The sequence below is a fragment of the Ambystoma mexicanum genome, chromosome 11 (genome assembly GCF_040938575.1).
Source record: "Ambystoma mexicanum isolate Mex_15411 chromosome 11, UKY_AmexF1_1, whole genome shotgun sequence".
NCBI classification, from domain to species: Eukaryota; Metazoa; Chordata; class Amphibia; order Caudata; family Ambystomatidae; genus Ambystoma; species Ambystoma mexicanum.
In genome coordinates, this window is record NC_090934.1 from 946,192,935 (window position 1) to 946,265,023 (window position 72,089).

Here is a 72,089-nt window from a genome sequence, read left to right on the forward strand (position 1 = left end):
GAGAGCGTCCTTGGATCAAATGAAGTTCTTAGGCAAACGGGAGCACAGCGGCTCCAGTCGGCGACAGTGGTCGTTGACAGTGGGTGACAACAGTCCAGGCGCTTCTCTTTATGATTCCGCGGCGGTACCCCTCTCGGGTCGGCAGCCTGTCGAAGGTCTGTCTACCAGGGAGCTTTGGCAAAGATCAGCTGGTGCACAATGGTCCCTCGTAGCTTGGGAAGAGGGCACCTTACCAGGTCCTCTCTGGGTCATTCCTTGTAGACACAGCAGCTTTCAGATTGTGAAGGAGAGCAACAGCAATTCTTCTCGACCAGCAGGGCTTCAAGGTCAAGCTTCAGTTACTCCAGTTACTCGTCGTAGTGGACTTCAGCTTCTGAACACGATCCCTAGCAGTGAGAGGTCCCCAGATATACTGTTGATCTCCCATTCATTCCGCTGGGTCATTCTCAAGCATCCAATCATGACTAGGGGCATTCAGGCAGGCAGGCAGCCAATCAGGCACACAGTGTATTCAGGCCATTCACTTCTCTCCAGACACTCACAACAAGTTATGTGTATTGGGACAAGTACCAAGCCATTCAACACTCCACACTGCATTCATACCGGTTTCCGGCAGGGCTGTCTCAGTCATTGTGTCAACAACTAGACACCCACAACAGAGAATGCGTATTCGTCACATACTCCATTCACCCAGGTCCCACCCACAGGCATACCCACAACATACGGTCGTTGAGAAGGCTCCAGCCAGTCTGGTCAGCACTTCCCCACACTACCATATTTGGAACTTCCACCCAACAGCCAGTCAGGGGGAAGGGACAGAGTCAGGGCTTTGTGGGACTTTGGGAAGATCAAGGTAACAGGCGATGGAAGGCAAGAGGCCATGGGGGCCATTTTGTCTCCATCAGGAATCTACCGATTCCAATGACAGGGCCTGGGCATCCCAAAATGGAGGACGCTCAGGGCACCAGTCAATTCAGCACGGATCTGCCACCAGCCCGTACCCTGCTCTGTGGGTCACACACAGGTGCCCAAAAACATACACTAGGGGCACAGGGTTGCACCCCTACCCATGGGTGCCATAAGGGTATCCCATGGGTCTGTTCACCAAAATCAAAGGAGAGAGCTGCACCGCCAGGAATCCCACATGAACTCCTGTGCAGAAAACACGACAGTACACATGATAAAAAGCAGTAAAGGACAAGGATACGGAGGCCCTATCCCTCCAATGCGTTTCCAGCATCACAGTCATTTGGAAGAAAGGTACCTCACCACGTTGACAACCTTTCAACATTTCTCTATATACTTTTTTTGCTAAACATACAGTGAGGTTAATTCTAAGCATGGGCCATGTATTTCTTTCTTTTTTGGGATACAATATCGTTATAGAGTATGGGGTTTCCTTCATTGTATTTGCATAGAATGGTGTTTTAATGTCTTAACTAATTGCTTTGCTTATTTAACTCTGTCTAGCTATAACTTCTAATGACAGTAATTGCCTGCAGCTTGGCAGGCAAAGGTGCATATAAGAAGTCACTGCTCTCTTTCTATCGACAACCGGTGGCCCTGGTAGGATTTTACTCCTCTCTCTGATTGAGGATTGTTAGAATTATCAAACTGCTACCCCAGTACCCACTGATCTAAGTCAATCATGGTCACCATGTCACCTTCTCTGGCATAGTCCTATAAACTGCATTGTGACTCAGCTCTGTGGAGAAAACAACCAATAAGGATCCTGATTCTATCAATGTTTATGAGATTGGTCTATGTGCATTGCATATTGGTATATCTGCACATTTATTTGATCCTGTGTTCTTCTCCTGGCAGCACCGCTAGATCTGACCGCTTTGCCCAGTGTTTCACTAGGACTGTCCTACTTACAACCTACACATAATTCCATTCACCTTGATGTTTGCTAGCAGACATTTTTGGTACTGGGTGAGGTACATCAACTGATCTGAATGCAAATGCCTGATGCTTTATTGCAAATACTCATCTCCCCTTTTCACTTCGTAAATATCCTGCAGGAGTTCGTTGAGAGAAGCCAAGAAACTCAGCAAAATATATATACTCTGACATGTCATATAAATAAAAGGGTCCACATGGTGTGGCATTCTCGCTTTTACAAGGTGCATACTCTCATTTTGCGCATTCCTAGCCCTGTCAAGGTTACCAAAACTCACCTTGAAGTTGTCAACAATTCTGAGGATGATTTGAGTCTTCTTATCCCACAGGAGGACCAGTCCATTGTTGATCTCTACCACTAGGTAAATGCCGCTCAACCGCACCATGTATGGCTGATGAATAAAACCATCACATCCCTTGTCCTTGACAACACCATCACGAAGAACCAAAGTGCAGTTCTAACACAAGGAGAAAAAGATATTGAAAGCTTTTTTGGTGCACTAGTTCTGCACGACATCTCAATAATGTAGGAGTGTAACATCTCTACACCTAGACTAACTAGCTCAGTTAAGCCTGGGTGTCACCTCATTCCTATCGGGATGGGGTACCATGTGTGTTCTTGGCAAAAGAAACTAACATGATGGCATCTGACCTGTCCGGAGATTGAGCACCACACAATTTCCCACTTTAGGAGCAGTTAACCTCAGTATTCAAGGGCTCTTAAAGTGACTATAGGGATCCTGTCTAAAGCTAGTAAAGTGAGAAATGTGTGCACTGCTGTTGTACAATATATGTTATGTTATGTGGCATTTGTATAGCGCTTGCTGCCATTGGTATGGCGTTGAAGCGCAGTGAGGATGAACGCTCTTTGGAAGTACGCAGTCTGAGTTGATAAGTAGTGAGAGGAGTGATAAAATGCATGTGTGCATTTATAGCCTAATCAAAAGGTAGGTAGGGAATGGCTAGGTCCTTAACAGCAGCCCATATTAACAGGTGTGTGGACGGGTGCTGTGTCAAACTGTCAAAAGAGTCAAGCTATGTGAATAACTGGGCCGAATTTTGCATAGGAGTCAGCTGTATTCTATGGGTGGTGGTGCTTGGGCCGAGGCTGAAGTATGTTTAGGGTAGTGTGCATGTCAAATGTGTCTGGCTATGTGAACAGCTACATTTGGGACACTCAGAGGCAGAACGCAAAGTTGGCAGAACTATAAACAGTGGTGAGACACACAGTGGTAATACTACAAATTGGAACCCCCTGGGAGGCACCATGCGGAAGTGGCAAATCCAGCAGTGGGGAGATTCACAGTGGCAAACCTAACCTTGAAATAGTCTGGGAAGGAAACGGGAGTGTGGCAAAATGTAAACAGTGTCGAGTTTTAAAGTAGCAATCTAAATTGGGAGACCTAGTCAGGCAAAATGCAAGTGTAGCTAATTTCAAACAGTGGGCAGATTCAAAGCAGCAATCTAAACTGGGGCCATGGTAGGGCAAAATGCAATTGTGGCAAAATATAAACAGTGGCGAGCTTTAAAGTAGCAATTTAAATTGAGAAACCTAGTGAGGCAATATCTCACATGTGGGCCTGCAGCCCATTTTGTACACATTATAGTGCACACCATATAGCTCACATGTAGGCATGCAGACCATTCTGTATACATTATACTACACACGTATATCTCACATGTGGGCCTGCAGCCCATTTTGTACACATTATAGTGCACACCATATAGCTCACATGTAGGCATGCAGACCATTCTGTATACATTATACTACACACGTATATCTCACATGTGGGCCTGCAGCCCATTTTGTACACATTATAGTGCACAACATATAGCTCACATGTAGGCATGCAGACCATTCTGTATACAATAGCTCACATGTAGGCATGCAGACCATTCTGTATACATTATACTACACACGTATATCTCACACGTGGGCACGCAGCCCATTCTGTGTGCATTATATATTATAGACCTGGGAGAGCCAGGGAAATCATGGAAATATGTAAAGTATTACTGATCGTGACGATTAATGCAGGGCTCCAGTGCTGTTTCACTTCGTATTCATTTTCCACCTGTGCCAACAGCATGGCCCCAGAAATAAGGAAGTCAACATAACTATAGTATACCACTGGTGGCTGGTCAATTTAAAAAGTAGGTAAGCATAAATGGTTTTCCCGATTTCGCGATCTATATAACATGACGTCTGAGTGGCATATGAAGGGGCCAGTCACACTCGCATCTAGTTATTTGGCTTATTGTTGGCAGATGTTCCTGTCGTTAGGCCTCATGGATACAAGTCCATGGGAGGAGGGGCATTACGGACTTCCCCAGAAGCCTGAGTGTCCCTGCTACCCCAGAGCTAAATGGAAATACTCCCCATAAGCTGTTCTGTCACTGGCTGACAGACCTGCTGTCCAAACACACATCAGTAGTGCTCCACACCAAGCAGCCAATCATACAGACATGTGTCCCTAGAGCATCTCTCTGCCTGGAAGGTTCGGCAACTCTGGTTGTGGGGTTTATTAGACGTACTAACAGGGGTGGATGTGCAGCGTTTGTCCTGGTGGCCATGTCAAATTCTATTCCTGGAATACAGCCGTAACTTTCCTTGTCTCATGGGATACAATAATGTGCTAACCCGTTTGCATTGCAAGGTCTATAGGCACCCCATCTATCCATCACACACACACACAATTCAATGCACAATTAAGATTCACCCATGTTCTCCTGGTGATGATACCTGCATTTTTTTAATTGATTTTGTTTACGAGATATTATATTTTCCTGACAGTAAATTCCATGTCTTTATGGAAATATAGCTAGATTTTCTCTCTTCTCTGTCCTGTACATTCCCACTAACTCCATTGTTCGTACACATTCACAGATTCCTTTATGTGACACAGTGTCAGCAAGAAGATCCACGCAAGCTTCTATTATTGAACCTTCCGACATAAGCCTTTGCCATCGTTCCTTTGATACCTGTACTGTTCTCCTTTACACCTCGGAGGCCGACTTTCTTTTTCTATTGCCGGCTCAAAACATGTTGCCTCAATTGCAGTTTACATTCGTTTTTTCTACCATAAATGTCAACGACGTCAATGCGCAGAAGTGGGTCCTTGACACCTGCCACCAAACTCACTTTACATTTCTTCTGTGCCTATTTGAAGGTAAAATATGGGTTAGGTGGTCTTTGTAGGGTCACGGCGGGTCATTTGTGAATTATATATAATCAATAAATGTGTATAATTGTGTTTACATTGCACAAACTGATTGTGAAATGAATGACTAAAAACCGTTGGTCTTTTAAATTGAAAGCATTTTTTCTTAAATCGAATAATTCAAACGTGTGTGTATAAATTGGTTGTGCTTTTATTATAAACACTGTATTATACATTATACACACACCACTATGTATTAATTGGACACGCAGGAGTGTTGCTAGGTCTGGAAAAGATCAGGGCTTATGCTAATGTCGGGACTGGCAGGATTCGGGCTAGTAAGCATTTTGGTTGTAGCACCTGAGCTTCTACCCGGGGCTGCAAACAAAAGACCCGGGGCTATAGCCCCCTCTGCCCTCCCACCCTAGCAACGCCTCTGTGGACAAGTATTGCCATAGTTAAAAGTCCCGAGTACTTGGCAAGTAAGACTGTTTTTAGCTTTGACAAGTACCTGGATGTTATTCAACCATCGTTTGCAAGAGCCTTGTACATGACATTGAGGGCTAATAATGTACTTGATATGGCAAGTTACACCAAGAATTAGAGTGACACAAATTCAAGTAGATGTCCAGCCATGGTCATGTAAATTAAACGACATGAGCATTTTTTTCTCCTATGTGAAAATTATAGGGGCCTGCGGAGCAAGTACCTAAAACCACTATTTAATATAGCTGGCATGCGTAATGTTGCACATGCACTTTTCTATTGCAGGACCTCAAGTTACTTGAATGTGGTTCACTTTGTTGCTAAATTGACAAATTGGGCGTGTAGAACACGTTTTGTTAACCAAATGAACCTTTGTGGAATTATGTACACTGCAGCAGATATTATTTTATGGCCCTTTTTAACTAAGATTTTATTATTTAGCAGCTTTTATGTAGGCAAAATTGATGCTTACAATATTTTCATGATGTAACATTAATTTGTAATTACAGCTGTAGCTTTATTTTCCCCATTCATATTAAATGCCTACAATTACCAGCACATATCTGAAATTAATCTAAAAAATACTGTGAGACCGAAACTATCACAGTCCCAGCATTGTTTCACATGGCATGCAGATGTATGCAACCCTTTCCTTTCTAATCAGCCATAATTTGCACCTCTTGCTAACAATGGCCACAACACACATTTCTCATACACTGACCCAAGCCCTTAAACCCCAGATGCAGCATCTCTTCTCAGCATGCACACACCTTTTGACTGTTTGCTTTGCAGGAAGAGGAGAAGGAGATGGCAGGGAAAGAGGCCCCGGGACTTCAGCCACCTAAAATAAACACAAAGTGCTAATTTTGGTGTCTGATGCGGGGAGATGCTGGAAACCCTCAGGCGAGCTTCCAATGGCTCACACAGACCATGGAGCTCTGTCTTACCTACCAACCTGAGAGCAACAATAAGCACAACATAAGTGAAAGCAATCCTGGAAGCATAGTGTGACACATACATTATGGAAAACAGGGAAAGATACTTCGAACAAGATCCAATTTTAAATGGAGAGCATTCCAAGTGAAATACATGAATCACATCAGTAATGCCTGTGACGAATCCCAGGGTATGGTCACTGCTTCCATGGAGGGAGCCCCTTTCCATGAGTCTAGGGAGGTTAGGCTACTACCCAATAGTCCCCCTGGTGTTGGTCCTCAGAAGGAGGATCTCATGGGAAGTGAAACCCCTTATGGGACCAGTGATGACTGTTCTGGGAGAATGCAGTATCCCTACCAATCAACTGACCCTAGACCCCTTTCCCAGCTCTCCTTCACCTCCTCCATCTCCACTCCTACTCTCATATACCATGTACTTTTGCGGCCCAGCAAATGTAGAGAGTATTGAGATGAGGAAGATCTCTAGTGAATTAAAACATCATGCCTCACTCGTTACTGGGATGAGGAGGCGGTGCAGAGCAATACAGAATACTTACCAGAACCACTTTGTGCATTCTAGTGGTTCTGAACACCCAATTGTAAGAAGGCACTTTAAAAGTAAAGAGGGACTTGACGAAGTGTCAAGCCCTCCTGGAGGAACAGCCAGAGCAAGCGCGGACCAGGAGTGAAGGTAGAAGCTGACTGGGACGCTGAGAGTGGAGACAGAGAGTCAGAGGCCAGTCCCAGACATGATGACCTCGTGGCCAGAAGGCAAGCTGGAACTCTGGGCATCCCTAAGACCCGGGAGTTCCCAGGAAGGAACCGTGCTGCCGGGAATTCCCAAATAGACTGCATAGGCGCCGAAGAATGAGAGAGGCTCCCGAACGCCACCAGAGCCCTATGACAGAGCCCAGCTGATACCCGCACAGATCCCACAATGAGGTATGCGGGTGACCGGAGAGGCACTGAAAGTCTAAGGAGGTGGTGGCACGAGCGCAGAGGCTTGGAAAGAGGGACTAGGTCCATGTAACCGTGGGAGAAATGGTTGAATGGATATGGGCTTGTACTAAGGCTTGGCAGCAGAGTGAACCAAGCATACAAAGTGGGAAGCTAAAGTTAGAGGTGTGAGCCTGGTACCCACACCCACATAAAGAGAAATGTGAAACTGATAGTGCATACAGTACTTGGCAGGTGAGTAAACCAAGTCTGTATGTGACACCACAGCTTGGGAGAGCATCCAGTCTGTTCTTTTTCGTCGCAGTACCTGGTGGAAGCAAACCAGCTCCGCCAACCACAGTCAGGTACCCACCACAGCTTGGTAGAGCATCCAGGCTGTTATTTTTCATCGCAGTACCTGGTGGAAGGAAACCAGGTCTGCCAACAAGAGTCAAGGACCCACTCCAGTTTCGAAACATATCCATCCTTTGTGTGTGCAATTGTGCCTGATGAAAAGGAACCAGGTCTACCAATGAGGGCAAGGGACCAAAAAGAAGCCTGAAAAGGGCCACCAGGGAACAGGACATCCCCCAACAATTGTTGAACTTTACGAGGAGACTGAACAAGGCACGGCAAGGGAGAGATTCCCCAATTCTTTAAGGTATGAAGATTCCAGAACTGTCTTTTGTCCAGGGGAAGCGTATCGCTCCTTTTGGACTGGAAAGACCGAACTTTTACTTTAGTTTAAACTTAGATGTGAGGGAAAGGCTTAGGATTCTGACATTGGGCATTGGGACTTTTGCATTGGACATTCTGGCACTAGTTATTTCAGTTGAGGCAGGGAAACCACTCTTAGAGTTAGGGTGACATAGGGTTTTATTTTGCTTTTCACCTTTGAATAAATGTTTCTAATAATCAATCACCATGACCCCTCTGCATCAGAGTCTGCCATGTCACTTGCCTGTGGAGGGTGCTGAAGTTGTTGGGCTTTGTGTGTCCCGTCCTGGAGACTCTATCCATCCTGGTGTCTCTCCTGGGCTCCACTGCATTTCATAACTAGCTCCTGGGGTGTATGCGCTTCATTGGGTTCCACGCATGCGAAGGCGCTCACACACCTCGCTCCATGTATGCACAGTTCCTGGGATTTTCCGGAAAGATGAGTGCTTGCGTTTCAGGCCTCGCTTTTGGCATGGGACTATTTCCATGCACAACAGACGCCGCATAATGTGTCTCAACATGGTTCTGCCCGGATCATGCAACGCTCCCCTGCATGTTTTCCAGCCCTAAGCTGCTTGCCTGCTTGTTACTCCTTCCTAGGTCCTTGTGGTTCTCGCTTGGTTCCGGGATTCTTGTTCATTCTCCCCTTCCCCCACACCTCCTAAGATCCCCTGCCTTCTGCTAGATTAGCATTCTTGGTGAGGGACTGTTTCTGATGACACCTGCTGCAGTACCTACGCGCCCCGTTAAATTAAAAGGGTTTGTCCATGAAAGTTGAGGTGATGTTAAAGATCTTGCGTCGCACCAGGTTTAGCTACTACGGAGACTTAGAGTCCCTCCACTCCGTTTGTGACAATATATAATGGTTGTGTTGAGCTATCCCTTGATAGTGAGCCGAAAAATAATGGAATGGCAAGTAGTGATGATTAATAAATTCCTTTTATTTTTGTGATGTTAGAGCCTTTGTGGATGACACGTGTTTCGGCAGAGCTGCCTTTATCGAATCCAGGCTATATAAATAGCTCATAAGTCACTGCATAATGCATAAAGGTGCTGAAGTTCACAGGGATGAATCCCTCCTGGTACAAAGAAGTCCTCCGTATGTACACTCGTACCTTCGATAAAGGCAGCTCTGCCGAAACACGTGTCATCCACAAAGGCTCTAACATCACAAAAATAAAAGGAATTTATTAATCATCACTACTTGCCATTCCATTATTTTTCGGCGCACTATCAAGGGATAGCTCAACACAACCATTATCTTCTGCTAGATTAAGTCAGCTCTGGGGGTACTTTCATTCTCTGTTCAGTTCTTGACGGGTTTATGTGTGTCTTCTGGGTTCCCTTCCCTGTGTGTCCCGCTCTTCTCTGCTAGTTTCTGCCCTTCTATCTTCCTGGGACCCTTCCTCTGATCCTCCTCAATCCATCGGGACACATTATCACTGCTGGCTTGTCAGCCCCTTGACCCTATGTATCTGTTCTTCAGTCATCATTGTTTTGGACTACTCATCAACTTCAAGTGGCCTTCCCTATCAGTGCTTGCACTGTCCTAACATCACGCAAATTGGGGAAGTGCCGTCCCGTGGCGGTGGAAGCTGATCCAGTACCTACCTGTTTATCAGGGAGGTGTTGGGTTCGTACCTCACGTTGCTTGGTCTTGATCTCGTTCCTGTGATGTAATCCTTGACAGAGTCTTACTTTTGCACCCTTACACACCCTACGTGACTTCTCACTTGACTCTTTAGGCATTGTCTTTGAGAATTGGATTAGTTAAATTTCATCCATGCAAGGTTTCAAAATGACATACATATTTAGCATTATAGGAAAATAACTAGAACTTCTGGAGCAGTATAATATGATTGGCGCCTCCCTGAAATAGAGTAAACACAACCTCTGAAACATATTTCACTCTCTTTATAGTTCATAATAGAAGGATGGCTCAGGCCATACTGGTGCAAGGCACCCTGTAAAAGTGAAATCAAAATGTTCAGGAGAATAATGTTCCTCACACATCTTAATTAGATAATGCAAAGTGAAAAAATTGTAAGTATAACACAAAAATGTCCCACAGCAGAAAGGGGACTTTTATTCAGCTAGCATTCCAAGAAAAACACTTGAATTGAATCATCAACATCCTATTCTTCACACACATGTATGTTTTTTTGGCCAAGTAGTTGAGCATTTGATTAGAGACATATCAACCATGCTAAGAAAAAGAACATTTCTTTAGCATTAAACTTGAACCAAATTATTTGTCTGAAACACCTGATTTTCCAGCGTATCTTGGATCCACCTAACTTACAGAACTTTTAAGAGATTTGGGTAAACAACTTCAGCAGGCAGATTGGCCTGGCTATATGTAGGAGAGGCCTGCTGGGGCTCTAGTGCAGTCACTGGGATATTTAATAGAGGCATGAGGATGGTGTGTAATTGTATCTGTTGCTGTTTGACAGCCTGGACATTTTCCTTTCCTTTCTGGGTAGGGCGTTTTAGACTTTGAAACAAAACATCATTGCGTGTTGTGCATTTATTATTATAGGAGCGAACCTGAGTAGGGTGATTTTTAGGTAGCGCTCAACAGAATTTAATTCTATTTTTATTTTAGCAAACTAGACATCATTTAAAAGCAATCTGCATTTCACAGAAAGGCATGCTAGTGCTTGTTTTTTTGGAGAGATTTCCCTTTCTTGCATGGCAGCTCAACAATGTACTTGATTTAACACATACTCACAGAAACGCAGCTGCATTGAATTTACTTGCCAACACTTTGGGCAAACAAAACATTTTGGGATTCCTGGAAAAATTGTGGGAGCTGGTGGTGATAACAGGCAGTGGGCATTTGTGGCAGGTTGATTGGTGGTGTGATGCAATACACTACCTGCTTGAGGACACTGAGAAGTAGGGTGGAAGAAGAACGTGTGCAAGGCCAGCTTGTTTTTTGGGCACACTCAAACACAAAATAGGCAATTTAATTGTTTTGTGGAACTGGAATAAATATCTGTGGTCCTGGAAATATCGTTGGAAGTGGTGATGATCACTAGACTTTTGTGTCAGGTTGATTGGATTTGTGATTCAACATATCATCTGTTTGAGCACTTTGAACAGTAGGATGGAGGAGGAATCTGCACTTACCCACCTTGTTTGATTGTTTGAGGTGGCGCATTCACATACAAAAGAAGCATTTGAATTTGTTGGTGGAATAGAGAATAAATTGGGGATTGCTGGAAAATATTGTTGGAAATGCTGACGATTACATGTGGTGGTCATTTGTGACATCTTGATTGACTGTGTGACGCAAAACACCACATGCTTAAGCACACTACACAGTGGGATGGAAGAGAAGAACACATTATTTACCCCTGCTAATGTTCTTTCGACTGGATGTTCCTTACACTTATTTCTCTTCTTTGATATATTCCATCCAGCGTCAGCTGCTTCAGAAATATTTATCACAGCAGAGGGCGCGGTGCATCATTGCGTTGTGGATCTTGTGTCTTTCAGCGGCCTCCGTCCGCTCTCAAGTATGATGTCGACATCGGTATATATATCATGCACCACCCCCGTTACCTCAGCTCTTTGTTTGTCCTCCATCTCATGCACAAACGTCTCTAAGGCCAGAATATAACCTGATGTTGGAAGAGAGGAAGGTGTAAAACACAGAAATTCTCCCAAAGGTAGACGGGGCAGGTTGAGAGGACGATGAAGAATACACAGGAGGAACATCTAGTCAAAAGAACATTACCAGTGGTAATTTGTTATTCAAATGGATTGTGTCCTCCACGTATTCCTCATCTTTGAAAGACTCCCATAGATGTGTGTTGCAGGAGGTGGGGACAGAAAATGTACTTTTCATTAATGCTTTGCAAAACAGCTTTCTCAAAATGTTGCCTACTGATTCGAAGAAGTAGCCACACCCCTTTATCGAGTGAGCTTGTAAGCCAACAGGGACATCCTTGCCTGCCCCGTTATAGCATTTAGAAATGTAAAGATTAATCCAAAAGGATAAAGTTTGCTTGGTTACAGCTTGATCCAGCCTGTGACCAGCATATCCCACAAAAAGCTGAGCAACCTGTCTGAGTTCTGCCAGTCTGTTGATGTAGAAACTCAATGCCCTTTTTGGATCTAGACAACAAAGCCTCTCCTCCTCTTTGGAAGGATGCAGAGGCAGGAAAAAAGTAGGAATCACAATCTTTTGCACCAAATGAAATTCAGAAACCAGCTTTGGTAAAAAGGTTGGGTGGACCCTCAACACCAATTTTTCCTTGTAATAAGTGGTAAACAGGATTACAAGATAAGGCTTGCAACTCACTGACTCTGCGAGTCGAGGTAATAGCCATCAAAGTGGCATCCTTCAAGGACATGAATGGAGAGGCTCAAATGGAGCTCCAATAAGAAATATTAGCACCAGGTTTAGATCCCAGACTGTTACAATTAATGGGATGGGGGATCTGTTAGTTAACACCTTTAGAAATTGGATCACAATAGGAACCTAAATATGATCTCTGCTCTGGCATGGGCTTGAAGATGGACAACACTGACAAATATTCTTTTGCAGTCGCAACTTGCAGCACCTGATGGGCTAAATGAAGCAAAGGGGACGGCACCACTGGTGTGTCACAAGAGAAAGGATCAATATTCTTAGCTCTGCACAAGCTGCAAAACGTGTTCCAACTGCAGTGGTACAGAGACTTTGCTGCTGGTCTTCTGGCAGAAAGCAACACCTCCATTACGTCTTCCGGGAGGTCCCAATCTTTGTATCATAACCTCTCAGAAACCAGGTGTGAAGGTTCAGGGTCCTAATGTCTTGGTGAAGAATGCGATCTCCCACTTGCGAGAGCAGATCCTCCCTTTGGGCAAGATGAATTGAAGGACAGTTGGACATGTCCAGAGGGTCCGGGTACTGTGTTCTCTTCGCCCAATCTGGGGCAATGAGGATCATGGGCTTCCAGAACTTCCTCAACTTTCTGATGATATAAATAGTGCTGGGGACTGGTAAAAATGTGTATGAGTGGAAATTCCTAACTCGCTACAAACGCGTTTCCCAGATCTCCTCTCTGAGGAAATTCCCTGGAGCAGAACAGACAGTACTTCCTATTGACACTGAACGCAAACAGATCCACTTGAGTGGTTCCTCAAAGGGAGAAGATCTCTTGGAGAATTGTGACCACTGGGATCTGGGGGCCCAATCGAGGGATCTTATTCTCAGACAGGCCTCTCGTACCAGACAAATGCAGGATACCATAAGACCAAGCAACCTTAGAAAATAAAAGGCAGGCAGATGTAGGGCCTCTTGAATGTGCTGTGCCCTTACCTCGAGGGGCTAGGCTTTTCCAGAGGAAGCATCCAGGACAGCTCCAATTCACTGAAGCTCCTGAGAAGGTATCATTGACGGAGAGCCCAGTTTGTGGAGAGGGTGCCAGGTGATGCTGAGATGCTCCAGGACCTGTTCGGGAGAATGAGTCCTGATCTGCCAATCTCCAGATTGGAGTGGATATGAATCCCTTCCCTTCTCAGACTTGCTGCCTCCACCGCCATCAACAATATATCTCTTACTGCCAGATCTTGCAGCTTTCACTTTTACAACATCCGTAAAATTCGATCTTTCCTAACATTTCACGTGACTAAACTCTTAATCTCCTCCCTCATCTTCTGTAAACTTTTCTACTGCTCTACTCTTTTCTTTGGACTTCCCTCCTCTCATCTCTCCCCACTCAAATCTATCTACCACTCTGCCTTCTCTCTCCTCATGACTCCATCTCCTCTACCCTCACCTCTGTAGGTTGGCTCCTATTTCACTCCCAGCTCTGTCTAGTCTTCAAATCCCTCCATGGTCTTGCCCCCCGACCTTTCCTCCTTCCTCACTTTCTACACTCTTTCTCGTTCTCTCCGCTCTGCCGATCTCTACCTACTCTCTTCTCCACCACCACCCTGCGCCCCTTCTTGCTTCCGCTCTTTCCAACTGCTTGCCCCTTACCACTGGAACCGCCTTCCCTTCTTCATCCGCTCTACTTCCTCCTTCCCTAACTTTCGTGCCTCTCTTAAATCTTTCTCTTCCATTCACCTCCTTAAAACCCTTTGCTTCCTCTCTTACTTCGACTAGTACTCCTACCAACACCCCCTACTCCCTCTCCTTCTTCTCTTCCACCTCTCTCTCTCCTTTCTCTCTACTTCCTCTTACCCCACTTCCTGCACTTTTCTAATCCTCATTTCTTCCTTCCTTCTCCCTTACTCTGTCTGTTTCCTGTCTTACTTCTGCTCTCACCATTACTCATACCTCTACCTCCACTCACATCTTGGCCCCTTCCCTACTCTTCATCCCCTTCCATAAAGTAAATTGTTTTTGTACGGTTTTCTGGTTTAATTCAATTGTTATGTAATGCTTGCTGTATCTTGTTTGTTCCTCTTGTAAAGCGTTTTGGATTAAAACGCTATATATATTTAATAAAATACAAATACAAATACATTGGGGCGCAAGTGAGCCCAAACGGCAGAACCTGAAATTGAAAATGAGAACTGCCAATGGCAAACCTCAGGTACTTGCTGTGCTTGTGATGAATAGGTAAATGGAAGTAAGCATCATGCAGGTCCAATGATACCATCCAATCCTGTAGCTAGAGGGCCTGTACGATCTGAGAAAGAGTGACCATCTTTGACTTGTCCTTTCTGAGGAACTAGTTCAAGAATCTAAACTCCAACATAGGTCTCAGACCTCCGTCCTTCTTTGGTATTAGGAAGTAAGGGGAGTACCATCCGTGGTTCCTCTCCACCACAGGCACTGGTTCTATAGTGCCTTTCTCCAGCAGGATGCAAATCTCCTGCAAAAGGAGCAGATCTGGTAAGGACTGACTTCCTGGTGGACAATCGGGAGACCTGTTCAAGAACGGGAGGTAGTAACCCTGGGCCACAGTTTGCACAGCCTAAGCATCGAAAACAAAGCCTCGCCCTTCTTCCAGATTCTGAGATAGCCTGACCCCTACTACGGTCCTGTAGACCAAGGCCTCAGAGAGATCTCTGTGTAGCTGTGGTGGCTGCAGATGGCAAGGCGGTTGCAGCTGTCTCGGCAGACTTACCACCTCGTCCTTATCCACCATGAAAAAATCTCCTCTGGCCACTTTGTGTGCTCTGACCTATTGTCGGTCCAATTGATGTAAATTAGCGAAAGGATTCCAAGATGGCGATCGGTAACAGCAAGATATGAGTGCCCAAGCTACGTCCCTGGGGTGCCTGCCACAGTAAAGATTTTTAATCAAGCAGCGCTAGCCAAAAGCAAAAAGCAGACCTCCAACTCCCTGAATAGTGTTTCCCGCAGCAGGCGTGTTGGGGGAAATGCACTGCAACCTGCACCAGTCACTGTAGGCGGATGGCGGGGAGACGGTACAGGTAACGAAGTGCAGAGGAGACCATGACAGCAGCGCAGAGGGAGGGAGAGGCGACCAACGGAGACCTGCTCAGACAGCAACAAGGACCGGAACAAGGGAAACGACCCCCCTGTTGCTGTGCCTGTCAAAAGACCTAAGGGACGGTGAGGAGACGGTGGAGATGGTGCCTGTTGGGAGTGGCCTGCTTGGGGGAAGAGAACGGGCATCCCGAGCCGTGGGTGAGGTCCCTGTGGCAGCAGTGCACCGGGGGCCCTGAGGCTCCAGAGGTCCGGTGAATATGCCCCCTCCCACAGCAGCTGGTGTGTGCTGAGATTGGATAGGATGTAAGGCCTCACATAGAACACAGGAGGCAAAAACAGGTGCGTGGGGCCTGACCCTCTCTGCCCTCCCCTGGCACACTCCAAAGGCTCATGGAGAAGCAACAATCTGACAGGATACTAAAGCCTAGAATACTGTCCAAATATAGAAGAGAGGTGAGCTCAAGTAGCATAAAGAGCCTGAGATGAAACCCTAAAAGCCCACGGTGGCAATCAGGAGACCTCCAAGGGGTACAGCCCCTCTCTTCCCGGACGCAGTGTTCCCCAGCTCACCACTGGTACTGCCGCAAAACTGCCTAATCGCAGGGGACAGAAATAGGAGCATTTCTACCAAATGGATTCCGCTACACAGGCCACAAGAAGGCACCTTGCAGCACTGCTGGACGAAGGAACCTACCTCCAACAGCCAATCATCCCCTGAACAAACAGGGAACGAGGGACAAGCCAGCAATCAAGCCCCAGGCATGGCTATGAGTAAGAAAGACCCTGTACAATGCTTCAACAGATATCAGGATAAACTGTCCGCCTCTTTCAGACCCAATTCTCCCTCTTGACCATAGAATTGAAATAGACAATTCAAGACTGAAAAGTGAGGTGGCAACATTGGAAAAAAGAACTGACAGAGACAGCTGCAGTCCGTGCTGTCTGCAGTTTTTTTTTTTTTTTCATCCTGCTGACGAGGGAAAGATGCAGGGGTTTAAAAACCCAGTCCAGCCATGGAGCGGAGTTGGTGTGAGTTGACTGCAGTCTGTGAAGCCTGCAGTGTTATTACCGTTTTCATCCTGCTGACAAGGGAAAGATGCGGTGGTTTAAAAACCCAGATCAGCCGTGCAGCAGAGTTGGTGTGAGTTGACTGCAGTCAGTGCCGGCGTGCGGTGGCAGGCGAACATCCTTAGCCAATTGAATAGGAACTGAGATTCGACCCTGCACGGAAAAACACATCTAAGTTCTCAGCTAATTTCAATTCACAGCTCTTCAGCTGGAGTGTGTGCAGGAGTATGTTCACACCAAGGATTTCTTTAGCGGTGTCTCATAGCTTGCCGTAGCCCTCTTTGAAAAATGTTTGTGGAACTTTTCGTGTTTCCAGACTTTTTATGATACAAAGCGGGGCCGGAGTGCAACTTGTTGCTATTGGTGAATGCCCTATCTCCCTCAGCTTTGTTATTGGGGATATACATTTTACACCTTATATCACCCGTTATGGCCTCTAGTGACTCTCTTTTGGACACATTGACTGTGGGGCATGGCTCTTTGAGCTGTGCGTTAACTCTCCATTGTGGAACGAGGTGGGTACTATACAGCTTGCTGCGCGTGGAAGACGCTGAAACAGGAGTTTGTCCTTTTCATTGGACTTGTGTGCTCCATCCCCTAGTTTGAATATGGTGGCAACCCTGAGAAGTATTGGGGGGCGGGAGGGGTGAGTCCAGTAAACCGGTGCATAACACACCTTCCTCTGTGAATGAGGGAGTATCGACCTCAACTAGATCAAAGGTCCTCCCTCTCTTAGTGGACCAAGTAGCAGAAACTGTTTTAGCTGCCCCGACTGCAGAATCAATGTTGGATCAAAACTCTGGGCGGATCTGCAGCCGAACACTATGGGGGGCCCTTTGGAATGGAAGTCCCTGCATGGAGTGCTAAGTACAGTGGTCGTGCAAAAGGAGGGAGCGCCCCCCAACTCCCCAATTTGTGTAATACAGGAGCCATGAGATGGGTCTGGGGATATAATCATGAAATTGACTGGTAAACACGACCAGGTATTGACAAGGCTGGAGGAAAATATTCAGGAGATGGTGTCCGGAGACGCAGGTCCTGGAGTGGACTTTGTTTCGGACGTCTCCATGTTGGCCCCTGACATATCTCATGAATTGGGGAAACAAGTTAGACTTTTGTTGGATTTTAAATCTAACTAATGAATAATTCCTGAATCCCCTCTGAATTGGTAGCGGAAGTGGTAGCAGGGGAAGTGCATGGAGTTGGCCTTAGCACTCCCAAAGGGCCACGACTGGGGCAGAAGTCCTTCAGACCTGGGCCAGATGCCACAGCTGTAGATGAGCTGTCATTTCAGGTGTTGGCCTGGTTGTTGGACTCTATTATGAACAGGGGATATGATTATTTAAACTTTGAATTGTGTGAGGTAAGACAGGTGCTTAAAGATCTCTCGGGTAAGGTACATTTCCTTGAGGGATTTATCATAGCATCCTCTAGGCCTCAGTGTCAACATTTATGTTGTGTGAAAAGCAATGTGGGTATTCCACTTTGTGGACCTAAATCATATGTCTCGGAAGGATTGGCTGAAGAGGCGGAGGTTCAAATAGAGTGCTCAAAAAAAGAGTTTCTGCCCTCAGTCTCTCTCTTGAGTGTGGGAGGTGCAACAGCACATAATATCCTGAGTAGGAGTCATATAGAATCTCAGTCCCCTGAAACTAGTGTAAAATATAATCCTCTTAAGGGGAGGCTGAGAAGAATTAAAGAAATTGGAGAATGCCAAGCAAGCAAAATAATAGGAGGTCTTGGAAATGTGTAAACAATTTAAATGTGCAGACTTCTAAGTCTGTGACTTCTGCTCATGCAGGACCTGAGCAGAAATGGCACCATGCCAAGAGGAAGGGAGCAAAAAGGTGTCATGGTCCTGGAACTCCTCCTGAATGATCTCCCATGAAGGGGCGTATGCAGGAGAATGAATCGAGAGATCATTGTGGGGCTAAAAATCCTGGAGTGGGTGCGTCTCTAAATCTAAACAACATTTTTGTCTACTTTTTTGATGATGGAATAGATATAAACAACCTGGAGGAGGCCCAGGTACAACAGTCAAATCATATATCGGTCCCAGAAATAGGGTGTGGAAGGGGGAAATACTGAATACTAAGGAACCTAAATGCGAAAACCTTGAAGGGGAAAAAGGTATGCTCACTTCCACCCACAAGTGCTAATAAGGGGACTGGGAAAGTGTCCTCTAAAAAGTTGCATTTTCCCCCCAATTTTCTTACGATCGCAGGGTATTAACGAACCTATTAATGTTCCTAAGGTCCCACCGGTAATGCTGAAGAAGGCCTTAACCCTGTTTCGCAGTATTGAGGAAAAAAGATCAGGGCTAGCAAAAAGTACCATATTGCCAGGCAGACCTGATGTAAAGACCCCTTTCAAAGGGAGGGACAATATGACGCACAAAGGGGATATGTCTAAAGTGGCAGTAACTACAGAGTTGAAAGCAAGTAAATTGTTAAATGACACAAATTGGGTGCTCATGAGTTGACTGTTAGATCCCCTTAACTAGACAATACATTCTCTTTTTATTTTTTGTAAATTCCAAGCCTCCACTTGGTTACATTGGAGGATATTGTAATTGTGCAATTCCTATATTGAGACAGTTTTGACATTGTGAAAGTTCACTTGCGATCCCAAATTATTAAAAATGCAATTTTGGCAGAAGAGGCAGGGCTCCTCTCATTAGGTTTTGAAGCGGCAGATTGGGGGTGTTTGGTTTCTTCAAATTTAACATCTCAGAGGGAAGATATGTTGAAGGGAGAGGGCTCAAGTTGTGACTCGAGGGATGTCGTACACAATAATCATAATAACGGACTGTTGATAGATCATGGATATGGGGCTCAGGATTGGAGTCAAAACACAGCTACCTCCCATAAAGAAAAATGGAGGAATTACAGGGAAGAGTGAATGACAGTGGGAAGGATTCTATCTTGGCACTCTAAAGGATTTTCTAGCATTATGAACAGTCAGGCTAGGCTTGCACAATTTGACATCATATGTTTGCAGGAAACTTTCCTGATGGATCCACCACTGATGGATGGGTTTGATGTGAGGTTTGTTATAAGGGCCCCGTGAGGTATGAGGGGTCGCCCTTATGAGGGACTCTTGATAGCGGTCAAGCGTAACTTAGGTTTCAGAATGCGCCAAATGGACCTCAATAGAAATGATATGCTTGCAATCATCTTGGAGTGGCCTGTCCATGGTTCTAATGCACACACACATTTTTGTTGGTTAATGTTAATCTAAATCCTGAGCCTGTGTGGATGGAGGAGGCACTCTCTACTCTTTCGTTTCTCCTGTTGGGTGAAATCCCTGAGGATGGTGCCTCAATAATTGTTCTTGGTGACTTTAATTCAGAGTTCTTGCAAGATCAGTGGTACCAGGTCCCAAATAGAATGAAAATGTCTACTGTAGCGCGAGAAAGAGGTGCTTTGGGTTTTCAGGAACTGATGGCATGGGACCTGGCAGTACTAAAAGGTAACTGTTCAGGGGACATGCCTCCTCGTTTTATCTGGCATAGTACCACCTGGTGCTCTACTCTGGACTACTTCTTTGCTTCTGCTGATTTTTCGAGGGTGGTGTAAGGCTGGAGGTAGTCCAGACGGACTTCAGTGACTATTGCATGTTAATTTGTGAAATCCCTATGGTTCTTCTTGGTGGCCCTAGAGTATCTGGTATGATCATTGAGATAAATCCACGTAACTGTGCTGTAAAATGGTCACCAAAGATCTTTCAGGTCTATGATGACCAGATTTCCAGTCTATTTGTATGTAATGGTAGGGGTATAACATCACCAAGGGGTTTTGGCCCGAGAATTCACTCTACCACAGGCGCCCTGGTACTGGCTAAGCATGAGGCGCAAAGGACCAGAGTTTTGGGTCACAATCATGCCTTTGATGCTGAAGTACAGGACTGTAAAAAACAGATTTGTGCTTCAATTAAAAATATCCATTTGGGAAGGTGTAATAATGCACACAAAGAAATCGCCAGTGTGAAAAGTTACTTTAAAAACTGGTTGAGGGGACACAAATTCTTAATGGACATTACTGATGCAGAGAATGGGAAACAGCATCAATACATTTTGGCAACTTGGTAAACCCAGGGGGACTGATCAGTCTCTACAGATACAAGTTATCCCCAAAGATTTATGATTGAAGCACTTCAGGGAGCTATATGTTAAAGAAGGCTTTTCAGTGCAGCAGCTATACCCATGTGAGAGATGGGATGGGGCCCTCTCCTGGGACCAGTGGTCGAAGTGAGCGGGAGCGGGCGGGAGCGGTGCTCCTCTACTTTTTTAAATTACCTTTTACAGCTCCTATACTTTTATTTTAAAAAGAAACCGTTCCGGAATGGTTTCGTTTTAAAATAAAAGTGTAGGAAGAAGTTGAAACCTTCACTTTCAGTGCACTGAACTGAACGTTCCCTTAAACAGCAGGTGCACATGTTTGGGGGAGTGAGGGTGTATTATGTGTGGGGGAGGTTGTGGTGATGTGTTTGTGGGGAGCGGATGCAGGCCAACAGTGAACATAGCTCCACTACTTCTTTTTGTACACTTCGACCACTGCCTGGGACATGGATGATATTGTCCTCCTGATCAAGACAAGTAAAAAATCGAATGCCCCTGGCCCTGACGGTCTAACAAATTTAACATTCAAATCTAATCTGCCATTGTGGGCTGGTGTATTGTCCCAATTCTTTGGAAACATCCGGAAGTACCAAGGTCATGGGTTGCAGCCATAATTGTTTTGATCTTTAAGGGAGGAGATCATTTGTCACTGCTGTAGTATCGGCCAATATCGCTGCTGGATACTGCTTATAAAATATTTGCCAGGTTACTGTTGAAAGAACTACAGACCTGGCTGCAGGGTCAAATAGCTTGGTCTTGTGTCAGTTAGGTTTTAAGAAGGGCGTGGGCTCATCGCTAAATAGTTTTGTTTGTCCCTCCTGGCTGGCCAGGTAATAGATCAATGGAGGCCGGCTTTTCTATAAGTAAAGCCTTTGACCACGTCAATAAGGCAGCTTTCTGTGAAAAGCTAGATATGAATGGATCCCTTTGCCCCCTAATTAATATTTGGAAGCCCTTCACCTGGGGACGAAAATAAAGATCAGATTAGATTCCAATGGGTCCTCCACGGTTTGGATTGAAACCAATCGAGGGTTACGACAGGGGTTTGTACTTGCGCCTTTCCTTTTCAATGATTATATTAAGGATATGGCGGCCTGTTGGGAAACACCACGGACAAACCCTCCTGTTTTGGGACTAGTAAAGCTACAATATTTGAATTATGTGGACGATCTGGTAATCTGCCACATAACACCAATTGGTCTGCAGCGGGCCCTGTGTATTATTTCTGCCTTTCTTGGGAAGTTGGATCTCACAATCAACACTGCTAAATCATACATTCTGGTGCTGAATGGGGGTCGTTCAAAATGGAAAAAATGTCAATGGTCTTTGAATGGGTAGAATATAAAAACAGTTAACTCCTTTAAATATCTGGGTTCCGTTATATACGTCACAGGAGGGAAGGTAGGACCTGTGAGTGACCTCAAAACAAAAACTTTAGCAGCAGCTTCTCAGTTGACGCAATTCGACTACAAATTCAGGAGAAATTCTGGCATTACCACTAATGAAATTATACAGACAAAAAATTCTTGCAAGGTTAATTTTTGGTGCACAAAGTTACAATGTAGGTATCTCTTGGGCAAAACTGGAAGCGTCAATGTGGAAGAAGGTGCTTCATCTATTGAAATTGGTCCCATTTGCGGGCATTATTCACGAGCCGGGTCAACTCCAAGTTCAGACTTATATTGATTGGGGACTACTGCAAATATTTGCTAGCATAGTAGTCCCCCCGTCCGCATCGTTTTTTGTCCATCTTAATTCATTGCTGGGAAAAGGGACATGTAGAGTATTGGATCAATGGGGTCAATACTCTAGAGAGTTGCTTGTAAAAAAGGATTCATCAACTGAGGAGCTGCCTGGAAATCCTAACAAAGCTAAAGTGAAGCTGTATACACAAGTATGGATTGGGTTGAGGAACTTAATGGCATATTGTTTTAATGACAACTTTAGTTGGTCAGTAAAACTGTTTTATGTATTATCCCCACACTTAAGGAAACACCCATCCAGAGATTTCCGTTTTAAAATTTTGAGGTTGAAACTATCTCTTCCCGACAATGGTGGTCCTGGGGAGTAGGGGGAATGTGCCAAGGGGCATGTGACTGTGTCAGTGTTGCAAGAGTGAGGACGAATCTTTGAAACACTTATGTATATCCTGCCCCTTTCTGTCCCCCCTCAGAAAGGAAAATATTGCGACCTTCAGGTCTTTAGGGGAAGAGGATCTCTGGATTAGGATTCTAAGTACTAATGAAATTGTGATTCTAGTAAGAGTTTTATACTTTTTGAAAAATGCGTCAGACTTTTAATAATTGTATTGGAAACATATTTATGTATTTTTATTAAGTATATCGATTTTTGAATTTTTGTAATTGAATGGATTTTTGTGTTGGAGAAAAGTGTGAAAAGTCCAGCTTTTGAACTGTAACGACAATAAAATAAATAAAATAAAACAAATTTAAAAAAAAAAAAAACAGACACCACAGAAAGAGCAATTGAAGAGCTGGTGGATGATGCCAAAAAAACTAATGAAACGCTGGAAACTCACTCCAGGAACTCCCACAACTAGAGATACAATGCAAAGACTTGGAAAATCGATCTCAGAGATCCAACATTCACATACGGAACTTACCAGAAGGTGTAACAGATAAAGACCTAATAGAAACAGCCCAACATGTGTTGCAAATCTATTAGGGGTGAGAATGAGGAGGAAGTACGGATCAACAGGATACATAGGATTGGCCCTAAAAGAAATTATCCAGGATCACAACCCATAGATATAGTGGCAATAATAACATCATGTGGCCAAAAGAAACATATCATCATGGCAGCTCGAAAACGGGGACCTATCACCTCCAATGGGTCTGAGATTCAACTATTCCAAGATATAGCCCAGTCAACCTTGCAGAAAGGCAGAGAGAGGGTGCTTTCAGCCAAACAAGTTAGATATAAATGGACCTTCCCTTTTGGCTTGTTGTTTCTATGGGACGTCAGGCAACAGAGAATTACAACCTGTGAAGAAGGGGCTCAGATCCTACAACTCAGCGATGAGGAACCCTTGGCTACTACGGAGAGAAGGGACAATATGCCCATCAAAAAGAAACCATGGGAATGGTCACAAGTGGATAAAGTTAAAAATAGAAGACAGAATCTGAAAAGTGGCCCCCAGGGATAAGGATTCAAACAGGGGATCAAAATTAATTATACAGGGACAGTTGGTACAAAACTGGAAACAAGTAGATCTCCACTACGAGCACCACAAATGGGAGGGCATCCATGAATGGGACGGCAAACTCTCCATGAACTACTTGGAATCACGAGTTGGGCTTTAGGGTACCCCACCAGTTATTTCTGGACTCAGAGGTGGGTCAATTCTGAGGGTATGAGGCTGATGGCTCCACAGAAATTTGACTTGCTCCAGGATGTTCGGTTGTTGGGGGTAGGGAGAAAATACAGTTGGGGAAGGGAATGGGGGTAGAGTGGGCACAGGGGGCTGTCGAGGAGGAAAGGGAAGAGGTGGTCTGTTAAGGGAGCTGCAGCACAAGCTATGTTCTTACTGATAAACACAGAAACATATCACTGCATTCAAGTTCAGGCTCCTAACTCTTAATGTCCCGGTACTGAACTCCCCAGTGAAAAGGAAGTAGAACAATTCCTCCAGAAAACAAAACCAGACATTATATCTCTAAAAGAAATGCATATTCGGAAACAAGACAAACAAAGATATAAATTAAGGCACTAAGCCCCACATCTTTCAAGCAAATGTCCCAGGGAAAACAGCCGGGGTCCTTATCTCAATTTGTTCAAATCCGACTATTCATATACAGAGCTCACTAATGGACAAGGACCGGAGATACTTATTCCTCACACTTCAAGTAGGGGTATCAATGTTTACAGTGACTACAATATATGCCCCCAAAACGGGACATAATGGGTTCGTTAGAGCAACACTCACTACCTTTGAAGCAAATTGAGAGATCATATTGCTGAGAGGCTTTAATATGGCGTGAGACCCACAGAAAGCTAGAAGCACTATGACATATCAAGGGCAAGTTACTGCCTCGAAGACCCTCATCACTAAAATGGATCATTTGGTCCTGTATGACAATTGGACAACCATCCGGGGGGCAGTAAAAGGATACAAATTGTATTCACATGTACATAGATCGTTTAACCAAATTTATTACATATGGACTTCAGTGTCACTAATGGGCAAGATAGCAGAGGTCGAACTGGGCATTATACTTAGCAGACCATGCCCCAATGTCGATTCAACTAAACCTACCCAATGAAAGGAATTGCCTATGGAAATGGTCCTTCACTCTAGAATTATTAAAAGACAAAGTAGTATTAAGTGACATTGGTGGTAATATTTGAAAATCCTTCAAACTAAACACATCCTCAGAAGTGACAGAGCAATGCCCATGGGGCACCTTCAAAGCAGTGCTACAGGGAATTAATAGCCATAATATAGGAACATCAGGGGTAAGTTACACCTGCTCCAATCCAGAAAAGCAGAAAAAGAGCTCCTTTATTTGCGACAGAAATATTATATAAAAGTGAATAAAGCAGATAGGCTTTTGGCTATACAGTTAAAACAGAAGGCTACGACACAAACTATATTGGGAATACAGTCTCTCCAAGGGACAATGGTGACTACAACTCTGGGCATAATGGAACAATTCTCACATTTGTGCTCTGCCCTTTACACATCAGATAGCCCCAAACATACCCTACAGGAAATGTACCTGCACTCTACTCTGCTCCACAAGATCTCACCAATGGAATGGGAACGGCTTGAGGCTCAAATTACCACTGAAGAAGTGCATTGTGTTATAAGGGCTCTTCCGTTGAACAAATCCCCAGGTCGAGAAGGCTATCCAGCAGCATTTCATAAAGCATTTCAATCAACGTTAGCTCTCAGATTAGCTAAACTTGACAATGTATTCGGTACAAAAGCCCCAATTACTCCCACGATGGAAGAAGCTCAGATAGTCCTCTTCTTGAAACCAGCTAAAGATCTGTCCTTGTGCGTGCCATACAGATCTATTTCCCTCAGAAATATATATGCAAAAATATATACGAAAATTCTAGCAAACAGAATAGAAGACATTCTCCCAAGCTGGTAAATTCGGACCAATCCAGATTCATAAAATGGAGGAAAACGTTTGATAACACCATAGAGTATGTCACTTAATTGAAACAATTACTAAAATGGGTCTCCTAGCCACACTGATTTCGCTCGAAGCCGAGAAAGCGTTATTTCTTATTCCATACTATGGGATTCAGCACAACTATCTTACAGAAAATCCAGGCTAACTACTGTGACCCAATAGTTAGATTACTAACAAAGAGACAACTCTCCCAAAAAATATAATTGCAGAGAGGTACCAAGTAGGGGTGCCTATTGCCCCCACTCTTGTACGCAATATACCAAGAACCATTTCTTAGACAAATTAGGTCCGAGGGGTCAATTAGGGGCATCCCATTTGGGGGGTGGGAGGAGATCACAAAGTAATGGCATTCTCTGACTTTTTTCACTATTGGACCCCTTACACTCCCTACCAGCAGTTATTCTGGGAAAAGGGGAATTTGGTTGTATAGTGGGCTGAAAATTAGAGAGAACTTCTGACACGTGCAAAACAATGCACCACCTTCCGCTGGGCACAAGAGAGTATAAGATGATTTGGGGTGACGATCACGAGGACATTGGCAGAGCTCTATGGGACCAAATTATCAATCACTGTTAGAATCCATCAAAACACAACTACCTAAGTGGGGGCCGTTGTCTGTGTCATGGTTAGGGAGAATCAACACCATATACATTGTAGTTCTGCCCAGAGTTTTATATTTTGTTCAAGCACTCCCAGTGACAGTTCCTCAGAAATGTTTCTGAGGATAGCGTTGAGGACGCTAATGTTCAGGTGGCCTTTCAAACCTACAAGATTAATATAGGGCGGCCCAACTGAGGATAATCAGGGAATGGCTATCAGGGTCTTCCGAGAAAATATGGGCAAGAATGGACAGAGCAGTGAAAGGATACCTTTGGAGGAGGTCCTCTGGTTGACTAAGGCAGATAGACTGCAAAAGCAAAATAATGGAATTAGTGGAAAATACATGGGATGACTTGGTGAAAACACATGGGATCACTTCATTCCCCTCCCCTTTCACCCCCCTGTTACACAACCCACAATTTACCCCAGGATTAGAGCGAGGGGCCTTTTCACGATGGAAAGCGCCAGGGTGCCTTAAAATTAGTGATATGTTCAACAATCAAGAGATAACCTAGTTAGAGCAATGTAAAGCTGAATTGGGAATAGAAGGGGACAGGCTACAATATCGCCAACTGAGACATTGGTTAGCAGAACCTCCAACTAAACAGGCGTCCACAAGGTCTTTGATGTCCTGTGAGAAATACATCATTACTAACTCGGGGGGATAGGAATCTTATATCTGCAATTTACAAAATTATCTCAGTTGTCTGAAAATTAATTAGGGCAGGCATAAAAAGATGGGAGATCATGATTGGAAAGGACCGGGAGAGACTATGGAAAGATATCCCCAAGCACACAAGGTTAATGTAAACTAGAGAAATATGGCACACAATTATGGCTCAATGGCATTTCGCTCCTGATCGGCTACACACAATTAGTGCAGAAATACCCCAAAGATGTTGGAGAGATTGCAAAGGTACAGGGAATTGTGCTCATATGGTGGAGCTTTCCGGCCCTAGTAGAGTTCTGGGGAATAATGAGCGGCAGTATGAAAAAGATCTTTGGAACTCAGATCAAAAGGGACATAAAAGAATGCCTATTACGACTATACGACTCAGACTGAGAACCGCAGATAAAGGTGGCGAGGGGGCCAATTTGGGACATGCAAATAAGCATCCTGCAGATCCACAGCTACTAACCAGTCACCTGTTTGAAGGTCTGAGTGTGGGCGTGAGCATCTTGAATGTTTCCTGTGGTAAAAAGAGGTTCAATGGGGAGAGGTCTAGCACAATCCGGAGGCCAAAAATGTTCTTCTTTGGAACAGTGAAGAACCTTGAATTAAATCCCTGACCCTCCTCTGATGGAGGAACCCTCTCTCTTAATTTCATGAGGAGCAGTTTGGAAATCTCCTATGAAAGCGTCTGAACCTCCTTTTGGAGAGCACGGTGGTGGAAGATGGAGGGTTGTGGGAAAAGGGAAGACGGTGGCCTTTGTGGATCACCAATAGCAGACAGTTGTTGTGTATAACTGTATTCCACTGGGCAAGGTGATGCTGCACCTGACCGCCTACTGGTGTGCTGTGGACCTGCACCCGTACATCACTTGGACTGTTTAGATTCTGGGGTAGAGGAGGGCTGCAAGAAGAATCCCTGGGGTGAAGGGCATGCCTTTTTCTCACAAGGTGCCCTTAGGGACATGTCTGGTCCATTGCAGTGATTAAAGAAACCTCAAAACCCTCCTGAACTCTTGAAAGTAAATAACCGCCTCTGAAGGTCCAAATACTTTAATTTTGTGAGAGGCTTGGTTAGCGCTATCAACCATTTCACCATTTGTGCGCTGTTCTTTTTTTTGTTCAGCTCCTCGTCCTTATCCAGGCTAAAGAGCTCCACCCGTTCAAATGGAAGGTCAATTATAATTGGTTATTTATAGCGCGCTTAATATCAAGAGGTTTCTAAGCGCGGACCCGGGGATCGAATATGTGTTACTCCACGTCGTCTTGCTTCCAAGGTGAGCGTGTTGCCACTGAGCTATCCTCCTGAGACAGAATAATCCAGAGGTTGGCCCATGGCACAAAACCTCTTTCCCGGGAGGGATCTGTACTTCATGTCCACTTTCTTTGCCACTAGCTGGTTTCTGCCAAATCTGTCAGGCTTCCTATTTCAGCCTTCCGGTTGCAGATATATAGTGATCTGTCTGTGACTTTTCTGGATAGGACGGATGCCAACACACCTTAGTCCACCTGTGGTGTTTCCGGGACTGGGATTGACATGTACTCCATCAGACTGTGTACCCTATCATGGAAGGCCTTGAAGGATATGGATATCTCCTCACCGTCCTCAGTGCCATCGTCCTGAGTGTCTGCTACATCATCATCCGGTGACCCAGGCGGTAGCAGAGGCAATGGAGGTGGAGGATGCTTTGGTAAAGGAAGTGCTGCCGTGCATGTAGGTTGTACAGCGGTGTCTCCCAATGGTATTGGCGCAGACAGTGTCTCCAAGGTCCCAGCCTAAGGTAGTGTGTTAGGCAGGCTGATCCACAAGCTGGAGAGCCGGCGTTAACACCTTTCATGAGGGACTTAAAGTACTGCGTCATTGGCCCTGAAACTATATTCCCCAGCACTCTCTGCCATGCTTTTACCTCCTAATCAGGCGCTTGAGCGCGTTGCATGGTGGCCCCTTTGTGCCAGTTCGTGTACAGGTTGTGTTCAGGGTGGTAAGTTATGTTATCGTTCTGCTGTTTCCTGGTTTAATCTTATCCATTTGCTGATATTTGTGCCTTGTGACTGACACAAGTTATATCTTTTGGCTCATGGATTTAGAAAGTAATATGAAGCGTTTTGTCACCACTTACAAAGACAATACGAGGCGATTAAACTCAAATATATTAATTTGCTCAGCAAACCCGGCGTGTGCATGGCCAAATATTTTTACAGCAGTTGAAGCCGTCACAGTCGATACAGTATTTGGGAATATAAATTCCCTACAGGCCGCATCTCAAGCCAATTGCCTAACCCCTTCAAAGTAAACTATTTTATTATGGAAGCACTTTTGTGCACCACGTTATTAGACACCACAACTGAGCCTTCTCCCTCACCAGCACTATGTGATGAATCGGAAACATCTCCTGCAATGCCAGAGGCTTCACAACCTCTTTAGATAAACCTATTAGGAATAACTATAGTAAGAGTCTCTAGGCATCTGCATGCTTACAGAATTCTACTTTGATGAGCCCCTGTGATTATAATAGATATCATTTAACCAGCAACATCAAATCTAATCCAGTGTCCACTACTAAAGACAATATATTGCCCATGCCCCTGCCCCCTACTGGGGATTGTACTTCGGAGGGAATCGATTTGGGCCGGCCACAACCTGACTCTTTGGCAAGTAATACACATCCAACCTGTTCACTAATTAATACACACTCACTGGTTAAACATGCTGTTGAGACAGAATATATTTTAGAAAACAATATCGATGTGTTAGCAATTCCAGAAACTTGCCTTTTAGATTTATCAGGTCCTAACTTAGCTCTTGCCGTCCCTGATGAATACTCCATTCTCGTTAAGAACAGGATTCATGATGTGCACACTGAAGCTCCTGAAGGTTCTGAACTTTTATTAGTGAAGCTGTTGGATAATCCATGTGTTACATACACTTTGCACATTTTGTATAGACCACTGAATATTATGCCATCCTTTGAAAGCCAATTGATCTCCATTCTTATGTCAGTGCTTAAACATTCCTCCAATAGTCTGCTACTAGGTGATTTTAACTACTGACTGAATGATAGCAGAGACTGTGTTGCTGACACTCGCCATCAAGCATTAAGGAATTTAGATGTGTGTCAGTATACCACGACTCCAACACACATAAGAGGACATATGATAGATTGGGTATGTACCCATGCTGTAGCCATTACCAAACAAACAAGCCTGACATATCCCTGTGTCCTTGGTCTTATTATTTTTTAATAAAGTTTACTGTTCCTATTCTAGGTTCGAAGCCTTCCTCTGGGGAGGAAGGATAGCTCAAGGGCAACGCGCTTGTCTTGGAAGCAAGACGACGCGGCGCAACACAGGTTTGAATCCCAATCCCGTGCTTAGAAACCATTTGCTGGTATTAAGCGCGTTATAAATTAACAATAAATAAATAAAATAACCTGAAATTGCATCCTTATCATATTCTCATTACTAAGCGCAATATGTGTAAGGTGCCTAAAACTCTCTGATCCCTTTAATTAGTTCCTCCTTTAACTCTCTTGATACACTCGTCTCTGCACAGGATATTGCTGAGCATTATAACCATTCATTATTGACAGCAATAGACAAGATTACCCCACTTAAATGCTGTAGGGTCTGTACAAGGCCAACAACCAAAACTGGTTCATACCAGAACTATATAATCTGCGAGCAGCAAAAAATAAAATGTATAAAAGCTTGTTTAGGACAACAGCTTCTTGACTACGTCCAAACAATACAAGACTGCACTTATCAATGCAAAAAAGGAATATTATGAACAGCGTATTGCCTCTGCAGACACTGAGTCAAAATAATTCAGCGTGAACTGCAGTCCCCAGTTGTCAAACCACAAAATATCACCCTGAACGATGATTCAGGGTGTACATCCATACAGAAAGCCCTTATAGACACAATTCAAACATTTCAGCAGGCCATTTTTAAAAAAGATTACTCCTGCATCCCTGTCAACTGTAAGCAGAGACGACACACTCCTTGGGTTTCCTTCATTTGAATTTACTGAGGTCTCAGATTCAGATACTATAGCTGTCATTAGGTCCCTCAAACCTACCGCTTGTAAAGGGGACCCCTGTCCTGCAGCTATTATTAAGGATTGCTCTACTGTCTTGGTAGGTCCTATTACTAAGTTAATTAAAGCCTCCTTCATGTCGGCTATAGTACCATCATCAATCAAACAAGCGTGGATTACTCCTTGGCGGAACAAAACGTTGCTTGACCTTACTGTGGCTACTAATTATCTGCCCATTACAAATGTGCGGTTTCTCCAAATAATCATTGATAGAACTGCCTACCTACAGTTGCAGCCCTATTTAGAAAAACATAATTTCTTTGGTCATAGGCAATCAGGATTTATAGCAGCATTTCGCACAGGGACTGCTCTTTTTGATCGCAAATCTAGTATGTTACAGACTATGGATAGGGGTGATTTAACACTTCTGATGGTTCTTGATCTCTCAGCTGCCTTTGATCTTGTAGACCATAAGATACTAACAGACAGGTTACCCTCCTCAGTTAATCTTTCAGCAGGTGCAGCTAACTGGATTCTCTCCTTCTTATTGGAGCAATCCACTAGAATTTTCAGTGACACTCCAGTAGATATTCCTATCACACTTCAATGTGGAGTCCCTCAGGGCTCCTGCCTTCCCCTTACACTTTATAACATATTTACTAAACCCCTTTTTGAAATTCTTGATGATGCAGGAGTTGTTTATACCAACTATGCAGACGATCTACAGATTGTACTTCAGTTATCTGGAGATTATAGACATAATTATATTGATACAAGCCAACGTGAATGACTGGAGTTTCACTGAATCTCATGTAGATGGGATTTGACCCAATACATACAACCTGCTTAAGAGGAAGTAATGACCCCCTGCGTGGAATAGTATGAATGTCAAAGTACTACGACTAGCCCTGATTTGAGAAAGGCCAGCAAGGGCCGAAACACGTGTTATCATTAAAGGGGGAAACTGGAGATTTAATAATAAAAACGCTTTCAGTCTAATGGGCGCAATGTCCTGGATTTTTTTACATTCTTTTGCATTTTTGTACTACAGTTTATGACAGGCTTTTCTTGGCTTACCGTCAATCCAGTGACCTGCGACTATATTGATTTTGTACATGTGGAATTAGGGGTTTCCTGTTCCCATACCACATTGGATCAACATGCTTAAAGTAGCTCAACTATTTGAGGCTCAAGTGTGAACGAGTTGCCGAACAGACCAGCTGTACCAATAAGCCTGGCTTTCATCTAATTTACTTGTAACTAGCTGATTGTATTAATGGGTTATCAATGTACAATATGCAAAAATGTACCTTCCTGTAACTAAGGTCCCTGCAAGTAACAGCGCCACGATGCCCAAAGGCTGTTTGTGTGCTATACAAATGTAAAAATAAAATAAAATAAATCTACAATATTGTTCAAAATTGTAATACGCTGGCCCTTAATGACGCAAAAGCAGAACTTCGAATGGATTGTGTCCTCCCACGTATTCCTTATCTTTGATATTTCCCAATATCTAGATTGCTGCCTCAGAAAATATTTTTCAGTAGAGGGCGCTGTGCGTCGATGCCTGGTCGAATCGATGTCCCTCGGAGGCCTCCGTCTCGACGTCGACGTCATTGCATGTATAGGTAGCACGCGCAGCACCCGTTGGCCTCAGTTCTGTTTTTCTGCGCTTCACAGCTTTGGTAATGTAACGCCTAGTTCCTAGTCAGAATATATTCTTCGAGTTTCTTCGAAATTTAATCGAGTTTTTGACGCGATGTGGCTTAATCATTGGCATTGTCCACTCCTCAATCCGGATTTAAGAAGTGCTGGGACTGCGGTGCTAATATGTCCGTGACAGACCTGCACAGGGTCTGCCTGTGGTGTTTAGGGTCAAACCATCCGTGTTCGGAGTGTGAGGATTGCCTGTCGAAGACGGCCAAGGCCTTGAGAGAACGTAGAGGGAGGTTGGCGAGAGGTAAGCCTCAAAAATCCCCTTCTACCCCTTCTAAGTGAAAATCGTCAGACGAGTCGAGACCAATGTTTCCTCGTCGTAAGAGGTCTAAAGGCACCTGTTCGAGAAGTGGTTCGCATCATTCCACGTCTTCGAGGCATGGCAAGAAGAGGCGCCATAGGTCGTTGTCCATTTCGTCATCTAGTTCACCCAAACAAGTTGTTTGCCCTTTGAAATCTAGTACTCCGGCTCAGTGGGAGGACTTTAGACTCTGTATGATGAAGGTGTTCGAGAACGCGGCCTTGCCCCCCTCGACAATACCTAGAGGTGATGCTCCAGTCGAAAGACCTCAGAAGCACAAGAGCCGTGCGTCTTCGGACCCGGCCATCGAATCTCCTCGAGAGCTATCTCTTCCCTTGAGTCGAGAGAAAGCCTCCTCAAAACATAAAAAATTGACATCATCGACGCCAAAGGAATTCTACACAACAGGTCTGAAAAGTGTGTGTTCGACACCGTCAGCGCCGGTACAGATGGAGAAGCTATCTTGTGTCGAGCCCGTCGTCATCGCCGATTTCAACGATTTCAGCTCCTATTATGACTTCCATAACACCTACTTCATTTGAAAGAACTTATTGTCATGATGCCTACCTCCAAGGAGCCAGACCCGGTCCAGCACCCCCAGAGGCAGACATCATGTTACTTGGGAAAGCCTCAGCAGCCCCAAATAGGGGCCCTTTGGACTCAGTCCTGGCGCTTTTGGCGCCAGGCTCATAAAGGGGAACTTGTGTGTAAGAAGGTGCTTGGTGAAAGACTTACCTGATGCAGACCATGCTGCAACATCCAGACCATCCAGAGGCCTGAATGGGACTACTTTATCTTCAGGACTACTTAACCACACGGGTGTGGTTAGAGGAAGTATACATACCTTTGGAGAAAGGATACATACCTGGAACTACTTTGAAGGCTATTTAAGCCACACCCAAGCAGCAATCCACGCTTCGCGTTGTTCTGCATCTAGCAGCTGAACGCTCACCGTGTCTGCTCCCGCATCCTGCCTTCAGCCACGCCTGTCACCATCCTGGAACACCTGCAAGGGGGAGAAAGGAAGAGAAAAGGAGAGAGAAGACATTTACCTGCTGAATCTGCATCCCGGAATCTTCTCCTCAACGAACCTGCAAAGAAAGACATTCATTTTAAAAGGCGCATCGCGTCGCCCGCTGCAGCGCCGCATTCTACTCACCTTTACCAGGCGCCGGCACGATCATCAGTGACCACCAGGATCCTCGGCCTTTTTTTTCGGTGCCTAAGGAAAAAAGACAAGAACAAAGGTGAGCTAGGGAAGGGAATAGGGAATCCTTAATTTCTACCATAATACTGGGTTTTCCTTTTTCACATCGGGTCGGTGCCTCATCCCTGGCATTTCCGAACCCCAGCCCCTATGGGGAAAGAACACAAACATTAGTGAGCGAATGCAAAGACATTATAATAACGCTCATTACAGACTTACCTGAGATTGCATATCTCACTTCGGGTCGGCGCCAATCCTCCGGCATTGCCGTACCCCGGCCCCTATGGGGAAAAAGAGACTCACCTGAGCTTCCTTCTTCGGTGTCACGGCCAACCGCGGAATCTTTATTCGGCATCTGCAAAAGAAGCAAAAGACAATTATTATTAAAAGCTTGGACCGGCAATTGAACTTTAACTATATCTTACCGGATTTTCAAGCAATTCTGAACTCTCATCACACCACGCTCCAGTGAAGTAACTGGACCTCAACGCGCCCCAGCTACCGAAGCTGGATGGAGAGCTCATCCTTCCAGACCCTAAGGTGAGAATTCACGGGGAATCACGGAAGGGTCTCGTGGAGGGGAAGAAGGGTGTGGTAGGTTTGAGCATTGTTCCTCCGATCACTAATACTTCCTTTTCACGCACAGGAGGGTATTTCTGCGAGCCAGACAAGTCAAATTCAAAGGGCCGGTCCATTCCATTTTTCGAGTCCTGCGTTTTACCATTGAAGAGGCAACAGCACTCCAAACCAGACCAGCACCTCCGTGGGAGTCAGGTGAGCGTTACATAACGCGAAGCCTACCTACAATTTCCCACCCGGGCGCTATGGAGACTTCCGAAACAGACCAGTTGGCTCAGCTTTTGGGAGAATTATGGGCAGAAGTACATGCCGCCCGCCAAGAGACTAACGCTCTCAAAAGAGAACTGATCCTATCTAAGGAACGAACTGATGACCTGGCCAAGCGGTTGTTGCAGGGTCAGGCAGGACAAACTCCATTACCTAGTTCCGGAGTAAATCCCATTCCAATGGTTTCAAGTAACCCTGTACAAATCAATCTACCTGGAAACATGCCATTGGCCCCGCCCGAACGTTTTGCTGGAGACCCCAAGAAATATGCCGTTTTTATGAACCATTGTCGCTTACACTTTGTATGCAGGCCTGGGGCCTTCCCTAACGACAAAACCAAGGTGGCCTTTGTATTATCCTATTTCAGCGGCAGTGCTGCCGATTGGTCTGTCCCTTTGGTAAGTCAGGATGACCCAATTCTCCAGGATTTTCAAGGCTTCCAGGCGAGCATGGAAAGATTATTCGCTCGACACTCTCAGGGACAGGCCCTTGACAACGAGCTGCTTTCCTTACGACAAGGTAACCAGGATCTCTTATCCTACATGGCCAGCTTTAATAGACTGATTGTGGAAACTGGGTGGCCTGAAAATAAAAGGATCACATTATTTCATCAAGGTCTGCGCAGAGAACTTAAATACGTTCTAGCTCAAATAGTAAACCCACCTCAGGCCTGCGCAGAATACATAGACTTAGTGGTCCAACCCATCACAGCACTCTTACGAAAGAATAAACGGTTTGAATGGACTAACGAGGCAGAACAGGCCTTCCAAGACCTAAAAACTAAATTCACCTCCGCACCTGTATTGAAACATCCGCCCCCAGATCTCCCGTACATTGTTGAAACCGATGCATCCAGCTTAGCCATGGGAGCTGTCCTGTCTCAAAGGGATCCAGTAACTAACCAACTGCACCCTGTAGCCTTCTGGTCTAGAAAATTCTCTGAGCCTGAAATCAATTACGCAGTTACCGACAAGGAGTTATTAGCTATTAAATCCGCATTCAAGGCTTGGCGTCATTACCTCCTCGGAGCAAGACATACCATCACCGTAATCACTGATCACAGGAATTTACAATACCTAAAAACAGCCAAAGCTCAATCATCATGTCAACTCCGATGGGCTTTATTCTTCGCGGAACTCGATTTTGTGATCACATACCGCCCTGGTTGCAAGAACGGCAAAGCAGACGCCTTATCCCGGATTGGGATGGGAGAAGGTAATTCAAGTTTAGAACCAGTATCGATCATACCTGAACAAAGAATATTGGGTTTGACCTCTTTACAAACTATCGAGGACATCCAAACTCGAGTTAAACAACTTTTAGATTCTACAGCCTTGCAAGAATGGAACAAAAAGGGGTCACTCTTTACTGTCGAGAATGATTTACCATACTTCCAGGGACGATTATTTCTACCCAACAAGGAATTGCAAGAATTCGTTATTGCCCACTATCATGACACTTTATTAGAAGGACATCCTGGCATCGCCAAAGCTGAAGAAAAGATTAAACGGCAATTCTGGTGGCCATCTTGGCGAAAAGACGTAAAATCTTTTGTGATGTCTTGCGGAGTTTGTGCCCAAAATAAAGGACAAAAGGAAAAGCCAGCCGGCCTTTTTACAACCCTTGGACATTCCACCGGCACCTTGGCATACCCGGTCATTGGATTTTATTACCGACCTACCCTCTTGCCATGGGTACAACACCATCTTGGTGATTGTAGATCTCTTCTCCAAAATGGCCCATTTCATCCCTTTAAAGGGGTTACCTTCTGCCTCCATCTTAGCCAAGGAATTTCTTGAGAACGTCGTTCGTCTTCATGGTTTTCCATCCATACTAGTCTCTGATCGAGGAAGCCAATTTATTTCTCAATTTTGGAAAAAATGTTGTCAACTAGCACAAATTGATGTACGACTATCTACCAGTCATCACCCCCAGACCGATGGTCAAACCGAGAGAACTAACCAAACCCTTGAACAGTACCTCCGTGTATGTTGCACCAATCTGAATACAATTGGAAAGACATTATTTGGATCGCAGAATATGCTTATAACAATTCAATACATTCTGGAACAGGACAAACCCCTTTTTACACTTTATACGGTCATCACCCTCGAACTTCCGACCTTGACCCCCCTCAAAGTCTAGAAATGCCGGCTGTAAATCATTTACACTCCACAATAACCCGAGCCTTCAAAGAAGCATCGACTCATTTGCAGCAAGCCAAAAAAAGATACAAAGAAAATGCTGATCTACATCGGAGAGAAACACCTCCATACCAAATAGGGGATCAAGTGTGGCTAGCCACTAAACATTTGCCTCTCAAAGGACCACAGACTTTCAACCCCAGGTACATAGGGCCCTATTCCATCAAAGCTATAATCAACCCGGTGGCCTTTAAACTAGAGTTACCAGCCAACATGCGAATTCATCCCGTTTTTCATGCATCATTGTTAAAACCTGTGCAACCGGGAACCCGACTAGTCAAACCACCAGAACCAATTCTAATAGATGGAGAATTAGAATACGAAGTTAAAGACATATTAGATTCCAAAGTATCAAAGTCAAAACTCTTCTATCTAGTTGATTGGAAGGGATACGGACCTCAGGAAAGGTCTTGGGAACCGAGCGACCATGTACATGCACCGCGTTTAATACAGAAATTCCACCGAAAATTCCCAAACAAACCAAAACCTCCGGGGAGAACAACCTTGGGAGGGGCCTTGGGAGGGGGTACTGTCATGATGCCTACCTCCAAGGAGCCAGACCCGGTCCAGCACCCCCAGAGGCAGACATCATGTTACTTGGGAAAGCCTCAGCAGCCCCAAATAGGGGCCCTTTGGACTCAGTCCTGGCGCCTTTGGCGCCGGGCTCATAAAGGGGAACTTGTGTGTAAGAAGGTGCTTGGTGAAAGACTTACCTGATGCAGACCATGCTGCAACATCCAGACCATCCAGAGGCCTGAATGGGACTACTTTATCTTCAGGACTACTTAACCACACGGGTGTGGTTGGAGGAAGTATACATACCTTTGGAGAAAGGATACATACCTGGAACTACTTTGAAGGCTATTTAAGCCACACCCAAGCAGTAATCCACGCTTCGCGTTGTTCTGCATCTAGCAGCTGGACGCTCACCGTGTCTGCTCCCGCATCCTGGCTTCAGCCACGCCTGTCACCATCCTGGAACACCTGCAAGGGGGAGAAAGGAAGAGAAAAGGAGAGAGAAGACATTTACCTGCTGAATCTGCATCCCGGAATCTTCTCCTCAACGAACCTGCAAAGAAAGACATTCATTTTAAAAGGCCCATCGCGTCGCCAGCTGCAGCGCCGCATTCTACTCACCTTTACCAGGCGCCGGCACGATCATCAGCGACCACCAGGATCTTCGGCCTTTTTTTTCGGTGCCTAAGGAAAAAAGACAAGAACAAAGGTGAGCTAGGGAAGGGAATAGGGAATCCTTAATTTCTACCATAATACTTACCTGCTGGGTTTTCCTTTTTCACATCGGGTCGGTGCCTCATCCCTGGCATTTCCGAACCCCAGCCCCTATGGGGAAAGAACACAAACATTAGTGAGCGAATGCAAAGACATTATAATAACGCTCATTACAGACTTACCTGAGATTGCACATCTCACTTCGGGTCGGCGCCAATCCTCCGGCATTGCCGTACCCCGGCCCCTATGGGGAAAAAGAGACTCACCTGAGCTTCCTTCTTCGGTGTCACGGCCAACCGCGGAATCTTTATTCGGCATCTGCAAAAGAAGCAAAAGACAATTATTATTAAAAGCTTGGACCGGCAATTGAACTTTAACTATATCTTACCGGATTTTCAAGCAATTCTGAACTCTCATCACACCACGCTCCAGTGAAGTAACTGGACCTCAACGCGCCCCAGCTACCGAAGCTGGATGGAGAGCTCATCCTTCCAGACCGTAAGGTGAGAATTCACGGGGAATCACGGAAGGGTCTCGTGGAGGGGAAGAAGGGTGTGGTAGGTTTGAGCATTGTTCCTCCGATCACTAATACTTCCTTTTCACGCACAGGAGGGTATTTCTGCGAGCCAGACAAGTGAAATTCGAAGGGCCGGTCCATTCCATATTTCGAGTCCTGCATTTTACCATTGAAGAGGCAACAGCACTCCAAACCAGACCAGCGCCTCCGTGGGAGTCAGGCGAGCGTTACACTTATGTACCACAACTACTTACAGAGTACTTTGAAACACTCTCTTCAATTCATGAAGACACAGAGGAGTCTTCTGAGGAAGAAAGACCCTGAAGAGGAAGTGCCAAGTGTCATCCACACTCCAGCCACCATCTTCGTAGTCCCCGGTACTTTCACGCCAAAGTATGTGACGTATGATGAACAAATAAACCAGCAAAGAGCAGCGGTTGGGTTCTGCCCAGTGCCTATCAGAGTAACAGTACCCATTGAAGTACCGAGACCTAAGAAAACCTGCAGAGTAAGGTACCCATTGAGAAAACCATATCTACAGTTAAGACAGAATGACAGTTGTCAAAATGGAATACCCGAAGAAGCCAAGAAGATAATAAAGGAAGACGAATGTTGACGTCATAAGAAATCAGACTGACGCACATATAGAAGATATAATGACCTGAGAATACTTACTGACAAAGAGATGAAATACCATGGATAAGTGATATCTTGAGCCTAAGGTGAAGAAGTGATGTCAAGATGAAGAAACTTATGCCATATACAAGATGAAGATATTCAGTTAGTTTAAACGTGTACAGATGCAAGAAACCGCAGGAAGCAAAGAAATCGTGAAACTATATTATATATTATATATACCTCAAAAACACTTTATAGATGAGTGTAACTCCACTACGCACATGATCAGAATTGAACAAAGGTTACTAAAGGTCTCAAGAGGAGAGTGTCACAGCAAACAAATCGAGAATTAAGACGGAGCAAAACTCAGCTGAAGGTAACCATGCCAAGAAGCCAAGGTCGTATCTGGTTGGAAAAGGCTGACAGTGGATACAATTAAGGAGACAAGACAGAGTATCCTGTTCAGAAAGGTCAAGATAAGCCACAGATGGTAGAAGACTGGCAGAATTAAATCAAATACATGAAAATACATGAAGAAGAGGCCGATTTCACAGTGTCCTATCCACGTGACAAGGCAAGTGGGAAGAGTAAGACTTTCACACCTATGCATGGATCTCTGCAATGCCTATACTCCCTAAGCATTCTCAGACCAATAAGCAGACTCAAGGCCAAACTACAAAGCAGTTATTGACACATGACCACTGAGGTGATGATTGATTGTAACAAATGGGAAGGAAGCTGGGGTGCAGACTAACTCCCTGCACCTGGCTGGTTGTTCTACATGCTGCTAGATGTAAGTGGAAAAGTATGAATAGGGTTGATGCCAACCCAATCATAGTAGACCGTGTAATCTAGGGTCCTACAGAGAGTAGAGTCAATGGGACGTCGTACTTTTAGTGACATTCATAGAGGCCATTTTGAAGGAAGGGCTTAGTTGTCCCACCTGACATTGATTGTCCAATTCCCTCTCCCCGTTACCAAATACAGATATAGTACCTATGATAAAGTTACCTTCCCATGACCAATCATGTTGCATGTTAGGTTTTTAAGATTGCGCATCAATGATGACGGGTTTTTGCTGTAAATATTGTGTTTTTTCAGAAATTAAGTTGGAGTTGGAAGAGAGAGAGAAGATCGAGCGGTTGCTGATGTTCGTTGTACTCCCCGTTTTATGAACTTGTCATTAAACGGACTCCCTTTGCCAAACTATTGAGTTGTCATGATTATTTGATGCATGAGTACACATCTGCATCCCCATCTATCTCAAGGGTACTGCTACTCATCTTAAGGGGCTGTTTGGAGATCCCCAGTCAGAGGGCTGGCTGGAGACCATCCAGTTCACTTGGTAGCTGAGATTGGTGGTTCGATCAGATAAGATACCCATTAGCCGTCGACATAAGTAATTTCAGGTCCTCTGCAATATCATAAGTCCTTTGCCATCCGGAGAATAGAACTAAAAGCTCCCCGTAGATAGTGGTTAGTTTAATTGAAAACCCTGCAGGTTAGGTGTGAAGGGACCTTTGCTTTCCCTCAAAAACCTCTTCCCACTTCTACGAGCAGCTGATCGAATGAGCGGCACAGAAAGGCGGTAACGAAGGCGGTGAGGAAAAACATGCGAACGGCAAGTGAAAAAACAAAACAGAATGTTTTGGCAAAAGTTTGCATGCCTTAAAAACAAGTAAAGGGAAGGTAACGGAGGTAGGTGGGACAAAAATAACATCAGAGTAAAAGTATAACATAAATGTATATATAAGAGGAAAACATTGGCTCGAGTGTGGCCGAGCAATATAAAGAGATATCGTGAGTGTGGCTGCGATAAGAGTATACGCCCAGTGCCTAGGTTTAAAGAGCACTAGCAGAAGCCTTCATCCAAAGTCCTGATTGATAGGATGACGTAGGAGACCAGATCGATCAAAGACGATCTGAAAGAAATGGGCTTACATTCCATGTCGGAATACAAATAGGGGCAGGATGTATCTGAGAAAGCAGATTGCATGACATTTGTGTGGCCGGCAAGAGTCCGACTGTCTGTTTTATGTGTTTTAGTTAATCTATGATGTCAAAAGGTAAAACACCTTTTTGAAATAGCATGAAAACTGCACGATTATAAAGAAAAAATATTGCATGGCATGGATTGATGGTTGTTGTTAACAAAAGTAAAAGTAAAATTATTGTTGGAAAAACGGGATTGGAGTTCGCGACGATTGGTGCTCGCTCATACTGTTGATTTTTGTTTGTGAAACGTAAAGTGTTACATAAAGAGAGGATAAACAGGTTAGGCATGGAAGACATTACCCCATTGATACACTTTTGCAAACAGTTGCCGAAGCATGCACCTAAGCTTAAACAGTACAGTGCAGAATGGGCTAAAGGGACCGCAAACAAAATGTTTATGCCATGGCCCCAAGGTGGCTCGCTATCCAAAACGGTCCTGCAGCACATGACAACATACTTACATGCCACATACACAGGAAAAAAGTTAGACAAACGCCTGGTTAGTTTAGAACTTTGGAAGATGTACCAAGAAGAAAAAGAGGGGGAACCACCGTTAGATTGGATACTGTATATATGCACACAGAGGGGTGAAGGGCCTTCTGCGCCACCCACCCCGTCTGAAACAAAAAGCAAACCTAGTAAAGATGAAGGATTGTACCCGTTGAGGGAACTTAAAGCAGCCACGGGATATAGCAACCCGTCATATGAGTCGTCTACGCAAAGTAGTGACGAAAGCTCAGAGAAGGACAGAGAAATAGATATTAGCTCCAAAGTCCTGAATGACAAAGAGAGACGCGAAAAAGGTGATCAAGAACAAAGAAGTATATCTCTAGGTACGGGAAGAGAGGTAAAGAGATGGAAAGGTGATGAGGATAGGACTGATGAGATAGTATTCACACAGAACAAATGAATGGGAGGTCAGATTTTATTGAAACTCAATGGTAAAGGCTTTGAGGAAATGAGACAAAGGGGAGAACAGGACTAATTGGAAGGAAAGGAGAAGGAAAAGGAAAAACGATGACGAGACTAAGGGGTTAGGAAAAAAGATAGGCAGAAATGAGAGTAGTTATATCATGACGAGCAGGTCAGAAAACAGGAAAAGGCAGAAGAACAAAGAAAACGTGATAATAAGCAGAAAACAGCTGATGATCAGGATAGAATAGAACAAAGGAGAATAGAAGAAGAACAGAAAACACGGGAGAAGAGAATAAAAAGACGAAGAGATGAGGAAATACGAAGAGCACATGAACGAAGATATGCTCGGAAACAAGAGGAAGATAGGGTCAGAGAGGAAGCGAGGAAGCGTAGAGAATTTCATGATGACATAGAACGCAAGCAAAGACAGAGAGCACGGGATCTCGACTATCTGGCAAGAGAGGTTAAAAAACCTGATCCAGTAGTAGACTGCGAAGATATAGAAGAATTCTTTCCTGAGTACGATTCAGTACCAGCCACGTCTAGAGTAAATCTAGAAGACGACTTCAACACCAGAAGTATCGGAGAGACAATCGATAGAATATATGATGAAATGGGGCTAGAAAAGATACCCCATGGGAAAGGAGAGGATGAGCATCTTGAGAGCACTTAGTTGTATGATACTGAGGACGCCTCCCAAAGTAGCAGACAGAGAGCTGTCCTTAGACAGGCTGACACTGAAAAGAAATGAGGAAGATGAGAAAAGTTGCACGAGTTGGGCACAGTCAATACCGTACACAGAAAGAGAAGAATGTGAATAAAGAGAAGACGAGAGAAGTCGTGAAAGACGCTTCTCTAAGGGAAAAGGAATAAGATGGTCAGATTGTACTGGGTCTGCACCTAAAGCACCGGAGTTAGCCATACAATCAGATCGGCATGAAGGAGTGTCACACGGTTAGAGGGGGGTGTCTCCACCACCCTATGTGAGCAGGTTAAGGACATTGCCAGGTAGACGGCGATGCAGGAATATTACCTTTGAGGTAGATAGAAAAATGATGAGAGAGGAAAAGGAGTTTAATGTGTTGCATTTCCCCAAATTAGAAAAAGGAAGAAAGAGGCCACAATATATACCTTGGCGGCAGCTGGATGGAGAAAACCTGAAAAATAAGCTCCCAATGTTGACATCTGGAGCCGGAAAATGGATACATGAGTTAGAAAAAATGACGGGAGGGAACACCCTAGCTATAGGTGACATTAAGGGTCTTTTAATCACCATACTTGGTGATAGAGCTGATGATGTGTGGACACATGCAGGTTACCCTGGGGTGACTACAGTTAATAATGCGCATGACGGAGCGCTGTTTAACAATTGCAGCTTCGAGTGCTATACCCAGACACTTCTGATATGGGAGCTATAATGACACGCAAGATGAAGGAGGGAGATGACCCGTTGCTTTATATTCAGAATTTCCAAGACGCATGGGTATTGGAACCGCAGGAATCTTGGGGGAAAACTATACCTGTGTTTTACCATATATTATGCCAAGGGCTGCCAGAACAGGTACAGAAGCAGCTCAAGAAGTTGGTAGGGATTGAGGCTAAGCCATGGTCTGAAATACAGCTGACCATCACGCATTATTGCAGGCTGCTGCATATAATAAATTGCAAAAAGGATGCTGCACGAAAGGGTGAAGAGAATAAATGAGTGCAGAAAAAATAATCAAAATATGCCATTGAGGGGGCAATGATAACTAATACAGATGGATGAAACACGCAGCAGATGAATAGCCAAAGGTAGTTTGATTAAAGCAATAACAGGTTTTACCCAAGAGGAAGAGGCTTACAAGGAAGAGAATGGCAGAGTAATCAGGGAGGTTTTCAGAGTAATCAGGGAGGTTTTCAAAATATGCAAAACGGAAAACAGGATATGCAAAATGGGCAAGTAATCAGACCACTGCCAACATTTTGGACGTGTGGGATGACAGGGAATCTAGCACGTATGTGCAGAAGCCAAGGAATGGTGCAAAATGACCAATTCACAAGAGGAGGGATGGTGAATCCATCTGCGTTCTCGCAGCAGGGTGGAAATGGATTTGTGCCGAATGACACGGTACAGCAGCAAGTGCCAAGAATACAGCAAAGCTTGCAACCAGAGCAGAAGGTGACACATTTTCTACAGGGACAGTCTCAACAGTCTCCGATGCAACTGTCACAAACAACAGGTAAACGACAGGTACTGAATTCTGGAATAGGAGATGCCACTGGTGATGGAGGAAATCCATTCACTCAGTGTGGGACAAGATTATATATGGACTAGGACAGCTCACTGGGAGACCTGATGTGTTCTATCCTATCGCTGACACCAAACCCTCACGAGGAACCAAGGGTAGATGTCTTTATAGGGGATAAAGAATATTCTTTCTTAGTTGACACAGGTCCAATGCGCTCGTGTATACGTGAAAGAAAGTTTTCTTTGATTCGCCGATGCCATAAATACTCCAGTTCCCATTGGAGAATGTGACATGAAAGTGCCACTGCTATATTCGAGGCAGACTCCTGTAACTATATTGGGACGAGACTTAATGTCACAGTTAAACATGACAATCTCGTTCACGGAGAAGGGCATAGTATGTTCAACTCCAGGAATGCATTATTTGAACGTGTGCGAAATGATTAGAGCATATGCAAGACAAATGACTATAAGAGCTATTCCGTTGGAACCAGAGATATTCGCCTATGGAGTGCGCATTTTAATGTCATGGATACTAGGCCTTGCAGACAAAACAATGAGAACACCAGATGAGTTTCTGTTCAGACCAAGGATACCTATGCATGAGGAAAAGGGACGTGTGTTTCCCTTAACAATACCAGCAGCCATAGTGTGAGGGGAGATGGCTTTGCTTGATGGTTGTGATGATGAAGGCAGACAATGGTGCGCAGTAATCGCCATTGGGGAAAGTTACAGATTGACTGACGACGATTTATTTGAAAAGCAAATAGGTGAAGATGAGATGACATTTGAAGTAAATCTCATTTATTGGGTGGAAATGATTAAAAGTGAGGTGCCTTAGAGAATGATGTTGGCACAAAAACTTCTGAATATTTTGATGACGACATGGCAAAGGTGCCAGTCTCAGTATGGACTACAGGCCCTTTTGACGTAGGCTTACGGAAGGGAGTTGGAGAAGTGAAGATTAAATTAAAACCAGGAACAATTTTACCAAGAGCACGTCAATACCCCATGTCTAGGGAGGCAGATGAAGGAATTTTCAAGACAATTTCCACCATGATGGAGCAGGGCATCCTAGTGACGTCATAGTCATCATGGAATACTTCGGTTTATCCAATAAGAAAATCAAAGGGAGGGTCTTGGCATTTAATACAAGATCTTCGCCCGATAAACCAGATAGTCGAGGCCGAGTTCCCTTTAGTCCCGAACCCGTCCACGATCCAATGTACTATACTTGTTGAAGCACGATATTTCACGGTGATTGACTTAAAAAATTCATTTTTCTCAATCCCATTGCACAAAGACTCATATGATTTGACGTCATTTACGTTCAGACAAGTTTGTCTAAAAAGCACAAGGCTGCCTCAATGTTATTGTGAGTCTCCTTCGATTTTCAATAGGGTCCTGCAGATGTACTTAAGCAATATTGCATTAGATAGTGTTGTCTTGCAATATGTGGATGACATTTTGATTTGCAGCACAACAGAGGAAAAGGGCAGACGCGATTCCATTCTGCTATTGACTATACTTGCTGAGAAAGCATATAAAGTTGACAAAGAGAAGTTACAATATTGTCAACAAGAAGTGCTGTACATAGGCCAGCTGATCTCACATGAAGGGAAAAGAGTTACCCCTGAAAGAGCTGTATCCATTTCAAAAACAGCCAAGCCACACACAATAAAACAAATGCAAAGTTTTATAGGGTTATGCAATTACGTCAGAGCATGGGTCTTTGATTACAGTTCGTATACTAAGCCCTTATTACAAGCCTTAAAGAACGCACAGGCAACAAAAGAAAAAATCATGTGGACTAAGACCATGGAGGAAGGGTTTGAACTAAAAAAGGCCATTTGCACAGCAGCAGTCTTGGGGATTTCCAATTATGTAGAAGAATTCTACCTGTTTTCACACACGAATGGCAGTGTTATGACAGCAGTGCTTACACAGAAAACCACATTGGGGTACAAGCCCCTGGCATACTCGAGTGGGAATTAGGACCTAGTAATGAGAAGTCACATCCTGTGCAAACAAAGTTTGGCTGCCGCAGCGTTCGCCATAGAAAAAGCTACAACCATTGTGATGGGGAGCCCAATGACGTTATTCGTCGAGCATGCATTATTTGCCATTTTAGAAAAGCCGAAAGGCACATTGACATCTCAGAGAGCTTCTGCTTATGAAATGGTCATATCAAATACAGCGATTAAAATAGTTCGATGCAAAATAGTGAACCCAGCTATGTTTATAGCAGAGCCAGTCACTGAAGGAGAGCCAATATATGATTGTGCGAACTATGAAGAATTTTGTGATGAGATTCCCAGAGTGAAAGAAAATGCATTGGCAGAAGGAGAAATCGTCTTGGTTGATGGTTCTTCCAGGATCGATCAAAATGATGGACTAAGATATACAGGTGCCGCTGTGGTGAAGCACACGGCAAATGGGGAATTTCGAGTACTTATTATTGCATGGTTATCCTCACATTATTCAGCACAGGCTGCAGAATTATTGGCGTTGATACTCGCACTCGAGAATCACACAGACCAGGAAGTGACGGTGTACAGTTACTCTGCCTATGTGATGTCGACAGTGAACACAGGCTAAGCGCACTGGAAAAGGAGGGGCTACCTCCGAGTGGAGAGCACGCAAGTGCAGCACGCCAGCCACCTTATTGGACAGGCTCATTAAGGCACTACAGCTCCCAGTGGGCATAGCGGTTGTAAAATGCGCCACCCACACAAAAGGGACAGATTTTATCTCACGTGGAAAACAAGCAGCAGACACTGAAGCCAAGCGTGTGGCAACCGAATATGAAATAATAATGAATGTGGAAATGTCTGATGTGCATGAGAAAAAAGTGAGTCGGAAGGCTATAGCAATATGCCAAAAACTCAGTTAATGGAGCTCCAAGGAGAAGCACCACAGGAAGAGAAGAACCTATGGAAGCGTAGAGGGTGTTCTTTAAACTCCTCCAAGAAATTGTGGCGACAAGACAGCACTTTTAAACCAGTGATACCTATAGTCTTATTGATGATAGCACTGGAACAGTTACACTATCCAGTGCACATAACAAAAGAGAATCTAGCAGCAACAATTGCAGAGGACTGGTTTATACCGAACTTGGCAGAACATGTTGTATTTTTTATAATAAACTGCATAATCTGTCAGAAATTCACAGCTCGGCATACACTACGTGTGATTAGAGGAGTCATCCCAAGGCCTGATGGGCCTTTTCAGCACTTGCATATCAATTGTGTCGATATAATTCAAGTATGTAACGGGTACATGTATATAATTGTTGTGGTGTGTCCTTTCTCCAGATGGATAGAAGCAGGTCCATGTACACACCCAGACTCTACCTGTGTGGCCAAATTCCTGATGATCGAGGCGTTTCCCAGATGGGGAGTGTGTGAAGTTATGAGGTCAGATAATGGGCCACGTTTTGTTAATGCAGTATTTCAACAGATCAGCTTGTTGCTTGGTATAAAGCCCAAGTTTTCATCTGCATATCATCCTCAAGGGAATTGGATATGCGAGAAGCTCAACGGCTTGTTAAAGGAAAGGATAGCCAAGTTGAAGCTTACTCTAAAGAAGGGATGGTTACACTGTCTTCCACTGGCACTGTATGCACTCAGAAACCAACCTGGTTCTGATCACCATCTCATGCCGCACAAAATCGTGACAGGCAGAAGGATGCAAATGCCGTTAACGCCTCGAACTAGAGCTAGATGTGATGCTCAGCCAACAGGAGAAGTGTTAGGAGTGGAAATGCAAAACTACTTGAATTGCATGACATCTTGTTTTTCTGTAATTTCAGGACAGCTTCAGTGACGACAAGAAGGGTGTAGGGCAGTACAGAACACAGAAGGAGATGCTACAACAGATAAAGTTTCAGAATTACATGTACCTCAATTATTCCCTGGGGACACTGTCTTAGTAAGAAATCACACAACGAAAAAGTGGGACGAGCCAAGGTTCCACGGCCCATTCATCGTAGAGGACATCACACCCTCAGTCAAGTTACTGGGAAGAAGAGCTTGGATCTTCCTGGCTGACGTCAAGCCATACATTGGAGAAATGCCTCTGCCCGCACCCCACCGTGAAGAGACTACAGACAACGGGGAAGAACCACGGCACGTGCAGACAAGTTCCATGACGAGGATGAAGGATGCATGACCAGTCAAGCAAAGAGCAAGAAACTTTTGTGCAAAGTTGTGGCTTAATTCTGGACATTTCTTTTAAGCATAACAAGGGAAGCAGGACACAAAACATGAACGCTCTGTGCATCCTAGTTTTAGGGTGAAGGAAGAGAATTGCATTTATAAGCCCCAATGTAGTTTGTTGACTTTGAACTTTGGACTGTGGCACACTGAAGGCTTGATAAGAAAAGCTATGCCAAATTTTGATCAAGGATATATAAACTGGAAGAGAATACAGTATCCGGACTCCTTCGCCAAAGAATCCGTGTTTGGACTCACTTATGGTGTCACGCAATACTGACCTCACCAAAGACATTCTGATCTATTTCGAGTTAGTATTGAGGACCTACCCGTCATTGGTGGGAAGGCTCACTAGCATAACAGTTTCTTCAAGATCCTGAAAATGAAAAGACAATAAAGAAGCTGCTCACAGTGATTGCAGAACAGTTTATTTTACTTCTGGAGTACAGCGAGGACAAGACAAATGTCCCTATCGCAAGAGAATAACAGACTAGCTAACACTGTATTTTTTCGCTTAATTGAAGACTTTCCAGAACTTGTGGGGAGACATGCCAATATGACATCCTCGCTTTCATCAGAGATCCAGCAAACACTACACATCTGAGTATGCTCCTGCATAGTATTGTGATTCAGGTGGAACTTTCAGTCATCATCGATATCACAGAAGAGTGTAGAAACTTTCCTTCGAGGGACAGATCGAGAAGGTTTTGCCAAGGACTTCACTTTTGTTTATGCTGACAAGAAAACAACATATCGTCTGGAGTGAAGCAGATTAGAGGCATAGACTGGGAATTGGTCTATATGGAACATGCAAATTAAGACTTACTGAACTTATTGCCTCATTTGAAACTTTCGTTAGTGGAAAGGAAACTGTTTCCAAAGACAAGAGAAAGTCTATTATTCAGACCAAGATGATAATCGTCCCAGCACTTGTGACCTACAAGCAGAGACAGCAGAGTCCAGATAGAGTGACACTGTTTAGCATGCATTAAAAAGATTGGTTTTGCTTCCTTAGATGATTGAGATGGGAAGCCAGATCAGCAGCGTAATCCTTCCCCATGAGGAGAGACATTCATATTGGGCCAGGAACAAATGCTGCAAGATCACCTACAAGTGTATAATTTAGACATGGATTATGTTTATTAGAATACTGTTGTCATTAACAATTAGAACTGCATTTTTTATCGGTGCACAAAGCGTTCAGATTCCCATGCACCCACCTAATGATGTACGCATGAAACATACAAAGATGCCCAGACCTTACATAGTCATTCCAGTTCCTAGAAAGAATGATAGAGTGACTGAGCTTGAGATGGATGTGACAAACAATGATACACTCACAACACTTGTGTTAACAAATCAATTGGAACGCCGGAGACAGGGTCAGCAAAGTAAATGAGATAAGGGATTGATGAAAGGTACACCTACACAGATAAAGGACTGATACACACCTGGTCTAGTGTCAATGGCATCAGAATCACATTCTAGAGAATGGGGAAAGTTTGGACAACCACAGATGAAAAGTTTTACATCAAAAGAAGTTGAGAGACAAATGGAGAGAGCTGAACTTTTAAAGGGACAAAAGGCTTTAGAGAATATGAAAATAGAGACAACACCGGCAAGCACACCTGATCCAACGAGACATGATATCAGGACAGTGCTTAGAAGAAAGACACTGATAGAAATTTGAGAGACATTTTCATGCCCAGTTGGTATGTTGAAAGGATGAAGCATATTGCACTTTCTCCTACTCGAATAATACAAGTGGAAACGCCCAGATCATTGATGGAGATGCCTGAGAATCCTCCAGCAAGAAGGAGCTATACAGACGTACTGCGTGACATGCTTGTGAAAGCTCATATCAAAAGAATAAGAGCTAGAAGAAGCACACAAAATGACAATAACGAATTGAACGATTACCTGGACAGCACAGCACATTTGGGAAACAACATATGCTACCACCATATGAAGGAAGTTGGAAGGCGAACTTCAGATGAAGAATGCTTTGTTTGTGCACTCCTATCGTACAGCATGGGGAAGTCAAATATCTTGAGATAGATGTCAAGACAGCACACTGCCTATCACATATAGCAATGTGCACGACCAGAGGCCAGTTCATGGGAAGTGATGCTTCGCGCAAATGGGCAACTGAAGCAACTGATCCAGATGAAGATGATTATGTCCAAGACATAAAGACGAGACATAATGGCAAAACGAAGAACATTTTGACAGATATGAGAAACCTGGAGTGAAAGGAGCAGAGATCAGAAGAGAAACAAATAAAAAACGTAACATCAAAGGAAAATGTACAGAAGATGCTCGAAGATGGAAGGACAGAGGTCAAATGCAAATTTGGGGAACAGTGCTTTCTCCAGAAGGATGAAAGGAGTGGTGATCTGCAGAGCATGGATGATCATTGGATACTATAAAGAATCAATTGAAAATGCACAAATGATATGCAAACCATCATGGCCAAGGCTTGCAAGACTGCTGACATGGGTCGAAGACAGAGGAGGACCCTTGCAGATAGTGCCCTTGGATAGTGCCAAACTATGCTTCAGAAACTACTCCTACTGGACCTGTCAGCAGCTTTTGATCTGGTGGATCATGCAGGCTTATGCAACCACCTCAAGCTCGCTGCCAATTTCACAGAAGCTATAGCATGGGTCCAATCCTTCCTAGCCAACCGGACCATGAGTGTTTTCCACCTCCACTTGTGCCGATCCCATCCAAATTACATGCGGAGTCCCACAGGGCTCCTGTGTCTCACCCACCATGTACAATATTTTCACCAAGCCATTGTTCGACAAGTTGGACAGACTGGGCGTCACCTACACAAATTACACAGATGACACCCAGATCCTCATACCCCTTTCGGGCAACTATGGAGTGGACCTGGCTTTGGTGAATAAAATTTACATCCTCATTCAGGCATGGATGGCCACCCATGGCCTCTGCCTGAACGACGATAAAACTGAAATCCTGCTCCTCGGATCAGACCATAACCTATCTAAACTCACCCCGGACTATGCCTCATTTAACATCGACAATAACACTATTAAGGTTATGCGAGAGGTTAAAACCCTAGGTTTTTACCTTGACTCAGCTCTCACCCTCAAAAAGCAAGTGAACTCCCTCGCCTCTACAACCGCTTACAAGTGTAAACTCATCCGGCTGCCAGACCCTTCCTGTCCAGTGCCAGCTACCTCACCTTGGCCAATGCCCTTGTCATGTCCAGACTGGACTATTGCAACGCCTTATACTCGGGTGCTAATAAGTCGGGCATTGACAAACTCCAGAGGTTACAAAATAATGCTCTTAGAGCAGCTTTGAACATCCCACGTAGAGAGCATATCTCCAAACACCATACCGAGGCCCACTGGCTAAAGATAAAGGACAGAATCCTCCTTAAAACCATTTCTCTCACAGCCAAATGCCTTAACAACCAAGCACCTCCCTACCTAGCTGAAAGAATCAACTGGAGACCCTCTAACCGATTGACAAGATCTGCCAACACCTTCTTACTTGAAGTCCCTAGATTCAAACTTACCACGGCGGGTGGATCTAGCCTCCCAGTTAGAGCTGCACAATCATGGAACATACTCCCACCTGACCTTAGACGCCCTCTACCCTACACCAGATTTAGATCTAACGCTCTCAAATGGCTGCACAATAACGATATGTAACGGTATTCACCCTTATCTAGATGATCACGCTTTACACTTGTTAAGACGATATTCTTCTGCGCTTATATGCACTGTTTCACCTGTATCATTTGTTGTAAGTTACCACTGTTCTGTAATAGCCTGTGTCAGGCATTGTAACTAAGTTTTGAGTCTACTTGTACTGTTGCGCCCAGCTGCCCACGGGCTTGGAGCGCATTACCAAATAAATAAACAAACAAACAAACAAACAATGGTACGATAAAAATGGGAGAGAATCAGAACTGTGGATGAACCTTTGAAGCTATAGTAATGATGCATGGAACTACAGTGATCACGGACCCTTATTGGATGTGTGGATCCAAAGCATATATCAGATTGCCAAGGAATTGGAGAAGTATATGCACATTGGTGAATGTCCATGTTCCAGCATTGGTGATTCCAAGAAGTGATCTGAATATTGACAGTTTATCGAAAGCAGATGCTCACCTGAGAAAGAAGAGATCTGTGGAACTGATAAGCCGAATGAAGAGAGAAAACTACTTCTCTGCCAAATCGATAGAAGCCTTTGATACAATCATGTATGAACATAGGTTGTTCAGCTTAACCTCATCAGTGTTCACAACAATTCTGATGCCAAGAATTCAGGTTGGAGCAAATACTAAATGGTTGCAGATAACCAGATAGGAGTTACTGCAGACTATCAACACAACCATAAAGGGATTTAATGCAATCAAAGAAGAGTTGAGAGCAATTTGACCAATGACGCTCTAGAACAGATATGTCCGAGATAAGATCACTGCCATGGATGGAGGTGTTTGTGAAAAAATCTGAGAATCATGTTGCACATTTATACCGTCACACGGTGACGAAAATGGAACCTTCACAGAAGCCATAGGTATGCTGACACAACTACAGAATCAGATGATAGATGAAGTTCACGGTTGATGATGACAGTTGGTTTGGAACACGGTTTTCATGGGTTCCACAATGGATGGCAGATGCATTTAAGTTCCTAGGAGCCCTGTTGATGATGATATTGCTTGGATTCTGTGTAATCAAGCTAATACTCCCTCCGTGCCAGAAAACTGTAAAAAATGCCATAGGGATGAAAATCATGATTGATGTTGAGTCAGGATGGAAGCCAAAGGACCTGACTGATGAAGAAATAAGAGATTATGTGAAGGCCAGCATTTATGCACCAGAAGGAACAAAGTTCTTGTATCCTAGAAAACATAGAAAAAATGTGGGAAGATGGATCTATTGCAATCCAAGTGGAGAATGTCAACTAATGACATGGAAGAAAGATGAGCACGTGAGAACAGCAGGATGCTTGAAGGGAGTCATAAAGATATGGACAGCAAGGAAGCATTTCTTCAGACCTAGAAGTCTAGATCCAGAGGATAACATTAAAGTGGACACAAAGAAGGAAGTGAGAGTGGTCGATGAATCGCCCAGAGGGGGGAGTAAAGAGGAAGTACCAAGTGTCATCCACACTCCAGCCACCCCCTTTGTAGTACCCGGTACTTTCACACCAAAGTATGTGACGTATGATGGACAAATAAACCAGCAAAGAGCAGCGGTTGGGCTCCGCCCAGTCCCTTTCAGAGTAACAGTACCCATTGAAGTACCGACACCTAAGAAAACCTGGAGAGTAAGGTACCCATTGAGAAAACCATATCTACAGTCAAGACAGAATGACGGTTGTCAGAATGGAATACCCGAAGAAGCCAAAAAGATAATAAAGGAAGACGAATGGTGATGTCATAAGAAATTGGTCTGACGCACATATAGAAGATATAATGACCTGAAAATACTGACAAAGAGACGAAATGCCATGGATAAGTGACATCTTGATCCTAAGGTGAAGAAGTGATGTCAAGATGAAGAAACGTATGCCATATACAAGATGAAGATATTCAGTTATTTTAAACGTGTACAGATGCAAGAAACCACAAAAAGCAAAGAAATCGTGAAGCTTGCTTATGTTTAATAGTAAAATAGATTGCGGTAAGCGCCAACATATACATATGTATATATACACCTCAAAAGCACTTTATACATGAGTGTAACTCCATTACGCAAATGAGCAGAATTGAACAAAGGTTAACAAAGTTCTCAAGAGGAGAGTGTCGCAGCAAACAAATCGAGAATTAAGACGGAGCGAAACTCAGCTGAAGATAACCATGCCAAGAAGCCATGGTTGTATCTGGTTGGAAAAGGCTGACAGTGGGTGCAATTAAGGAGACAGGAACAGAGTATCCTGTTCAGAAAGGTCAAGATAAGCCACAGATGGTAGAAGACTGGCAGAATTAAATCAAATACATGAAGATACATGAAGAAGAGGCTGATTTCACGGTGTCCTAGCCACGTGACAAGGCAGGCGGGAAGAGAACGACCTTCACACCTACGCACGGATCTTTGCCATGCCCTACTCTTCTCAGACCAAGAAGCATAGCCTAGGCCAAACTACGAAGCAGTAATTGACACATGACCACTGAGGTGATGATTGATTGTAACATATGGGAAGGAAGCTTGGGTGCAGACTAACTCCCTGCACCTGGCTGGTTGTTCTGCAAGCTGCTAGACGTAAGAGGAAAAAAATGAATGGAGTTTATGCCAACCCAATCATAGTGGACTGTGTAATATAGGGTCCTATAGAGAGTAGAGCCAATGGGACGTCGTACTTTTAGTGACGTTCATAGTGGCCATTTTGATGGAAGGGCTTAGTTGCCCCACCTGACATTGATTGTCCAATCCCCTCTCCCCGTTACCACATACAGATATAGTACCTATGAAAAAGTTACCTTCCTATAACCAATCACGTTGCATGTAAGGTTTTTAAGATTGCGAGTCAGTGATGAAGAGTTTTTGCTATAAATACTGTGTTTTTTCAGAAATTAAGTTGGAGTTGGAAGAGAGAAGATCGAGCGGTTGCTGATGTTCGTTCTACTCCCCGTTTTATGTACTTGTCATTAAACAGACTCCCTTTGCCAAACTATTAAGTTGTCATAATTATTTGATGCATGAGTACGAATATGCATCCCCATCTATCTCGAGGGTACTGCTACTCATCTTAAAGGGCTGTTTGGAGATCGCCAGTCAGAGGGCTGGCTGAAGACCATCCAGTTCAACCCTTTGGGTTGCAATATTGAACACCATCTGTGCCGGATGAACAAATATTTGAAGAATCTCGAATGAAGAATTTGCAAGATTGTCTTCATGAAGCGAGTGGTAGTGATACTTCTCCTGAAATTGATTTTGGAAAGGCAGATCCTGGGGACCATGCTGAAGTAACGTACAGTCAGCTCATGACAAGAGCCATGGAGTATATGGGAAAGTTGAGACCCATGCCTGTTTTTGAAAAGGACGATTTAACAGATATATTAGACAAAGGGCTGCAGGTGGACCCAATTGTCCCTTTCCCTTTCCATCAGGCTTTGCAGCGGAGTATGACTTCCAATTGGGAAATACCCGAGGTGGTCCCGGCCGTAAATAAAAAACTAACAGCCAAATACAAATCTCCTAGTTCTGACCCTCTGTACCTATCAAAGCATCCTACACCAGAAAATCTGGTAGTACAAGGAGCCACTTCCTCAGGTAGGCAAATGCCTATCTCACGATACCGCAGGATAGAGATGATAAACGCTATGACGCCATGGCCAAGAAGTTTTTTTCGGCCAGCAGTAGAGCTTTAAAATCTGCCAATGCTACGTGCACGCTAGTGAGATTTACCCACACCCTTTGGGAATGCATTTCTATGACGGTTGACCATATCCCCAAAGGGAAGTAATGAGAAGGTTTCCTTAACATCGTCAAGGATGGGAAAGATGCTATGTGCGAATCCCTCCAGACTGGTCTTGACTCGGCTCACAGCATCAGCAGAGCTACGGCGGCTAGTACAGTGATCTGCAGATTTGCGTGGTTGCGGAAGTCAGGATTTGTCCCAGACTTCTCAACATGCCCTTTGACGGCACACATCTATTTGGAAATAAAGCTGCTGAGAGTTTGGAGAAGCTGCACACTTCCAAGGCGGCCAAATCCCTTGGAGCTGCAATAAGGCAAACTCCAAACCCCTCCCACAGCTCAAAGAGGGCATAAAGGATTCCCCCATGGTGGACGGGGAGAGGTACTAAGACCGCAACAGAAGCGGCTGCTTTACCTTCAGCCACTGCGTCAGCCAACCCAAACCCTCTCTGAGATCTTCATACACAAGACTGCAGTATGAGGCAGGTTATTACAGCATCTGACAGAATGGCAGGCTATTACTTCAGATGCCTGGGCATTGGAAACAATTGCCCAGGGTTACTGCCTACCCTTCATGCAAAAACCTCAGAGTCATTCATGGGGGAACAACTCTTTGAAGGTTCCAGATCTGCTCCTTATACAGAAGATTTTAACCCTGCTAGAAAAAGGTGCTATAGAACCAGTACCTGTAGCGGAGAGGAACAAGGGTTGGTACTCCCCATATTTTCTAATTCCAAGAAAGGACAGAGGAATGAGATCCATCTTGGACTTAAGAGACTTGAACAAGTTCCTCAGGAAGGACAAGTTCAAGATGGTCACTCTTTCTCAGATCCTTCAGGCCCATCAGCTTCAGGTCTGGATGGTATCATCGGACCGCCAGGATGCTTACTTTCATGTAACGATCCAATCCCGAGCACAGACAGTACCTGAAGTTTGCCGTCGGTTCTCATTATCATTTTCGGGTTCTGCAATTTGGGCTGACCTTCGCCTGAGGGTTTTCACCAAGCTAATGGTGGTGGTGGCGGCAGTCTCAGGAGAGGGGGGATTCATGTCTAACCCTACCTAGATGATTGGCTGAACAAGCCATGGAACATCTCAGCGCCACCTGTCACTCCCTTCACAGGCTGGGCTTCTCCTTCAACTTCAGGAAGTTCCACTTGATACCATCACAAGGCCTCAAATTCATCCCAGCAGTCCTGGATACATCCCTGGGAAAAGCCTCACCACCAGAGGTGAGGGCTCAAGACATTCTGCAGATGGTGACCAAATTCCAGAATTCCCAGCATTTACCAGCCTTCAATTTTCTGAGGTTGCTCGGCCTTATGGCATCCTGCATTTTTCTGGTGCTAGAGGCTCGCCTGAGAATGAGATCTCTCCAATGGGCTCTCAGGATCCAGTGGTCACAATTCACAGGAAGGATGTCAGATCTCCTACAAATCCCAAACAGAGTCGCACTGGATCTTCATTGGTGGGCCTGTCAGGAGAACATCTTGAAAGGAGAAATGTTTTGGCAACCATGGTTGGAGATAACAGTAGTGACAGACGCTTCACTCACGGGGTGGGGAGCCCATACCAACGACTTACCCATCAGCGGTCGTTGGTTTCCATCAGAGTCCAAACTACATATCAACCTTTTGGAGCTGTTGGCAATTAGATTAGCGCTGAAGGCCTTTCTGCCATCTGTACTTGGAAAGAATGTCCTGATAATGACCGATAACACAGTGGCCACTTACTACCTCAACAAGAAAGGATGTGTAGGGTAGACACCGGCGATGAGCCGCTTCCTGCAGGCTTATCTTGGCCTTGTTATGAGCTTCATGAATAAGAGCCAAGGAAGATGCCACTGCAGGAATGCTAGATGTCAATCCAGAAATCGGTAGAATGGAGTGTGGATGGTAACCATAGGTGCAAAAAAAGGACTCATACCTAGAGCAGAACTCTTCATGAATGTCCACCAACATTCTGAAATGAATTTTGTTATTGTAGGAGAATTCTGCGGTGGGTAAAAGTGCCACCCAGTTATCTTGCTGTGAGTTGATGAAGCAACAAAGGTACTGTTCTAGGGTTCCGTTTAAGCGTTCGGTTTGCCCATTAGATTGAGGATGAAAACCGGAGGATAGAGCTCTCTCTATCCCCAATTTCTCACAGAAAGCCTTCCAGAAGTGAGAAGTATATTGAGATCCCCTGTCGGAAACAATCTTAGTGGGAATACCATGAAGCCGGACTACATCTCTAACAAACACCACTGCCATCTCGGTGGCTGTAGGTAATCCTGGTAAGGGAGAAAAGTGTGCCAGTTTAGTCAAGGAGTCTGCAGTCACCATGATGCAAGTATAACCTTGGGACTCCAGCAAGTCTACTATGAAATCAGTAGACAACGTCCTCCAAGGACCAGATGGTACAGGGCTGGGCTCTAGAAGCCCCAAAGGTCTTTGGGTAGGATTTTTATACGAAGACAGATGGAACAAGATTGAACGTATCAAGTGGTATCCTTACTCATGGTTGGCCAATAGAAATGACTTTGGAGAAGATCCAACGTACTCTTGAGTCTCCTGTGTCCTGTGATCCTCGAGTCGTGACACCAGAAGAACACCACTTTCCTTAGAGATGTCGTGGGTAAGTACAATTTACCATCTACGGTGTAGAGCCCACTCTTGATATCATAATTCAGGTTCTTGGGGTGTCTTTTGATTTCAAAGGTTCCTCCTAGGCGATCGGGAAACAATCACCCTCGGTAAGTGTAAGGACTAACTTCTGAGGGGCACAATCAAATCCTTATGCCACTCTTTCAGTGACGTCTTCCCTAACATGTGAACACTCCCGTCTCATGGTAATTGTCGTGTCCCTGAGAATAGGCGACTGACATCCAGACACAAGCTTTATTGGATTGTCGAGCCACTGGGAATTTCATGGACACAAAGTGGGCTGAGAAGATGCGATTACCCCGTGTAGCCAAGCCAGAAGATCAAAAGGTCGAAGGGGTTGATGGCAAACCCCTTAGTTCCAGTCTAATCACTCATACTACAGAAGAACTCTTCATGAATGTCGACCAACAGGTAGAGTGTATCAAAGATAAGGAATATGTTGGAGGACAAAATCCATTCAAAGAACAAGTTACTTACCCATGGTAATGTTCTTTTGACTGGATGTTCCTCCCACGTATTCCTTATCGCCCGTCCCAACCTACCCCACAGTAAAACTTCTCTTGCGGTTGCAGTCTACGCTCTCTCAAGGGGAGTAACCGTCGAACACAAGGCAGTGCTCCACTCGTCAAAACGGAACTGAGGCCAACGGACGCTGCGTGTTCTATTTATACCTGCGATGACGTCAATGTTGAGACGGAGGCCTCCGAGGGACATTGACTCGGCCAGGCATGGACACACAGCACCCTGTACTGAAAACAATTTCCGAGGCAGCAAGCTGGATATTGGGTAATATCAAAGATAAGGAATACGTGGGAGGAAAATCCAGTCGAAAGAACGTTACCATGGGTAAGTAACTTGTTCTTATGATTGTTGGCACTCAGTATAGGTTAAACAGGCTTCAGCTGGAAAATAAGGAGTTTATAATTGCCAGATATACCATCCCAGTACCTCTTAAAGATAAGGCCATGGGTGTTTATTTGGATGCCTCCTTAAAAAATGAAAGCTCAAGTAAACCACATTGTCTCAACAACATCCTATTTCCTTAAACTCCTTTGTCACATCCGCCCTTTCTTATCAAGAGAGAATTGTGACCATTTGGTTTGTGCTATTGTCAGTAGTGAAATAGATTACTGCAGTAGTCTTTTGTACAGTTCACCACAAGGAAACATGACTAAACTACAGACGGTACAAAACAGTGCTGTTAAAATCATTAACTTGCTTAAGTGCCGGACCAGGTTAGCGAGCCTCGCACTGCTCTTCACTGGCTTCCTGTTAGGGAGTGTATTGCCTTTCGGTTACTATCATCACCCAGAAGTGCTTGTACGGAATTGCCACCATCTATTTGCAAAACAGACACGTTTTTAAGCCTACCCCTCTTGATCTGCAATCTAACCATTCAAATCGCCTATCTGAGCCACAACCTAAGCTTGCCAGAGCTGGGTGTCTGGCTTTTCATTCCACTGCGCCGTGCCTCTGGAAGAATCTTCCACCCAATCTAAGAGAAACCTAATCTCTGTCAATTTTCAAGAAGGCACTGAAGACTTTCCTTTTTACTTAATTCTCTGCTATGTAGGACCACTCTGTATCTATGCTAATCGGACTGTCTTTGTCTCATGATTTGGTACTTTTTCTTCTGGTTGCTTTGTCTTATGTGTGCATCTTTTCGCCCATAGGCCTCTGGTACGTTATATATACAAAATTAATAGATAAATAAAGAATCTGTCCTCCGACAATGGACCTGAGGTGGGGGGCCCGGTGAGGTCCTCCCAGCCCAGTTGCTGAGAGACAGCTTGATGGGTGGTGCTGAGTAACCTCTGACACTGATTGTCCATTTGACTCATGGCGAAAAAAGGTGGGGGCCAAGAGAGTCCGGTAGCAGTGTTGGCATAAATCAATCTGCATCACCTGGCATGTGCTCTAACGTGCTTGGGGATGCACCATCCGGGGATTGTCCGGAACCCATCCCAGTGACCGTGATAGGATGTGTGTTGAGCCATGGTCTGCTGAGTATGAGGTTTGATCTGGGTCGTTGCGCAGCCCACATTGCTGCCTGACAATATATGAGGTGCGGGGCCTACTTGCACCAAAGGCATTTTCGGGCTATCAGGTGTTCACCTGGTAATCTGAGAAGATGAGGCCTTGCAATGAATTTCGGTACGAGGCGAATCGACCTTGGAGACAAGGTACCCGGTACAAGCCTTCCCTGAGGCGGCCTCGGAACGGTGTCTGGTAGCAGGCAAAGCACTCTTCGGGATTGAGTCCCTGGTAGCAGCCTTTTCAGAAACCAAAGTTCCCTTAGGACGAGGCCCGGGTTCCAGACCCTAACGGCTCCTCGGCGCTGGTGCTGGTAAGAGTCTCCTCAGAGACCATGGAGCAAACCAAGGTAAAGCGGTGGCTAGCCACAGAAGGCCCTGGAAGAATGCATCTGCTTTGGTCAGCCTCCGGGAGGAGACGCCTGGGTGGGGTACCCAAGAAAATAAAGTTTTACTCACCCTCTTGAGCTTGATGTAGGCTCTAAGGTGCTATAGTGGCTCTGCCCAGAGGATGTCCTCCCATCGCGTCAGTCGACTCCTGAAAGATTTGTGAAAAAGTGCACCACAGAGGACTCAGGCATCCCAGCGATGAAGAGGTCCCAAACACTCTTGTGTGAGGGTCCGCTGCCAAGTACGAACTGTGACAGCCAGTACACATGGCGAACCCTGTTTTACCCAGCATAAAATGGAACGAAGTAGGGGAAGAAGCAACACAAATAAGAAAGAGTTGCCGCACGAAGCGGCTGACAGAAAAGAAGAAAAAAGAAAGCTGCATCAGACTTCTGACTCATACGACCCAGAGAAAGGACCAGAAGGGAAAGAGAGGTAGGGTGTGTGGGCGTGGCCACGCTATGCGCTCAGGGTCCAGGGGAAACTGTTGCTTGCTGAAGGCTCAGATCGTGTTCCTGCTCTGCAGGGAAATCCCATAATTAAGGAGGAAAGGAGACATGACGTAGGAGTACTGTATATAAACCCAGAATTTTTCTCGGACGCCAGCACTTGTTGATGTTGTGAGAGAAAATTAAGTGAACTGAATCATTGTTAAGTTAATTGGAAGAATGTTTTTCTGCTTGCTTAAATGTGATGCCTGAAGACAATGGGTGTCACGCCGCGCGCTCGCTCGCGGGCGTCGGCGCCACTTACCTGGGTCCCTGGTCCACGGCCACAGCAGTCTCCTCCTTCATGGAGGCTGTACCCGCGGTGGCGACTCTCTTCAGCCGACCCGCGGTTCGGATGGGCGCCGTGGACGCCGCCATCTTGCGAGGATCTGCGCATGCGCGGATCGTCAGTATTCGACGTCCCGCGCATGCGCAGCATCGGAACATGCGTTCCAAGCCTCGTTTTGACCCCGGACCATAAATAGGCATCGCATACACAGGGACAACGCGTCTCAACGCGGTTGTTACTGTGTATGCGCTGCTGGAGCCCTGGTGCTAGGTTTTCAGTCCTCCAGTTTCCAGGTCTACCTTTCCTGCTCAGACCTGCCTCTACTCTTTACTCCTTCTTTCTGGTCCTCCTACCCTTTCTTCCCTTATCTTCGTTACTAGCCAGTCCCTGGTTCAGGGTGGAGGAGGTTTCGTCTGGGTTCCTAGTAGTAGTGGGGACCCCTGTCAGTACTGCTTCTTCTTGCAGTTTGCCTTCCTTTGCCTGTCTTGTGCCCTGCCGGTACCTGTGCCTTACTGCCTTGGAAGTTCCTGAGTTCCTCTCCGTTTTCTTCGGTGATCTCATCAAGCCTTCTCAGCCAGTGGAAACACTGTCCCGACGTCACGCTAATCCTGAGAAGTGCCACCCGTGGCGTTGGGAGTTGGTTCAGTGCCATCCTGTCATATACCGTCAGGAGGGGATTGGGCTAATTCCTCGCGTTACTCTTTCATCGGCTATCAAGACTTCGACAGACTGGCAACCTCAACTCCACGGTCTACAGGAAAAAGAGGTAAACCACGATCCCGTGAAGATTCGTTTAACAGATTGAGACGCCTTAACCCCAGTTCCGACATGGACGACATACAGGAACTACGTGAAGAAATGCGTGCCATGCGTCTTGAAATGACCACTCTCCGCCAGGAGAACAACACCCTCAGACAGGCATTGGATCGGTGTTTGGCTAGTCCCGCACAACCTGTCACACCGCCAGAGAACTCCATGGCTTACACGACTCCGATGAAGTATGATGGTGATCCGCGTCGAGTGGCTGAGTTCTGTACTCATTGTCGGATCCATTTCCAGTTCAGATCGACTCATTTTGCTCAAGACAAGGCCAAGATCGGGTACATCCTTGGCAATCTTACCGGCAATGCACTCGCCTGGGCAGCACCTCTAGTCTCTACTAACAGTCCTCTGTTGGGTGATTTCACTGCCTTTGAGAAAGCCTTTTTGGACGTCTTTAAACCACCCAATTTGGCAGCCATGGCTCAGAATCAATTAATGGAGATCAAGCAAGGGTCAGATGACATAATCCGCTACATCAGTCGGTTTCGACAATTAGCAACTGATTCACAATGGCCTGAAATTACTCAAAAAACCTTGTTTCGTCGGGGATTACGAGAGGAGTACAAGGACGAATTACTGCACATTCCGGAGCCAGAAACATTGCCTGCTTTGGTGGAACAAGTCTTACGCATAGACCACAGGTTGACCGAACGACGGAGTGAACGCCGCAGGTCTGCCAGGTATCAACCGATTCCTCTTGCACAGAACCCCGGACCAGCTGTTTCTACTGAAGTAGGTCCAGAACCCATGCAGTTGGGTGCCGTCCGTGGTCCGTTGTCCGAGACCGAAAAGAAAAGAAGACGACAGAAGAATTTGTGCCTGTATTGTGGTGGTTCTGACCACTTTTTGGGCACCTGTCCGCTGCGCCCGCTGAAGAAACAGGAAAACTAACAGGCCCGTCGTTTGAGGCGAAGGCAGCAACGGGCCGCCCTTCTGATTCCGTCCTTCCTCCCATGAACTCAGTACCTTTGTTGATCCTGAAAATCGGTGTTGCCTGGCTTGGAAAATGTGTGCAGACCTGGGCCCTTTTAGATTGCGGAGCATCCGGCAACTACATCGATGCCTCATTTGCGATTGCCAAGGGGATCCGTTTACATAACAAGGAACGACCTACAGTGGTCGAGGTGATCGATGGTTCTACTTTGTCTTCAGGTCCTGTTTGCCAACACTCTGATCCCTTGTGGCTCTCTGTAGAAGGGCATCTCGAACGTATCTCCTTGGACGTCATCAAATCCCCCTCTTTTCCGGTGGTTCTGGGGTTACCATGGTTGTTGTATCACAATCCCCAGGTCGACTGGACCGCTCGCTCTTTGATGTTTACTTCGACACGTTGCCCTAGTGATTGCGTAATCCATGAAACCTTTCCTGCAGTTATGGAGTCCCTCAATCCTGCTGACGTGTCTACTCGTCTATGTGCCACTCAATCGGTACCTCATGAATATGCTGACTACCACAAGGCGTTCTCCAAGCCTGAAGACATACCATTACCACCTCATCGGTACTTTGATTGTTCCATTGACATTCTGCCTGGTGCGACCATTCCCCACGGCAAGATTTATTCGTTGACTCAACACGAGAAAGGCATCCTACAGGAGTACATTACGGATTGCCTGAACAAAGGCTACATTATACCCTCCAAATCCCCTGCGGGATTCCCGTTATTCTTCGTCAAGAAGAAAGAGGGCACTTTGCGCCCTTGTATCGACTACCGTCAATTAAACGAAATCACGAGGAAAGACAGGTACCCGTTACCACTCATCCGGGACATCATCGAATCTCTGAAATCAGCACAGGTCTTCACCAAACTGGATCTGAGAGGGGCCTATCACTTGGTGCGGATCAAGAACGGAGATGAGTGGAAGACGGCCTTCAAAACGCCTATTGGTCACTTCGAATACAGGGTGATGCCGTTTGGACTCTGCAATGCCCCGGCAGTCTTTCAACGGTTCATGGACCATGTCTTTTCTGACCTTATTGGGATTTCTGTCTGGGTTTACCTTGACGACATATTGGTTTTTTCTGACTCTCGTACTGCACACGTAGTGCATGTTCAGGAAGTCCTCCAGAGGTTAATACACAACGGCCTGTATGCCAAAATCGAAAAATGTCAATTTCATAAGGAAAGCATGGAGTTCCTGGGTTATGTGATCAGCAACACAGGAGTACAGATGGATCCCGCAAAACTGCAAGCTATACAAGAATGGAAACCACCACATGGCGTGAAGTCGCTTCAAAGGTTCTTGGGCTTTGCCAACTTTTATCGGCGTTTCATCCCACGCTTTTCTAAACTGGCCAACAGTCTAACTCGCCTGACCAGTACCAAGGTGCCGTTTATCTGGGACACGCGGGCCGAGGAGGCATTCCTGGAATTAAAGAAATCTTTCATGTCGGCTCCTGTTCTTAGACATCCAGATGAAGAAAAACCATTTTTGGTTGAGACAGACGCTTCTGACTACGCAATCGGTGCGGTCTTACTACAGCAAGATGCAGTCACAGGAACAGAACACCCGGTAGCATACTACTCAAGGAAATTGTCAGTGAGCGAGAGAAACTATGCAGTGATAGAAAAGGAACTACTGGCAATAAAAGCTGCCTTCGAGGAATGGAGACATCACTTGCTGGGTGGGAGGTACTCGGTGGTGGTTCGCACTGATCACCGCAATCTACAGTTCCTGCGCTCTTTGCAATGCAGAACTTCCCGTCATGCTCGTTGGGCCTTTTTCTTTTCACAGTTTGATTTCACTGTCACGTACATTCCTTGTTCCCAGAACACGAAGGCTGATGCCTTGTCTCGTTCTTTGGAAAACAACGTTGAAGGTGTCAAGGAACCGGAACCTTTGATTGCATCCAAACATTTTCTATTGATGCTGACTCCCCGGCTCCAACAGTTTGTTGAGGCCACACGTACGGATCCCACAAGAACACAGATACTACAACGTGCCGACATTAAGGAACGTGACGGCTTGTTGTTCTTCAAGGATCGTCTGTACGTTCCCACATTGGAACTCCAGAAAATCATTCTACAGAATTGCCATGATTCCGTCGTTTGCGGTCACCGTGGAGTCCGCACAACACAAGAACTGGTTGCACGACAGTACTGGTGGCCTGGATGGGCTACACTGGTAAAGCAATACGTGGACTCCTGTCCTGTATGTGCCCAGACCAAGATTCCTCGCAAAAGGCCTATTGGCCTTCTGAAACCCACGCCTACGCCTCCGTACCCTTGGCATACCATCGCCACGGATTTCATCGTTGACCTGCCCTTGTCCGGTGGATTTACCTGTATAATGGTGGTGGTGGATTGTTTCACCAAGACGGCTCATTTCTTGCCCTTTCCTAAGCTACCCACTGCATCTCAGATGGCACGATGTTTTCTACATGAAGTGTATCGCCTTCATGGTCTTCCGGAGAAGATCTTGTCAGACCGGGGGTCTCAATACATCTCTTCCTTTTGGGGTCAACTGTGTCGACATTTGGACATTCAGCGAGCCCTGAGTTCCGGCTATCATCCGCAGACTAATGGACAGACAGAACGTACCAATCAGACCCTTGAGCAATACCTACGTTGTTATGCCAATGCTACCCAAGACAACTGGTCGGAATGGTTGGACACCGCGGAAGCAGCTTACAACAACGCTGTTCATTCCGCTACTGGACTCAGCCCCTTTTATTGCTCTACTGGTCTTCATCCTCGCCTGCTGCCTGTTCATCCAACGTATTCCAGCACCGTTCCTTCCGCAGATGCCCTGGTGTCCCTGATCCGCGATCAACATCGTCTGGCGGCCGGTACCTTGGCAGCGGCACAAGCACATATGAAGGAGCAGGCTGACAAGAGACGGAGCCCGGAGCCGGTCCTTCATGTTGGGGACATGGTTTGGCTATCCTCCAAGAATCTACCAGTACGCAACTTACCTGTGAAACTAGCCCCCCGCTTTTTTGGTCCCTTCCGCGTCTCTGAGCGTATTTCCTCTGTTGCCTTTCGTTTGTCTTTGCCTCGCTCTTGGAGGATCCATCCTGTCTTTCATGTTTCCCTTTTAAAGCCCTATGTGCCCGATGTTATGGGTCGTACCTGTTCCCGTCCTGCTCCGCTATTGGTTCGGGGGGTCCCTGAATTTGAGGTGCAGGAGATTTGTGATTCACGAATTTGGCGCGGTGTTCTGCAGTTCCTGGTCAGCTGGAAGGGTTATCCAGCTTGTGACCGCACTTGGGAACCGCGCTCCTTCGTGCATGCACCGCGCCTGGTTCGGGATTTCTATCTCCGCTTTCCTTGGAAACCCGGTGCTCCGGGGTTGTCCGGGAGGGGGTATGGTGTCACGCCGCGCGCTCGCTCGCGGGCGTCGGCGCCACTTACCTGGGTCCCTGGTCCACGGCCACAGCAGTCTCCTCCTTCATGGAGGCTGTACCCGCGGTGGCGACTCTCTTCACGCCGACCCGCGGTTCGGATGGGCGCCGTGGACGCCGCCATCTTGCGAGGATCTGCGCATGCGCGGATCGTCAGTATTCGACGTCCCGCGCATGCGCAGCATCGGAACATGCGTTCCAAGCCTCGTTTTGACCCCGGACCATAAATAGGCATCGCATACACAGGGACAACGCGTCTCAACGCGGTTGTTACTGTGTATGCGCTGCTGGAGCCCTGGTGCTAGGTTTTCAGTCCTCCAGTTTCCAGGTCTACCTTTCCTGCTCAGACCTGCCTCTACTCTTTACTCCTTCTTTCTGGTCCTCCTACCCTTTCTTCCCTTATCTTCGTTACTAGCCAGTCCCTGGTTCAGGGTGGAGGAGGTTTCGTCTGGGTTCCTAGTAGTAGTGGGGACCCCTGTCAGTACTGCTTCTTCTTGCAGTTTGCCTTCCTTTGCCTGTCTTGTGCCCTGCCGGTACCTGTGCCTTACTGCCTTGGAAGTTCCTGAGTTCCTCTCCGTTTTCTTCGGTGATCTCATCAAGCCTTCTCAGCCAGTGGAAACACTGTCCCGACGTCACGCTAATCCTGAGAAGTGCCACCCGTGGCGTTGGGAGTTGGTTCAGTGCCATCCTGTCATATACCGTCAGGAGGGGATTGGGCTAATTCCTCGCGTTACTCTTTCATCGGCTATCAAGACTTCGACAGACTGGCAACCTCAACTCCACGGTCTACAGGAAAAAGAGGTAAACCACGATCCCGTGAAGATTCGTTTAACAATGGGTCTCATTACGAGGTTGGAGGTAGCCTTGCCGGTTTTACCGGCAAGGCTACCTCCAAACTCGCATCCGGGTCCGGCACCCGCAATTGGGCAATTACTGAGCTATTCTGGCCCAGCCAGACCTGGTAATTGTCCTTTCGCCGGTGCCGGGCCCGTTACATCCCCATTACCATTTGAGCCCCATAGGGCTCAATGGGAATGGGTAGGGTGGTAGCACCGGTACCCTTAATAACGGTACCGGTGCTACCATCAGGTTCTGCTCGCGGGTGCCGGTACGGCCACCAGGTCAGACCTGCTGGCTGCAAGGGCACCTGCGAGCAGAACTCCTAGTATGGCGGTACGATAGCAACAGTGCCGACAGCGATACCGGCACAGTTGTTGCCTTACCGCATTACTTGTAATGAGGCCCAATGTGTATGTTTATATCAGAGATGATTTTATTATTTTTTCTAGAATTGTTATTCAGATTTGCTTTTATACCGATGTTTGTGTGTATTGTGAATGTAAAGATTAGTAAAATAATTACAGGCAGGTTACACTTCTTTTCTTCAGACAAACTGCCTATATTTATATGTAATTGTGTGGATGACCTTCCCAGCACTGAAAGTTAGGGGACCACCTTTAATTTTGTGATTTATTATTGTTAACAAAACATAATGTTCAGATTGAAACAGCTTGTTTCTTGGCGCAGATTTTGGGGTGGAATTCTTGTGTTGAAGAGTGTTAAATCAATGACATTTCTCTGTAAAAGAACTAATGTTAAAAATGTCAGATACATTCTATGGATTAAAATCTTCACACAATGTACTGCAGACAAGAGCAAAAATAAGCTTTGCTGCTTTGGAAAACGTTGTGCAGTAGCAGTCTGATCATCAATTAGACAATAGAATTCCATTCTCAAAATCAGGGGGAATTTGATTTAGAATGTTTCTTTGAACAATACATGTCGATTTTTCAGAAATACTGCATGTAGTATTTCTGGAAACTGCTTCCGTTACCTCCAACGCAGTAAAATTCTTGCAATCACACAGTAAGCCAATATTGCTGAATGGAGTAACAGTAATTACCATATGAGGTAAATGTTAATGGGAATCGGCCAAAAATCTGCCATAACATGAGCCACAGACCACACATAAGGGGCACCAAAGAAAAACATACATTTCTATCAATACCTGCTCTTATGAACTTAAATGCATAAGTTAGTACTCTGCACCAGCTAGCTAGCTGTTTGGCATCATAACTCAAGAACGGTTATAGAAATAGACTTCTGGGTTTCTTGAGTGTACCCCATTTGTGTCCTATATGGCTTGCATTATAGCAATATCACCTTATTTTCCATGACTCTTCGGGTAAAACAACTGATTGGATTAACAGACTTGCTACAGACAGTGGTGTGTTACCTGTAGCTCACCGATATGAATGTGGGCAGGCCGAAATCACCCGTTCATCTTTCTGAGGTCAATGAAATGAATAACACTGAGCTGGGAAATAACTCCTAATACTGAGCAAAGGAACAACTCGAATTGTGGTGTGTGCAGCACAAAAGACAAATACAATTGTGTCTCAGTGCAACAAAAGCAGTTTTCCCAACTCAGGAATACTTATTTCACCGAGTACTCACTGCCTGCATTCGAACATGTGATGTGGAGTTGCAGGCAGATACGTGAAACAGGTCTGTAAAGCCACTGAACCATTTTACTGGGATGCTGGGGTCTGCAAAGTACCTCACACTTCCCTTTCTGACCATTAAATCTATGCTTAAATGTTAGCGCTTTTCTTGTCATGCAGTCAATAAATCCAGGTTTCAAATCATCAATGAGTGAAATTCAACTACCAGCCTACATTGACAATGCTCTAAAATATTTTAATGCACACAGTGACTATATTCCTACCATTCTATGAGATAAGGCTGTCTCCTTGTTTTCAAGAAATACCCCAACAGGGGACACTTTTCCCCATCTCAGACATATTATTCAGATCCACAACAGCAAAGACTAAGTTAAGTATTGTGAGATTTCTTTTAAACAATGCAGATCAATTCTGAAAAGGTCCAAGAATTGTTAAAAGAAACTGGTATTAGATGGTCCCCACTGTATATTTCTTGATGTTGGGGAGCACGGACATTACAATGGTTATATGGTCCATCAAATTCTGCATATTATCAAGCTAACCAAACTCTGATTCTCTGCAACCTTTTTTTTTTTTTTATAAATTATTATCTGAACTCTTTTGTCAGAGTAAAGAATTTCAAATTGGTGTGACCAAATGGAGGGTATCTTTGGAAATCAGAGTACTACTATTTCACAGTTTACTTCTTGTGGCAATGACTTCTACCTGCGGAGGGAGTGTATACATGGCTTACATTTGGACATTATGAGGATATGATATGGCATTTATAACGCACCTCTACACAAGTGTTTCAAGGCACGACAAGGCAAGGGAGGGGAAACAGAGGGAAGACAGAGACAGCGATCCTACTAGGCCAGGTGACATTGAGATCTCGCAAGTGCAGGGGAGAGGAGAAGTGGAAAGGGGGGGCAGTGCAGTACATGGGATAACAGTAAAATAAATAAATACAATACATAATAAATACAAGGGCGGCAAGCTAGTGGCAAGTGCAAGGGTAAGTGCAGACATCAGGTATCAAGTGCTAGTAGGGGCTGTAGGCAAACAGAGACAGTCCCCGGGTGCATTGGTTGCCAGGAGGCAGTGCAGGTGTGAAACTGGCGGGCAGGAGACCTGGGCCAGAGAAAGAGGTAGCCAGGTAGCCAGTGCAGTTTCAGAATCAGCAAGGAGATCAGCAGGGGAGAGGAGGAGAGAAAGCAGAAGCAAAGAGGAAGGTATTGAGGTGCTTCAGAAACCAGAGATGGTTCTCCTCAAGTTTCCGAGAGGCAGGGAGGCTGTTCCAGAGGGAGGCCCCAGCCGAAGAAAGAGTTCTACCACCAACTTGCTGCTTGGAGAATTGACTAACCCTGAGGGAGTCAGAGGCAGATGAGCAAAGAGCTCGAGAAGGAAGATATTTAGGAAGAGAGAGTTGAAGGTATTGAGGCCCCATGGCCCAGAAGGCCTTGTGGATAATGCAGAGGGTTTTGAACATAATCCTTGCCGCCACTGAGAGCCAGTGCAGAGATTTCAGTCCTGGAGAGATACGATCCCTGGGCTTGAGGCCAATGACAAATCTCGCAGTCCTGTTTTGGATGAGTTGCAGAGGGCGGAGAGTAGATGCAGGCAGATTTAGAAAGAGGCCGTTGCAGTAGTCCAGCCTAGAGAGAACCAGAGCTCTGGAGACAGTGATCTTCTGGGCAAGGAGAGGAAAAGAAGAATACCTCTGAGGAGGTGCAGCTGGTAGTGTGATTTCTGAGAGACGTCAGAGATATGAGGAGAGAAGGAAAGTGTGGAGTCGAAGATGGCCCCGAGATTTTTAGCCTTACAGGTGGGAGCAGGAAGAGGGCCAAGAAGGCCGACCAGAGAGTGACAAGAAAGAAGGCAGCAGGTGTGCCGATGAGGAGAATCTTCGTCATACTGGTATTAAGGTAGAGATCATTGGCGGCACACCATTCCTGGATGGCGGACAGACAGTCAGCGATGAGAGAAGGAGAAGAGGTGGCAGAAGGGAGCCTGAAAATGAGTTGAATGCCATCCGCATAG